The sequence below is a fragment of the Dendrobium catenatum genome, unplaced genomic scaffold (assembly GCF_001605985.2).
Source record: "Dendrobium catenatum unplaced genomic scaffold, ASM160598v2 fragScaff_scaffold_1575, whole genome shotgun sequence".
Taxonomy (NCBI): domain Eukaryota; kingdom Viridiplantae; phylum Streptophyta; class Magnoliopsida; order Asparagales; family Orchidaceae; genus Dendrobium; species Dendrobium catenatum.
In genome coordinates, this window is record NW_021320037.1 from 171,119 (window position 1) to 243,207 (window position 72,089).

Here is a 72,089-nt window from a genome sequence, read left to right on the forward strand (position 1 = left end):
CTCTATCAAATTCACTTCCAATATCTCAATTGGATCCTTCGATATCTTAGTGGCACTATCAACAATGCTCTACCGATCACAGTCGATGACCTACAACTTCATGCCTATATTGATTATGACTGGGCTGCTAATCCCTCTGATTGTCGACCTATTTCAGGTTTTTGTGTATTACTTGGGTCCAATCTTCCCTATTGGTCAATGAAGAAGCAACCGACTATTGATCCATCCTTAACATAAGAAAAATATCAGTCATTAGCAGTTGTAGTAAGTGATGTCCTTTGGCTCCATCACTATAAAAAATCCAGGTATTATCGGCGGTTCTATAGCCGGCAGTAATAACGGTGGTTTGACGGCCAAATTTTTCATAAACCGTCACTAGAATTAGATGCGGTTTAATAACTACGTGCTATGGTGCCAGTTTAATTTAATATCAGCACCTTTACAGGCAGCCACGGCCGTTGGTGTTAAGTGAATTTTTTTCGGCAGTCGGAACCGCTGGAAGACCTCCAAAAAATGCCCTATAATTAGCCATCATGAGCCTTCCCATTCATTTCCTCGCTTTTTCTTTCTCTCGCATGCTCGCCCCCACTCCAGCATCAAAGTGCCTCTAGCGATTGATCGCGCCTCCTATGCAGGATTCCGGCCGCTGACAACCTCCCTCCGGTCGAAGATCTCGCCCCCACTCCGGCATCAATGTTAGGCCGCAATTCACCTGCGAAACCTCCGTCCAAATGGTATATAGGTTTGCATTTAAAAAAAAATTATTTTATGGTTTGAACAAGTTTTTACCTATTTCTCTTGGATTAAATCAAGGATTAGCATTAAGTTCATTTCTTTTTTACTTTACTCATGAATGTTCTCACTAGACATTTGTAAGAGGATATACCTTGGTGTTTGATTTTTTTTCATGACATTATTCTTGTTGAATTTGGCCAATCAAGTCATTTAATAAGATTACACATTTTAGATATGTTGTGATTATTGTCTATAGTCTTCATGAAATAGATTGGGATAGTATTAGTACACATTTAATAAGAGTACACTTTTTAGATATCTTATAAATGCAATGCTTTATAATGCAGAATTTTGGCCATTAAAAAAGAAGCATAATAGTTAAGTGTTGCTGAGATGAGAATGCTCAGATGGATGAGTGGACTTACTCTTAGAGACCGGATATAAAACGAGCATATCCAGAAAAAGGTTGGAATAGTTCTAGTGATAGATAGGATTAGAGAGAGTCGACTTCGATAGTTGATAAATAAGCTGAGTTTAGGGCATTAAGATGCATGATGTTGAGTATGTCTAATATAGCTATAAAATCACTAATAATTCTAATTAAGGTGAGGCACTTGATATGGTAAAAAACTAAATTTTAACAAAGCTATTCTTTCTAATCACAAAGAGAGTGGTAGAGCTTTCATTGGGAATAGGAAATGCTACTTATAATGGAGATTTGAATGATCTCAAAGGTTAACTGATGTAAGAGAAAATTTTAGTAAGAAACATTATGATGGAAGAAGCACACGTCACCATCCTTATATTTCACCAATTTTGATCTAACTAAAAGTTCACTAAAATTTTACCAATATTGATTATCTTTTCAGTATTATAAGATATCAAACTCTATTTTTCATTCAAGTTTGGGTTTATCTAAATAAGTATTTTAAGTTCCAAGTATCAAAGTATGCTATATTCAATTCAAATAAAGTACACTTGCTTGAAAGTAAAGCAAATACACTTGTTCATGCTACATATATTTTAATAATTGATCTCACAACTTTATAGGAAAATATTTACTTTAACATCCAAATGAATATCCAAGAAGAGAGATATTATATGTATAACAGATTATTACCGGGTCGAAGAGGATTTACATATGAATTTATACATGGAGACGAGACTTTTATTCAAGTTGCATCTCAACTACCTTCCTTTAAGTTTGATGAATTATTTAGATGTCCATATTTGAAATATAACAATTCAGCATTCCTCAAACATGATGATGTGAAGATTAATTTATATCATAGGGGATTTGTTCTAGACTACTGGATTGTACCTCACACAATGAGTACGAACCACACAAAGATACTCATGTCGGTCCATCCATAGCTTTTGAAATATGATGAAGATCAAATGAGTAGACTGTATGAAGAACTTATTTTTGATGTAATATGTCCTACTTTAAGGGCTAGTGTAGAAGAGCCAACGATTGTTGAAACCAAAAATTTCTCTGAGTTACTACATGCAGCTCAAAAACTAATTTGGGATGGTTGTAAAACTCATTTGAAATTATTAATTGTAGTGAGGATGTTAAGTATTAAAATTGAATATAATATTTATCATGATTATTTCAATAATTGTATTGATCTTCTCAAGGAAACTAATTCAACGAACAATTTAATTTCCTCAAATTTATACCAAACAAAGAAATTAATATCCAAGTTAGGTCTCACTATTATAAAAATTGATTGTTATATCAATAGATATATGTTATACTACAAGGATGACGTAACAGAAGTTTATTACCACACCTACAATGCGCCTCAGTTTAAGTCAAACTCAAGAAAATAATATCGTTAAAAGAAATGTATTTCATATTATCGTTTATTTTATTTACCAATAATTTCAAGATTTCTGCAGCGCTATGCATCAATGAGTTCAGCATATCATATGAGATGACATAAGAAGAAATTAACAAATAGTGATAGTCTTAATTTCTTATTCATCAGATGCTAAAGCATGGAAATATTTTGATCAAGTACATGCTTCATTTATTTTTAATCCATGCAACATAAGAATGGGATTATTTGTCGATGATTTTACCCCATATAGTCAAGCAGCTACATCGTATTCTTGTTGGCCAATTATACTGACATCATCAACCTTCCATTAAAGATGTGTATGACTACTTCATACATATTTTTAACACTTATAATACCTGGATCACATAGTCTAAAAACAAAAATTAATATTTTTTTTACAAAAATTAATTGATGTTCTCAAGTTATTATGAGAAGAATGTGTTCTCACATATGACATCTAAACAAAATAATTTTTTCTCCTTCGAGCTATATTGCTTAAGATCATTGGCGATTTTTCAGCTTATGATATGTTGTCTGGTTGGAGCATATTAGGAAAATTAATTTGTCCTTACTGCATGGAGAATATTAAAGCTTTCACACTAAAACATAAAAGCAAAAATTTTTGATTTGATTGTCATCGTATGTTCCTGCCTGTTGATCATCAATTTAAGAGGAATAAAGAAGCATTTATTAAAAATAGAATTGAGATGTCACCTCCTTCACCTAAATTAAGTGCTGATGATGTATTATAAAGACTTTCTAACTTTTCAACAATTATGAATTTTCCAATGTTATCAAAGTCTAAATTTTTAGGTTATAGTGTTCAACATAATTGGATTAAAAAAAGTATTTTCTGGACATTACCATATTAGATAACTAATTTAACAAGGCATAATCGGGATGTTATGCACATTGAGAAGAATTTCATAGATAATATTTTTAATATAATTATGGATATTAAAGGTAAGAGCAATGATAATGACAAAGTAAAGATGGACATTAAAAAGTACTACCGACAAAAAAAATTTAAAGTTAATAACAATTACTTATGGTAAAATAATGAAGCCCAATGCACCTTACTCTTTCACGTTAGAGCAAAAAAGATCAATATATCAATGATTTAAAGGATTAAAAATGTCTGATGGCTATGGATCAAATTTAAACTAATATTTTGACCTAAAATCTGTAAGGTTTCACCCGTAATCCCCCTTTCACACTACCACTCCATTCTTTCTCTGGGCATGTTTTTATATATCCATTTACCATGCAATTTTCCGACAAACTTGCCCAAAGGACAACGGTGCTCTTCTGAGTTTTTCTTCTCCTCAAACAGGGCGATGCCTATTTTAGCTTTGAATCTGATCCAACTAGTGTGAATGTACCCATTTATCTATTACTCTTAGTGATATGTATGAGTTCCTGAACTTTTTTTTTTAGGTTTCTTGATCTGCATAGTGGGATAAAGGCTTGTTGTTGTTGTTGTTGATCTTTCCAATTAGTTTTCTGTCTCTTACAAGAACTTCCCTTCATTCGCTGCTCCCAAATTCCAGGACATTGAATCTGTTTGCATTTTTTAAGAAAATTTCTATGACCTGGACTTATTTCTTGCCAAGCCTTCTCTAGATTCATTGGTGCTGCTTTCTTTCTCCATTCGAGTTTTTGAATCTAAGCTACATTGCGCAGGGAGCAACCCGCTGCATTGCCATTTGACTTCTGTACCCTTGTTTGACTGAATGCTTTGGGACAGCTGTTCAATTGTAACCTTAGGCCTCTTTGTTCAGTGAATCAAGAGGGAACATTGAAATGTTTGAGGATTGATTTAGAATCACCTTTGCTTCATACTGTGACGATAAAGTGAAGCACAGTGCTTGTTCCCACTGCTTTGGAAAGTGTTACATTTTATAAAATAATATAATACTTTATGCAATTGCCCTAGAAATACATAGGAAGGTTCCAGTGTATTGATACATTAAATGATGGAAGCTGCAGTACATTTTTTTAATTTGATGTGTTATTTAAATTCATTGTAATGGAGCCATTTCCAGTTCATAACTAATAGTCAATATTTTTATAAAATAAAGTGATACCTGCTACTATAGGTTTAATTATCTTTCTATTATATAAAAGAACAAGTATATAAATGATGACGCAGCTTCTAGTGTTAAAACTAGAAGTTTAATTGAAATGCCTAAGTAGTACCACCCATAAGAGTAAACGTAGACTTTGTAAAGTTATCTTGAACCTTGGTATGTGTTACGCCGGCCCAGGAGGGGCCGGCTGGACCGGTCCAACCCGGACCGGTCCGGGTCTTCTCGCGACGGAACCGAAGCACACAGGCGGAACCGAGCGGAGGGAGCAAAGTCGACGGGGGCCAGGGAAGAATTTTGGGAGGGAAATTTTGAATGCGAGGGGCTGTTTAGACATTTTGTAAAACTCCTTTATAGTTAATTAGGAGGTTAGGAGGAAAAGGGGGGATTATCTTGCATTTGAATTTTGTTGGGAGATCTAGGGTTTGTGTTCTTGGGCTCTAAGCTACGGCTAGAGATTTGGAGAGTCATTCCTTCCTCTCGGATTGAAGGAAATTGTATCTTTGTTTGTGTTCTCGATTCTACTAGTGAAATATATTGTTTTTCTCCATTTTTCTTGAGTTTTCTCCACTAAAACTGCTGCGATTTGTTGTTTTTCTGCTGAAAACAGCAGTTTTCTCTTGTTTTGGTATTGATTTCGGTTAGGTTTACTTGCGAACCCAAGTATTTCCTATCATATTGATCATCAGCGCCACACTGATCACTAGTTTCGAAGTTCTATAAAGCAATGCTATAGTGGTAAAGGGTTGGATCCAAATAGAGAGCAAGGCACTGAGGCACCAAGGAAGGAGCACTATAGCATTAGACTAAGCACCACAACACCAAATTGACACAACACCATGGTGGGTGAGAGTTACTAATAGTTAAACATGTAACTGATGTAATGATTAATAAAATAACACGTCAATTTAATAACATGGCAATGCTACCCAAGTCAGCTTCGTGGCACCAATTCATTTATTTATAAAAACTATAAAAAGTTTTTGTTGAATTTGTAAAGGGGCAGTTCATTTATTTTAGGGGGGTTGTCCATTTGTTTATTTGAAATCAACCTAAGTAATGTTTAGGAGAGTGGAGAAAGAGCAAGCCAATAAAGTCAATTCTAGTGGAAGGAGAGTTTATAATCATATTGTAAAGAACTTCTAGTTGAAATCTATCCTCAACTTATATCTTGTACCTTTTTTTAAAGATAAATTGTATTTTCCTTATTTTAATTTTCATGGCTAGCTAAAACATATCTCTAGGCCTATGATACATTAAAACCCATGTTTGCTTAATATTATATCTAAATTTCATGAATCTTTAAATGTTATTTTTAAATCTTTCATGCTTTATTTAGTTTATGTATAGGCCTTGTATAAACTTAAAACTAAGTTGATTTATAGCCTCGATGGAGGAGTAGTGGAACAATTAGAGGATTTAAAACTATATTCTAATATATATAGACATATGGTGGATGGAGTCTTGGAGTCTTAATGAGAAATAATCATTTTAGTTTAGGGACATCTTTGTTTGACACTCCAACGAACTTGATAGAAATGAGGAGTATTTTTGCTTTGATTCACAACAACTTTAAGAGATATCTAGCTTTGTGTTTATGAGTTTTTAACTGTCATAGGTTAAGAGTCATTTAGATATGTGATTGTTATTTTAAGACTTAGTTGATAACTTTCGTTGGCACACCTTTAAATTTCTATAAATAAGATAAATTTGATAATTCATATAAGCAATACTAGAGTGAACTTATAGCAATTCTTACTCTCATAGGAGTGATACTCTACTAAATATTTTATTACTTGACATGATACATAAACTTATGTAGAATCAATATTTACACACAAAATAGCCTGTTGAAGTGTGTCGTGATCAAGTATTTAGCATCCTTGCTAGTGATATTAGTTAATTGTCATTTTATTAACTTTATATTATTAAAAGGATTGCTAACTTAATCTTATCATTATTTTTTTTATTCCATTCTATGTCGGTACTTTAGTTTATTACTATTATAATAGTGCATTGATGTATTGTTAATTATGTTCCTATATTGTGACTTACATCTTCATGTTGTGTTTGATTTTGCATGCATAGTAGAGCCCAATTAAGAGAAGTCTTGTTTGATCCTAAGATGAAAATGACTCTTAAATTTTTTTGAAAAATCTAAAAAAATAGCAAAATGACTTAGGCATGGCTAAATCAGTGCAAGAAAAGAATAAACCTAGACCACTTAGAGAGTATATGAATCCCATGGTAGAAGGCATTCACCTAAGTATCAATAGGTCCAATATTCATGTTATTATTTTTGGGCTAAATCCTGTTATCATTCAAATGGTATAAAGTAGACAAAATTATCTCCTCCTCTCAATTTAGGCTTTCTATTTATACTTAATGCAAAATAATTTCCTAATTATACTTGTGGTCCCACAACATTGTGGCGTTATTCAATAGTGCGATGCGCTTTAACTAAATCATCATGATTGTTCACATGTGTAACTACCTATTTTCTTGATTGTTGTGGCTCTGATTATTCATGGGAGAAGGCACTACAATAGCACTATATTGCTTGTTAATTTGGTGCTGTAGCATGTGAATATTGCCCCTACGGTGCTAAGCTCTTTATCTTTAGACCAGAAAATTATCCCTTGGTAGCACCCTGAAGCACAGATGTTGTCACATCGGTGTTAGTTTCTTTATTTATAGCCATAAAAATTCTCCTTGCAGCATTGTGGCACCAACATTTATATTTTTAGGATAAAAATTGTAATCCTATGGCACTATGGTGCCAAAGTGTTGGCACTACAACATTCCATTGTAGTTCTTCTTTACTTTGAATCTTTAGAAAAATTTCTACATGAAATAATAAACTAAAGTATCTTTTACATAGAAAATGCACACATTAAAATTTTTTTTTTCTAACTCAAACTTATGTTCAAAGATCCCTTTATATATAACAAAAATTTCAAGAGTCTCATTTTAAATTCATTCTAAGCTATTATTTCTACTCGTTACTTGGTGGTGAAATTGTCATCCACTTGCAACATCATTATTATACAAATAACCCTGTGTCATCTAGAAAAAGTTACTTAATAATCATGATGGTACATAGAGCATAAGATGATGAAAGCATTACAAAGAGTTAGAGAAACAAGGATGTTAAAATTAAGTTACCTACACTAGAATGAGATCCCATCAAGAATAAAATTTGCATCAACTTTACTATAAAGGTAGGCACTTTCTTATAAAAAAAAAACATTTTACTTTTACAAAATCACATCGAGAACTCTATGTACTTCGGACTTATAAAAAATTATGGGAGTCAATTTTAATAACAAACAAATAAAATCATTACAACATACTTCTACTGCTTCACTGTTCTGCCACATAACAAACAGGTGTTCAGCTTACAATCCTACTGTTTATCTCCTGTTGTTTAAATTAGCTATAGAATTAGATTAGCCATGCTATATATTGTAATGCAAGGTTTACTGTAGAAACACACAACATATCAGCTCTCTTTTTCCTCACTTATTATTCCTTCTCTGCTCTTCTATGTTCTTCTTGCTCTATCTTATGTGCAGGAGATGGATCTTCAAATGGTATCAGAGCGATCCAGATTTTGAACCTCATTCATTCACTCATATGGCTGGTAATGAAGTTTCTTCCACCTCATCTACCTTGCCATCGACAGAAATGACATATGTTCCCATTACGGGATAATAGAAGTTTTTAATGGTGAACGTCACAATTTTCCTCAACATTCAGCTAAATGTTGATAATCATCCACATTGGCGTTCGCAGATCTTCAAGCTATTTCCAGCTAATGAATTTTATGACTATCTGGATGGTTCAATACCAAAACCTCAAAAATAGATTATAATATCTGATAACACACTTGTACCCAGCAGTGCTTACAATACTTGGATGTTGATTGACTAGAATATGGCTTCAACACTTTTTTCGACAATCTCCTCATCTCCTTCTACCATATGTGCTTAACCTTGAAACATGTAAAGACATTTGGATCACCTTAGATCAACACCTGCAATCCACGAACAGATCTCGTACGTATACTTCAGCTTAAAAATGAATTGCATCAGCTACAAATGCGAGATCGAACTATGATGCAATACATCTCCAAAATCAAGCAAAAGGTCGATGCCATCCAAGCTGCAAGATCCTTAATAGAACCTAAGGACATCATCTTGTATACAATGAATGAATTGCCTACAGTGGAAAATGCCTTTAAAATAGCCATACGTACTAAATTACACGTTATCAAATTGGATGATTTGTATGCCTTACTCTGTAGCGAAGAAGTCAATAATGCTGCAGATCAAAAGGCATTGAGCATACCTCTGTCAATCAAGCTGATTCTTCATTTACCTTAGCAGCATTCTGAGGACGCAGTCATGGAAGGTCTAATAACTCTAGAGGAGGCCACAATTACAATTCACCTGCTCGTGGAGGAGGATGACATTCATCCCCTCCCATTGAATGTCAAATTTGTTTCAAACCGGGACATTCAGTTGTTTCTTGCTGGCATAGAGGAAACTTCTCTTACCATCCATCTCAACTACAAGCCCTTCTGGCTCATGAAGATGCTTAAACCACAGACTAGTTTTTAACTCCAGTGCTTAAAACCATCTCACATTTGATGCATCGAAATTACAGTCATCTCAACCATAGCATGGAAGCTCTCAGGTTCATGTTGACAGCAAACACCAATTACCCATTGTACATTCGAATCAATGAATCATATTGATACCATCCAGTAAGCTTATTCTTACTTACATTCTTCTCGTACCACACTTAACTCACAACGTACCTTCTATCAGTAAATCGGCTAACACATTATAATTCTTGTAATATTATCTTTTATGCTCATGGTTTCCTTATTACGGACTCCAAGACCCATAGGACTCTGCTTCAGAGATCATCCCAATATGGCCTCTACCCCATTAAGTCATCAGTTGTTTCATCATCTTTGCCTGCACACAAGTTTACTACAGCTCTCTTTGCTTTGTCAAATAACTCAATCTCTTAGCATCAACAACTCAAGCACCCATCTGCTTTCACTCACAAATTACTGGCGTCGGCCTTTTCTCATCCTCGTTCCATCATCTCATGCAATTCCTTTGCTCATGAAAAGAGTCACAGGCTTTCCTTTTCGTTATCTGTGCATAGACCTACTAAATATTTAGAAATAGTTCACACTGATGTATGGGGGTCCTTCCCCAATTTTGTCTACACAATAGTTTAAATACTACATTGTCTTTGTAGATGACTTTATAAGATACACTTCGGTGTATTCGTTGAAATCAAAATTTGATGCATTCTCTATATTTCGTTAGTTCAAACTATTGTAGAACACCAATTTCAATTGCCCATTAAAATAATTCAATCTGATTATGGCAGTGAATTTCTTAATTATAAGTTTCAAAACTATTTAAAATTTATGGGTATATTTCATTATCTCACATGCCCTTATACGCCACAGCAAAATGGCATCGAGCGCAAGCATCACTACTTATTAGAAACCATGAGAGCACTTCTTTTGCATGCCAATGTACCCTCCAAGTATTGGGTAGACACCTTACTCACATATGCATACCTTATCAATAGGTTACCCTTAACCTCCCTCCAAAACATCTCCCCATTTCAAAAGCTTTATAATTGATTATCTATATATGACCACTTTCGTGTCTTCAGCTGCTTATGCTGCCCCTGGCTCCCTCCTATATATCAATCGCCACAAATTCCCACCCCGCTTCCTTCCCTGTGTATTCCTTGGGTATGCCACTCAATCTAAAGGTTTCAAGCACTTGGATACAACCACATGACAAATTTATATCTCCCGCCATGTCCAATTCTTCGAATATATATTCCCATTTCAAACATCATCTACAACTCCATCAACCACTATACCTTCCGTAACAGCTCATTCGGACCAATTCAACATTCACCCTCTAGCACATGTACCAATTCCTTCCCTACTTAGCTTCATTACAACATCCACACAAAGTATACCCCCAGCCCCTCTAACATCAATTCCCTCATTTAATCTTCCATCTATTCCCACATTTCCCACTTCTACATCAACACCTCCCTTAGTAATATCTCAAACCATGCCTGAACCTCCCCTAGCACCTCACCGTCATTCTATGATCACCCGCAAATAGACTGGACATCTTAAACCAATACTTATTTTTGATCTACACAATGTTCTTCCTGTTCTCTTACCTTTGATGTCCTTCACAGAAGCTAATAAGTATCCAGCTTGGCGAACTGCCATGTTTACCAAATTCTAGACGTTACTTCAACACGGTACTTGGTCCCTTGTCCCATCTCAATCAATTAGAACATCCTTGGATGCAAGTGGTTGTACAAGATCAAGTTCAATACATATGGTTCTATCTCATTTCATAAAGCTATGTTAGTAGCCCAAGGCTTTAAACAACAATTTGTCATAGATTATATAGATACCTTCAGCCCCATGGCTAAAGTTCCCACCATTCACCTTCTACTTGTTGTAGCCACCATTTTTTAGTGGTCAGTCCTCCACTTAGATGTTTTAAATGCCTTCTTACATGGCATTCTGAATGGAATAAGTCTTCATGAAGCAACCTCTTGGTTTTCAAGATCAACAACTCTCAAACCACGTCTGCAAGTTACACAAAACAATTCACAGGCTAAAACAATCACCTCGCCAATGGTTTGCTACATTTTCTTCCCATCTATTAGCCTATGGTTTCACTCAAAGAAAGTCTGACCCATCCTTGCTCTTTCTTCGTAAAGACTCGATCTCATTGTATCTCTTGGTTTATGTAAATGACGTACTGCTCACAGGTAATGACATATCAAGCTATCCTGGATCACCTACTTCGAAGTTTAAACTCCTCCTTTCGCATGAGGAACCTTGGTCCAGTCTCCAATTTTCTCAGAATTCAAATCACTAGACACAAGCATAGGCTGTTACTATCAAAGTCTCGTTACGTTGTTGATGTTCTCAATAAGGCGGGAATGCTTCACTATAACCCTGCTTCAAGTCCCTTGCCAACAAAACTTTAGCCTTTATTTTGTATGAACTCGGGAAAGTCGTCAGTCTATTGGTGAGGGGTCATCTTTAGGATTAAACCATTATTCTGAGTATCATACATGATCAGATATTGTTGGAGGAAGGTAAAGGGGGAGGGTATATGGCTTGAGTTCATAAGGTTATGCTTATGAGGGCAATTCATCTACCTTAGCATTTTATGATCCTAGTGAATGTGAAGAAAGTGTAAGCCAGAGGGTTGCAGCACTGATAAGAGAGATAGAAGAGATGAGAAAAATGAGATGTAGGCAGAGCTGTGATACTATAGAGATGAAAATCAAAAGAAGAAAGAGCAAGAGCAGTCACATGCATCACCAAATAACGAGGACACGAAGGATGATTATTACTCTTATTTGTTTGATGAATTTATGATGAAGTTTTGTGTGAACTTATTTGGTTTGATGAACTTATGTGAAAGCGAAGACTTTATTTATTTATTTGGTTTGATTAATTTATTTGTTTTGATGAACATATTTATAATAATTATTATGATTGATTATAGTGGCGTGTAACCCATATTTGTGATAATTATTGTATATTATGTACAGATTTAGAGTTTAGGATAAAATTCAGTTAATATAGAGGGGAGGCTATCAATTTTTTTTCAAATAATATAGGTTTCTAGCAGCCAACCGCGGTTTGGCCACCGGAAACATCGATACCGGACGACTAATCATAGTCGCCGGTAATTATCGGCGGTTTATAGATGATTGTCGGTGGTTATCCGATGATAATCTGACAGTTTATGATGTTCGCCGACATTTAACCATCGATAATTCTGCAGTTTGGCCGCCGATAACACCAATAATTTTAACAGCAGGTATGCCACCAATAAATAACTAGCAGTCACCGACATTACTATCGTCGAAAATTACGGGCCGTCTATGCCGCAGAAAGCTGCCAGTGATTAAAACCGTCTGAAAAAGGCCGTCGAAAATTATTTCCTATGCAATTTTTTTCGGCGGTTTTTGAACCACAGAAAAGTCGCTGGTTTTTTACAAAATTGCCAAAAATCTATCATTAAAACCACCGATAATGTCTGAATTTCATGTAGTGCAATGACTTCTCACATACTTTCACATTGCCTTACCCACACAAGACCTAATTCAACGCGACAACATTTTGGCACTAGCATTAGCAAATAACCTCGTATTTCATGCATGTACCAAACACAATGAGATTAACTATCACTTTATTCGAGACTTCATCAAGGCTCAATAGGCTATAGTGCATCACATTTCCTTCCATAATCAACTAGAAGAAATATTCACTAAACTGGTCTCCACCTTAAACACATTTTCAGCAGTTACGATCCAAGCTTATAATTCATCAACCATTGTCCGCTTTAGAGGGGGGAGGAATAGTAGACAAATAAAATCATTACAACATATTTTCACTTCTCCACTATTTTGTCACATAATAAACTGGTGTACATCTTGCAATCCTACAGTTTATCTCCTTCTACTTATATTAGCCATAAGATTTACTTAGCCAAGCTATATATTATAATGCAAGGTTTATTATAGCAATATACAATATATGAACTCTCTTCTTCCTCACTTGTTATTCCTTCTCTACCCTTCTTTGTTCTTCTTGCTTTGTTTTATGTGCATGTGATAGATCTTCACATATTTAAATACTGCTAGCCATCACTCAAACATCTAATAGGGTTGCCTAGCTATAAGCCAAAAGAAGAGAGAGTTCTCTAAGGTGATATAATCTCCATCAGTACTTTAGAGAGATATCCCTATTATGATGATGCCATCAAGTGCAAAAGACAATGAACCAGATCATAATAAAAGGATGGCAACTAGATCAAGCACTACAGGAAAATCTGTCATTACTGTCGGACTTTCCGGCGGATATTGTTACATCAGGAAAATCGGTGAACTAACCAGCGGAATATACGTCGGTAACTTAACGACAAAATGTCCGGTGAAATTTCCGTCATTGAAACACCGACACATATTCCGCCTGGTTTTCACCGGTATTTTAAAGCTTTCCGACGCAATTTCCGCCAATAATAATTGGCAGAATTACCTGCAAATATTACGCTGGCTTACTTAAACTCGACGAATACCGTCGTATTATCCGTTGGTAATATGACCGGAAAGTTTGACAGAAAGGGATCTCCACGCACAATTGGCTAGGAATTAGTTCCCACTTAGATTTATTTAGAAGTAAACAATCTATTTAGTTGTTCTAAAAACTATTCATCTACAATGGTGAAAATAGAGAAGAAGATCATAATATTGGTCAATGCAGTCATAACTTTGTTAATGGATTGATTAGCATGACAGTATATCAAAAGTAGATTAATGTTCTAAAAAATATGTCAATATGACAATAGATTTTAAAAATTTTAATGTGCACAATTAATTCATTTATGAGTCCCTTGATAATTCTAAATTATTGAAATATTCTTAAGGAGAGCAAATGACCAAAAGGTTCTCAAGGCCCCCCTTATGATTGAATTCACCTCTAGGGTTTGATTTTCAAAATTCTCACTAAGGTGATTTTCATGACATGTCAAAATATCTTTGGAGACACTTAGGCTTCGTTTGTGATAGCTTTCTTGTTGCTTCTTAAAGCAATTTTTTAGTATAAAAATTAAAATTTTGTACTAAAAAGTTTCCTTAAGAAACAATAAAAAAGTCATCCCAAACGAAACCTTAGATATGAAAAACTTGCTGATATATTTTTAGAGCTCCTTTAATGAAAACAATTACTAAAATGGCCATAAGCAAAAGTACTGATGATCAAACATAAACCTTGGATAAAAGATCTAACACAATTTGATCCAATAGCCACTAACCTTCCTATAATTCTTCTCTAAACACAAATTCTATATGAATTCAAATCTGCTAGAAGTCTGAATCAATCACTAACTTTCTTTCTTTTCCTCAAATTCTAGACTACAAACAAACCACAATGCAGCTTCAACACAGCAAAACAAGTTTTTTTCTTCATTAATTTTCATCCTAACTGAAAAAAAAAAAAAAAAATTCAATCTCACAAACACTTGAGAAGAGTCAGTTCAACATTTGAAGAGTCAGTGTATTCCAATTGCCAGCTCTGTCTTCCCAAAGTGATCTCCAGGTCAGGCATTTTCTTCATCATGAGCTTGCTGCTATCAGACGAGATGAGCCTCTCCTTAGCCATATTTCTTTCCTCCATTTGCAGCTGCATTGATGAATTTAAGGCTCTATCTTCTTTTCCCCATTTTTCCTGCTTCAGTTAATGTCCCAAAAGGTGTCAGTGATTTTAAATTAAAAATAACTCAGAATATTACATATTAAACATATTCATCAAATATATTCTTTGCTGAATCTGTTATTAATCAAAATTAAATTTGACTTAGGCTTGATTTGAGACAGCTTTCTTATTGCTTTGTAAAACAGCTTTCTATTATTAAAATTTATAGTTTAAAAAATTTTTGTACTAAAAAACTGTTTGAGAAAGCAGTAAGAAAGCTGCTCCAAAGAAAACCTTTGAGCCTCTTTGTAATGAATATAATTTTTATGTAAAGATAGGGAAAGTGACTTTTTTGAAAGCTGATGTATAAAATAACTTTGTAAAACAACTTTTGAGTACAAAAATTTATGATTAAAAAAATATTTGTATTAAAAAACTGCCTAAAAAAATAATAAAAAAATTGTCTCAAATAAAACTTAAGTTTCATGATATCTCTAAGAAATTAGTAATATAGCATGGGCTTCTATGTGTATATCCTTGCGAAGTAAATTAAAATTTTTTTCAATTATATTACTAATTACCTGTTGATTTTCTTTGCATTGGAAGCTGTCACTTCTAAGCAGTGTAAGTGATGGCACTCTTCTCATCAATGATGAATTCCAACCATTTTCTTCTGAGAAAAAGTAAGGCTCTCTGCTCACAAAGAATTTGAAGTTTGATTAAATCAAAACTAATTTTGATCATAAAATAAATAAAAGCCAATAAATTTCTTATATTGTGAAAACCAAAGTTTTTTTTTTTTTTAATTTTTTGGGACATTAGAGTCATTAAGACAAATTCATACATGCATTGATCACAGAAGTAAGCTTCGAATCCAAAACCTTTTGGTTAATAGTCAAAGCCCCCAACTATTAGACAAAGGCTTTGTTTGGGATGTCTTTCTTAATTACTACTTCGGTTGCATTTGGGACGTCTTTCTTACTGCTTTCTAAAGCAGCTTTTAAGTACAAAAAAATTTAGAACTAAAAAATTTTATACTATAAATCTGCTTCAAGAAGCAGTAGTAAGAAAGCCGTTCCAAATAAAACGTTCTTAAATCAACTTTTTAGTACAACAATTATAATTTTCGTACTAAAAAGCTGCTTTAAGAAGCAGTAAAAAATCGTCCCAAATGAAGCCTGAGATGAGCTACGTAAACCAAAGCTTTCCACTTACAGTAAAAACTAAAAAGTATCGAAGCAGTCTAAAAGAATTAGTCTGATCGTCCTGGCCGATCGCCACATCGTCCAGGACGATGTAACCAAATTCAAATCGTACAGGACGATTTTCTAGGACGATAATTTTGGTTTTTCTCTCGGGATTTTGCCATGCACTGATCGTCCCAAGACGATCCAAAATCGGCCTGGACGATCCCACTCTAGAAAAATCAGCTGTTTCAATGCACTGATCATCCTGGACGATCTCAATATCGTCCCGGACGATCGTGGGGGAAAAACTCAAATCTTGGAAGGCAAATCAAAGGAAGAAGCTCTCACAATCTCCCCACCTTAGAAAAATGTCATCCCGACATTTCCCTAAGGGTCCGAATCAAGATGAGACAAAACAAATCCAATCAATCAGAAAATTGTACAAATTACATCGAAACAGACAATAAACTAAACTCGTACCAGTCACATCTTCAGGCACTGAAGAAACATCTTCCACGCATTGCTTGTATGTTTTCAGTCTGAACATTCGGAACAGGTCCTTGCCTAATTCCAGAACTTGGGCATTCCGTCATTCTATGTTCATATGCACCACATCAGAAGCATTGCCCTGTTCTCCGATAACATTGTCCCGAATGTCTTTTCCCACAACATGTACAAACATTAAACATTGCTATGCTACCTTCCCCACTTTTCTTGCCACGGCCAGAGCGTTTTGCTAACTTGTCGCTCACCATTTGAGCGACCATGTTAGCAAACTTATTCATATTTCATATGTGAGCGGGAAATCAGTAGCAGACTCAACTATCTTTCCTTTCGGATCCATTGGCCTGGTCAATACAAATCATTCGAATCAAATAAAATCGTGGAAATCAAACACGTAAAACAAAACAAATCAAATAATGCAATCATCACTATTACTCTGGATATAAGCAAATTCTTTCACTACATTCGCTCTGATACCAATTGTGACGTCCCAGATATCAATAGTGAAAGGATTCGTCTGACATTCTTCCATATATATTCTTTTTTTTTTCTTTCTTCTCATTCAGATCAATACAGTAATCTAGAGATAATTGCATTACAGAAAAGAAATACAGAAAAGAGATACAACATATACTATAATTTACATTTCAACATATATACAGGTCAAAAAGAACGTCCAAAAGAATATGTACAATAGCCCTACGGCTACAAAACAAAAGCCTGTCATAGGCAACAAAACAATACGACACTAACAACCAAAGAAGCTTCACGCGGGAAGCTCTGCACCTGAAATATTAACCACATATAATGAGCTTAAATAGCCCAGCAGGTCACTAAAGCCTACAACTGAAATCAAAGCACGACACTGAAAACAATATGCAGGTCAATCAAATCAAGTCAAATCAATCAATCGTACATGATCAATGAGTCAATGCAGATACAAAATTCAACACGGAACAGAAATCAATAAAAATCATATACAACAATCAAATCAATAAATTAATAAACAATCAACCCAATCAATCAATCCATCAATGACCGGTATTATGAATCAATATATCAGTGGATCTATAATATCGGTATCCGTATCAGTAGCATCAATCATGTCCATGAATCAATGAATCCATAATATCGATAAATCAATAATCTCGGTATATGTATCCATAAATCAATACAATATCCATATCCATAACAATGTCGGTATCCATGAATCAATAACATACAATATTAATGAAATCGTGCAGTAACAGAAACCCATAAATTCGTCAATAAATCCAATCAGTAAAACGTCAATTTAATATAATAAATCCGTCAATATCAATAAATGAATCAGAAATCATCAAGTCATGCCTATCAGGAAATCCATACAATGCAATATCGTACACATTCAATTTCATACAATTGTCTTACTGAACAAGCATAAACACTGGCTATTATCAATAGTGCTGTTGTAGAAATCCATAGTGCTGTTGTAGAATCCATATTGCTGTTATAGATATCCATACGTTGGTTTCAATAAGAGTCGTCACTCTGTGCCCGTCGGCCACCCGTCGGCATATTAAACTCCTTATAACTCCCAATCGTTATATCAATGGTCAATGGTTTAAAGGAAAGCCCGTCGGCCCACCATCCTGTACAGGTCAAGTCAATCTCCAACCAACGTTCAACCAGGTTTCCACTTGTCTTTCAGTATTAATAGTCAATTCAATAGTCAATATAAGAACAATGCAGAGCAATCATATCAACATTCATATGCATATCTATTCAATTCATCAATCTTAGAAAAATCGGAAATCGTACGAAATTTCTGCGGCGTAACGGCAGTCTATCAAATTTACACAAAAATCCTACAAAATCACAATTCACCAAATTACAATAGAATGTTCACGACAATAATATAAGACTATTATTCTACTGAATCAATATCAATAAACATCATGATATTTTTCTATTCGATCAAAATCACGTAGAACCCAAAATAACCGGTGAAATCGTTCCAGAAAAAAATCAAACCGTGTAGAATATTCGTATCTATAACATATTAAAAGTTGTGCGGTGAAAGTTGTGTCAATACAAAACCGAGTCCATTTTTTGATCACAAAAATACAAAATAGTGCACAATACGATCAAAACTCAATATCTATTAAAACAGAAAAAGGATTCGGAGTCCTTACCACGAGATAAACACTTTTCCCAACAGCGGCGTCGGACGAAAAGCTCTCAGCGGTCTCCGAAAATGAACTTTTCCTTCGCTTTCCTTCTCTTTCTCTCTCCTCAGATATTTTTTTTATAAAATATCTTTCTCTCTCCTCAAAACGAGCTATTTCCTTATAACATTAGTCTGATCGTCCTGGCCGATCGCCACATCGTTCAGGACGATGTGACCAAATTCCAATCGTACAGGACAATTTTCCAGGACGATAATTTCGGTTTTGCTCTCGGGATTTTGCCATGCATTGATCGTCCCAGGACGATCCAAAATCGGCCTGGACGATCCCACTCCAGAAAAATCAGCTGTTTCAATGCACTGATCGTCCTGGACGATCTCAATATCATCCCGGACGATCCTGGGAGAAAAACTCAAATCTTGGAAGGCAAATCAAAGGAACAAGCTCTCACACCTACTTCATACAATACGAGTAGTAAAAATCAAGGTATCATCCAGGACGGAATCCGGGATGATAAAAACTCGTCTTTGTGCATCGTATTGTATGATATACATCGTATAATACAATTAGACAAAATAAGAGATCGTCCAGGATGAAGTCCGGGACGATCAAAACTCATTTCTGTTCATTGTCTAGTACAAACATGTTCGTACATCACGAGTACCAATCAGTGATTTACACCTTGATTTATTCCGCTAATCACAGGTTACTTTAAGTAAGTGTTCAAAATAATTCGTACAGTACGAATTACTTCGTACAGTACGAACGACTAATAAATTTGCTTAAAATAATATGGAAGCTAGGGTTTTGGATTAGTAACACATCGTATAGTACGATACAAATCGTATAGTACGATACAAATCGTACAGTACGATCTGTTCACAGAAATACGATTCAACTAGATCAGATCGTATAGTATGATCAACATAAAAAAAAACTATATTTTTCTTTTAAAACCCTCTCCCCCTGTGTGTGTGCATGATTGCTCATACTTACATGCAGTTTGTGGCCAGACTCAAGAAAAGAGAAAATAAAATAAATAAAAAATTACAAGGTTATAGACTCACACTCCTACTCTACCCAGTCTTGAGTCTTTCTATTGGTCTGAGTAACTTGTGATCTTCCTGAAATGTTAGTATTCACAGACAATAGCAAAAATCAAAGATATTCAATGAATAATATTTCATGCGACATTATTTGTCATCATCAAAATCTCAAATTCGGGGTCATGGATTGCAACACATATTCCACCGAGTTTTCACCAGTATTTTAAAGTTTTCAGACACAATTTTCGCCAGTAATAACTGGCGGAATTACCGACGAATATTGCGCTAGTTTACTTAAACTCGACGAATATATAGCCATCAACATATTATCCGTCAGTAATATGACCGACTGCTAATTCACCGGAAAGTTCGACGGAAAGGGATCTCCATGCACAATTGAGTAGGGATTAGTTCCACTTAGATATATTTATAAGTAAACAATCTATTTAGTTGTTCTAAGAACTATATTCATCTATAATGGTGAAAATAGAGAAGAAGACAATAATATTGGTCAATGCAGTCATAATTTTGTTAATGGATTGATTAACATGATATTATATCAAAAGTAGATTAATGTTCTAAAAAATATGTCAATATGGCAATAGATTTTAAAATTTTTAATGTGCACAATTAATTAATTCATTTATGAGTCCCTTGATTATTCAAAATTATTGAAATATTCTTAAGGAGAGCAAATGACCGAAAGATTCTCAAGGCCCCCTTATGATTGAAGTCACCTCTAGGGTTTGAATTTCAAAATTCTCACTAAAGTAATTTTCATGACATGTCAAAATATCTTGGAAATATTTAGGCTTTGTTTGGGATGACTTTTTTGTTATTTCTTAAAGCAGCTTTTAATTAAGCACAAAAATTTTTAAGAAGCAACAAAAAAATTGTCCCAAACGAAGTCTTATATATAAAAAAGTTACTGATATATTTTTAGAGCTCCTTTAATGAAAATAATTACTAAAATGACCATATACAAAAGTACTGATGATCAAACATAAACCTTGGATAAAAGATATATCTAACACAATTGGATCCAATAGCCACTAACCTTCCTATAATTCTTCTCTAAACACAAATTCTATATGAATTCAAATCTGCAAGAAGTCTGAATCAATCAATAACTTTCTTTCTTTTCCTCAAATTCTAGACTACAAACAAACCACAATGCAGCTTCAACATAGCAAAACAAGTTCTTTTCTTCATTAATTTTCATCCTAATTGAGAAGAAAAAAAAAAGTTTCAATCTCACAAACACTTGAGAAGAGTCAGTTCAACATTTGAAGAGTCAGTGTATTCCAACTGCCAGCTCTGTCTTCCCAAAGTGATCTCCAGGTCAGGCATTTTCTTCATCATGAGCTTACTGCTATCAGACGAGATGAGCCTCTCCTTAGCCATATTTCTTTCCTCCATTTGCAGCTGCATTGATGAATTTAAGGCTCTTATATCTTCTTTTCCCCATTTTTCCTGCTTCAATGTCCCAAAAGGTGTCAGAGATTTTAAATTAAAAATAACTCAGAATATTACATATTAAACATATTCATCAAATATATTCTTTGCTGAGTCTGCTATTAATCAAAATTAAATTTGACTTAGGCTTCGTCTGGGACGGCTTTCTTACTGCTTCTTAAAACAGTTTTTTAGTTTAAAATTTATAATTTTTGTACTAAAAAGTTACTTTAAGAAGCAATAAAAAGTCTTCCCAAGGCTTCATTTGAGACAGCTTTCTTATTGTTTTGTAAAACAACTTTCTATTATATAAATTTATAATTAAAAAAAAAATTTATGCTAAAAAATTGCTTGAGAAAGCAGTAAGAAAGCTATTTCAAACAAAACCTTAAAGCCTCTTTGTAATGGATGTAATTTTTTTATAAAGATAGGGAAGTGACTTTTTTAAAAGCTGATGTATAAAAAAAACTTTGTAAAACAACTTTTGATCAGTACAAAAATTTATGGTTCAAAAAATATTTGTACTAAAAAACTGCTTTAAAAAACAATAAAAAAATTGTCTCTAATTAAGCTTAAGTTTGATGATATCTCTAAGAAATTAGTAATATAGCATGAGCTTCGATATACTACTAATTACCTGCTGATTTTCTTTGCTTAGGAAACTGTCACTTCTAAGCAGTGTAAGTGATGGCACTCTTCTCATCAACGATGAATTCCAACCATTTTCTTCTAAGAAAAAGTAAGGCTCTCTGCTAAAAAAGAATTTAAAGTTTGATTAAATCAAAGCTAATTTTGATCATAAAATAAATAAAAGCCAATAAATGTCTTATATTGAGAAAACCAATGGTTTATTTTATTTTATTTTATTTTTGGGCCATTTGAGTCATTAAGGCAAATTCACACATATATCACATAATTAAGCTTCGAATCAAAAACCTCTTAGTTAACAGTAAAGCCCCCAACTAACAGGTGAAGGCTTCATGTGGGATGGCTTTCTTAATTACTACTTCGGCTGCATTTGGTACGGCTTTCTTATTGTTTTCTAAAGCAGTTTTTAAGTACACAAAATTTTAGAACTAGAGAGTTTTATACTATAAATATGCTTCAAGAAGTAGTAAGAAAGCCGACGTCCCAAACAAAACGTTCTTAAAGCAACTTTTTAGTACAACAATTATAATTTTCGTACTTAAACACTATTTTTTAAGAAGCATTAAGAAAGCCATCCCAAACGAAGAAGCCTGATATGAGCTGTGTAAACCAATGGTTTTCACTTACAGTAAAAACTAAAAAGTATCCATACTTTCTAAAAGAAGCAGCTTCAAATAAATGTGTTCATTCAAAGAAGCATTTTGTCAAAATAAGTACTGTGATATTTATCATTCACTTGTCTGTAAACCAGCACTAGAGCAATGGGAGCTATAGGTCTCCTCCAATACTAACAAGCTGACAGCGACAATCCAACGGCATCCAAAGATAAATGTGCAAAATGATAATTTATTTCCACATTATTATTTTAATAAATCACTTTTCTCAAATGCCAATTAATTATTTTGGGAGGATTTACAAAAATATCCTATAATTTTTATATTTTCACATATATAACATCTAAATTTATGTATTTATTTACATATTTTTTAATATCTCAATCATTTCTTATATATGTGTTTTTTTTTATATCAAGGTCAGTTAAGGCTTTGTTTGGGACATCTTTCTTTTTTGTTTATTAAAGTAGTTTTCTACTAAAAAATTTATACTAATTAAAAAGCTACTTTAAGAAGCAATAAGAAAGCCTTCTCAAACAAAATCTAAGTTAAATTCGACTCGAATCTAAAACCTCTTTGTTGATAGTCAAAGCTCCTAACGGACAAATCAAGATGAGCGTAAAACTACTGGCAAAGTGTCCTTTTGTAGATAAGGCTGGTGGAGTTTAAAGTTCAATCTCTCATAGTTTGAAATTTTAATAAAATTTCAGTAACTGTGACTGTGAGTCTCCTTGTAAAACATTGTAACTTTCCCCATGGATAGTACTAGAGAAGCAGACAGAGAGATGGGAACTATTTAAAGGTATACATTTATGAAAATAAATGCAACTGAGGAGAAAATTAAAACTAATCTATGCACAATAATATTTTGAAAATTTCATCTGTCCAATAAATAGAAACTTAAAAAATTATATATACATATATATTATAGTATGAATTTTATAAATACTACTGAGGACACAAGTACTAGAGAAGCAGACAGAGAGATGGGAACTATTTAAAGGTATACATTTATGAAAATAAATGCAACTGAGGAGAAAATTAAAACTAATCTATGCACAATAATATTTTGAAAATTTCATCTGTCCAATAAATAGAAACTTAAAAAATTATATATACATACTACTGAGGACACAACATTGTGGTTAGGGACTAAGATTTCGTTTGGGATAGCTTTCTAACTACTTCTTAAAGCTGTTTTTTGGTACAAAAATTTTATTTTTTGCACTAAAAGCTGCTTTAAGAAGCAATAAGAAAGCTGTCCCAAACAAAGCCTATGATTTTGTTTGGGAGAGTTTTTTTATTGCTTTATAAAGTATCTTTTTAGTATAAAATTTTTTCGAATTAAAACTCTTTGTACTTAAAAACTGCTTTAGAAAGAAGAAAGAAAACTGTCACAAACGAAGCTTACTTTTGTCAATAATAAAATCATACTAAGGCTAAATTATAAACAAAGGGTGTTATCATTTAGCATGTACTCTCATTCACATCATATTTTGAAAAAAAATTATAAACTTCTTAATTACTCATTAACTATGGAGAGAACGAAGATGCTTGATTGATAAAATAATGATTAAGAGTACTTGGTGAATGTCTTATCACAATCTTTCATCAATTTCTCCATTTTCTTAAGTCTATATTGTATGAGTACTAATCATGAAAATATACATATTTTTAGTGAAAACATATAAATTAAGTTTTTTTTTTTTAATTTAAGAAACTTATAAATTCAATTTTATTATTGAAAAAATAAATAATATAGTTTATTAAAACATATCTATTATTTAATATATATTAAAAAATTCATGTACCTGTTTATGCCCATATTCTCTTATATAAAGCATACACCTCTCAATCATTTATTAATATTGAACAATTCAAATTTCTTCAGCTAATTTTGACTCCCTTTATTTATTTTTGTGCATTTGTTCTGCCATCTTTCTTTATGACACATCACATGACTTGTTCTTTCAGTCAAACAGTTTGTTACATAACACAACAGCTATAAATGCAACGTTATTATTATTATTTTTTAACGAAGCTAGTGTACAAGAACAGTTTGGCATTTAAATTTCAAAAGGTAATTATCAAAATTATAGAAAATTTTATCTCTAGAGTCTTATGTTTTATTTGGACGGTTTTCTTATTACTTTGTAAAGTTATTTTTAGTAAAAAAAAATTCTTAAAAACAAAGAAAAAATAGTAGCCTAAAGGGTTCCAAATAAAGATTTAAATAACGAATCAATTCTTTCTTCATTTGGGATGATTTTCGTACTACTTCTTAAAGCGGTTTTCTAGTACAATAATTAGAATTTTTTAACTAAAAACCTACTTTAAGAAGTAGTAAGAAAGCCGCCCCAAAGGGAGCCTCATTCCCCAGGAAAATTATTACGTGTGGCATCCAGATTCATCTAGAGGTGGATCCGAACACGCCATGTCACCAGGGGATCAGTTCATCCTGATGATGTGGTGCATCCAGATTCACCTCCGAACAGTCTGAACATCACACTAATAATCTCTCAATTCCCTGAACCAAAACAGCTAGCTAGGTCGTCAGTCAATATCATAACTAATTTATTCATCATTTTCGCATTTAATATTCAAATCCTCGAGCCATGTATTATTAAATAATCCTCAAGTTTGAACTCTGACCCAGCTAATAACTCCATCAAGTTGCATCCAAGGAAAAACAAAGGTATTTTATTAAATAGAGATTAAACTAAGCAGATATTGTCAGCTTTTTGGCTTTGCAGACAAATGGCATATAGAACTAGAGAGTTCATGTTGGACATTTGCAACAGGAATGTCAAATATTGATTTATATAATCCACTATGGAGATCGAGTAATTAAGACCAAACTTTAGTTGGAATAGTTTTCAAAACTCTTAAATTTTGTTTGAGATAAGTACACTACAGGAAAATGCTCAGTTACCGACGGACCAAACTTTAGTTGGAATAGTAAGCCGGTGCAAGGAATATTTTAAACACCAACGAGAAAACTGACGGAATATGCGCGAGTATTCTAATGGCTACTGTCGCATATTCCGCTGATTAGGTTAGTCCGCCATTTTTCTAGCGTATGTCTATAACCTGGAAAGACTGACGGTAATGACAGATTTTCTTGTAATGATATAATAAATTAAAATTCTTATATGAAAGAAAACCGAAGTTTTAATTAATGCTATATACTTAAAAAATTTCAGTACCAATGAACAATTTCTAAGAAAACTTTTTCTATAAAGTATCAAAGCATATTATTGCAGAAAATAAGAGTTATTTTCACTGTGATTTAAGATGAGATAAGTTAGAGTGGACCTGTGCAGTGGCGTAGGTGGAGTTGGTGCACTGAGGGAATAAGAAGAAGAGTTGATTCCAGCTTTTTGATCAAATGGCAGCTCTCCCTCCACTTCTAGCATTTGGCTCAGCCCCATTTCTGACTGCCCTCGCCCTTGTCCTGCAAAACATTTCACATCAGCAACACTAACTTACAAAATATGCTTGAGATCTAGTTTTAATGGTCACCAAACAGAATAATTCGTCAGAGGAAAACTCCACAGCCTGCAACAATGGCTTTTCAACTCAGAAAATTATTAACTAGCTATTCCATCCTATATACAGGCTAAATACAAAAGCCATAGTATTATACCAGTGGCAGCTCCTCCTCTGTCTGTCGTCTTCACAGTTCTATACATCTGATAAGAGTTCAAAGGAAGAAAATATCATTTGTGCTCTATTATTAGCTGCTCTACAAGAAAACCCTAACCCTAACTCAGTAAAAGCAAAAGGAATGAATAAAAGAACAACTTGTTTTGTTTTGTTTTTTATTATCTCACCTGGAGATGGCTCTTAACATGTGCAAGTGTTAGATCCTTCACATTCATTAGCTCTAACACAGATTTTGGCGTAGCTCCTACAAAACAAATTGAGCTAAGGATTGAAAGAACTTAAATGGCAATAAATTCTTTCAAAGGGGAGGTTTAAGGACCTTTAATTTAGATCATAATCATGAAGAAAAAAAGCTAATTTGAGGACTTACTCTCATGGCCGCCCAGAAGCTGGACGGCATGGACGAAGTGGGCATGGAGTGAAGTCGTCCACCGCATCCTCGGCGCACGACTGCTTCTCTTCCCTCCATGCCCAGTTCTAGAACTCCTCTTGAATCCATTGATATGAGTACTGTTATTAAGATTGGGCTTGTTCGTCGTTGGCGCCGGCGATGATATGGCCTCGAGGACCAGACTCAGAGTTGGATCTGCCTCATCAGTTGTGGAACTACTGAGGGATCCATAGAAATGCCTTGAATCTGCGGCGAAGGAGATCGCCGGAGGACTGATTTGAAGAGAGAGGTCAGGAAAGTTGGTGGCGGTGGTTGCAGTTGTCATTGGAGAGGAAAGTGAGATGAACAGGTCATACAAGGAAGTGAGTGGTGAAGATTGAATAGATAAGTAAAGGGAAATTAAGGAGTCGACCAGCGAGAGAAGATAGTGAAATAATTGAGAGAAAGTAGCAGAGAAGAGCAAAAGGGAGAGGAGGTGAAGTTAGATAAATATAGAGAAATGAGTTGTGATTAGGTCATGAGTGCCTTATGATACCAATTGATGTAATAAAGAGTGCACAAAACCATAGAGAATAGAGAAGAGAGAGAGATAGAGAGAGAGAGAGAGAGAGAGAGAGAGAGAGAGAGAGGAGGTGCAGGGAGGAGCTATAATACTTCCTTAAGAGGCAGATGGATGTAAAGGAATTTCAGTGTCCAAAACAGGAAAGTGGCACAGGGAATAAAACAGTGAAAAAAGAGGAAGAATACTGGAGGATTGTGCATTTTAAGTTTGCAGAGGTATAATTCCTAGAGAGAGAATGAAAGATTTTTTGCCGTATTCGTGAAAAGGGAGAGGAGGATGAGTTCAGGCCTATTAAATGAAGGGTAGAGAGAGAAATGGGTCTTGGTGTTTGACGTCAAAGAGATAGGGACCTAATCTACTCACCTTGAGGTATCTTATTTATTACATCCTTAACAGACAGAAGAAGGCAACGCATCCATTGAAATGTCAGCAGTGGAGGCAACTTTGGGAAATGCTATTTAAATTAAATTTTTAGGCGCTTGAGCCCCTAGTTTTGTAAATAAATTTTTTAATTTTGATTGGTCAGAATTAAATGTTTATCTTATTAAAAAATTAAAACAATAACAACATCAACCCTTTGTCCCAATATGTGGGGTCGGCTATATGAATCCTTTTCTACATTGTGTTTTGTTAAAAGTAAAATTCTCATCTAAATCTAATAAAGAAATATCATTTCTAATATTTTATAACAAAGTCTTTTTAGGTCTACCTCCATCTTTCTTAACATAAGTCAAATATAATACATCTACTTTCCTAACCGGGTCATCGGACGGCCATCATTTTTTGTGACCAAATCATCTAAGGCGACACTCTCTAATTTTATCTTCTATTGGAGTTACTCTAGCTTTTCTAGTATATGCTCATTTCATGTCCTATCTCTAAGAGCAAAGCTACTAATCCACATGAGCATCCTCATCTCTACAACATTTAATATTATGCTTCTCTTTTAATGGCTAACACTCTGCATCATAAAACATTGCATGTCTCACTATTATTTTTTAGAAATTTCTCTTAAGTTTGAGTAGTACTTTTTCTATCACACAACAAGCTTGCTGTATTCCTCCACTTTAACCATCCAACTTAAATTCTACTAATAATATCCCTAACTATTTCACCATCACTTTGAACAATAAACCCAAAATATCTAAAACGTGTACTTTTATTAATGACTTGATCACCCAAAGTCACAATCTCCTCACTAGATCTATTATTATTAAAATTACACTCCATATATTCAATTATAGAACTACTCAAATGAAAGCCTTTAGACTCTAAGGTTAACCTCCATAATTCAAGTTTACCTTCAACTTCCTATCGAAGTATTATTAACAAGAAGAATATTATCATAAAAAAGCATACATTGAGGTACAACCTCTTGTAAATGTTTAGCGAGAACATCCTTGAATAAAACATAAAGATATGGGCTTAAGGCTGATCATTGATGTAATCCTACTGAAATAGGAAAATACTTGTTCTAACCACCTTGGGTTGGAACACAATTAACAGTGCCTGCATACATATCCTTAATGCCATGAATATAAGCAACATTAACCCCTTTCTTATGTAGAACTCTCCATAACACTTCTCTTAAAACTTATCATATCCTTTCTCTAAATCAATAATAATCATATATGGATTCTCCTTGTTCTCTAAATACTTCTCCTTCAAATCCCTCAATAAGTGTGACGTCCCAGACATCTATAGTGAAAGGATTCGTCTGACATTCTTTTTCTTCTTCTTTTTTTTTTCTCAGATCAATACAGACATCCAGAAATGATAATTGCATTACAGAAAATAAATACATCAAAATACTATAATTCACATTTCGACATTTCATATACACAGTTCAAAAGAACATGTATATCCAAACGAACATGTACAATACCCACTCGGGCTACAAAATAATGCGAGAACAAAAAACTACGAAAAGACTATACTAGCATCTGACAGAAGCTTCACGCAGGAGGTTCTGCACCTGAAATTATTAACCACATATAATGAGCTTAAATAGCCCAGTATGTCACCAAAGCCTACCACTAAAATCAAAGCACGATACAGAAACAATATGCATGTCAACCAATCAAATCAATAACAATCACTTACACATGATCATTGAATCAATGCAGGTACGAAAATCAGTACAGAAACAGTAATTAATGTAGTAACGAAAATCAATGTATAAATAATAGAATCCAAAATCATTAGTGATAGAATCAGTGAACAGTAGAAAATCTATAATGTTCAATAAATCAGTACGTGCATCAAATCTCTACAGCAGTCATCTTATTTATCCCATCAGTCTATAACATCAGTCGAGTCAATGAAGTAGAATTGTATCACAGCATACCAACATACACTTGCAAACTCCAGATATTTATCACTTGCTCAATTAATCATATGCAACCCAAAAAATCAATATCCCGTGCTTAGTGAATCACATGTCACTTGCTCAGTATATCACGTGCATAAAGTTAGTACAGTGAATCAGTAGCAGCAGCGTAGGTATCCATATCAATAATAATCCAGTGACGACAATAACGATTATACGATAACAGTGAAATCGTGTAGTAACAGTAAATCCGTAAATCTGTCAAATCAAATATGATTAACATCACTCAATCATATCAATAGAATCAATCAGATCAATAAAGAAATACTTCCGGTCAATAATGTCAAATGATATGAAATCACATAAAACAATCAAATTAATAATAATAATGAAAAGCAATCAAATCTATCAATACAGTAAAATCATATTCTAGATCACGTGTTCAATGTATCACATGAATCACATGTATCGGTCAGTATTTGGTGTATCATGTGCTATAAGATCAGTAAAATGAATCAGTAGTATTAGTGAATCAGTAGTATCAGTATCGGTATCAGTATCTGTAGTATCAATAAATCAATAGTATCAATAAGTCTATAGTATCGATGAATCAATAATATTGGTACCCATAAGATCAATGAATCAATGAATCGATGCAATATCAATATCCATATCAATATCTGTAATCAGTGACATGTACAATATGAAATATCAATGAAATCGAGCAATGACAGGGAACTCATAAATCTGTACAGAATTCAGATAATCATAGAAATCATATATAATAAAATGAAATAAGATATTCAGATACTTGATTAGAATCAAACAGCTGATACATAAGAACTGAATTTATTTTGAATAGTATAATATTCAAGTCAGATTTCGCAGAACCAACGAAATCGTACAGAACAAATTTCCAACGATTTCGCAGAACCAACAAAATTTCCACAAAATTCACAAATTCAAAAATCACCAAATTACTATAAATCATGTAAAACAACGTTACAAAGCTTTACTTGTACTGAAGCAATATTTTTCAACACCCAAATAATTTTCTATTCGATAAAAAACGCACAAAATTCAAAATATATGGTAAAAACTTTCCAGAAAATATTCAAATCGTGCAAAATCATCAGTTTAATAACATACCAAAAGTTACACGGTAAAAGTTTCGTCAATACAAAGATATGCACATTTTTCGGTAACGGAAACACAAAACTGAGAAGAAAAATACCAAAACTCAACTTTGAAATCAGAAATAGGATTTAGATTCCTTACTACGAGACGAACAATTCTTTCAACAGCGGCGTCGGACGAAAAGTGCACCGCGAGCTCTAAAACCCAACTTCTTCTTTCTCTTTCCTTCTCTTTCTCTCTCCTGCCTTTTTCTCCTTTTTCAAAAAATATCTCAAAATATCTCAAATCCTCAATTTATCGAGCAGGATCGTCCCGGACGATTCCCATTCGTCCCGGGACGACCTCCTCTTCACTCAAAACGTCCAGACGAAATTAATTCTAATTTTCTTCGTCCATGGACGAAACTCTCTGTTCGGTTCGTCCCGACGGTTCGTCTCGACCCTTACAGGTTCATCCAGACAAACCATACAGATTTCTTCACAATTTTCTTCAGTTCGTCCCGTACTATGGCCAGTTCGTCCGGACTAACAACACTAAAAAAAATCAGCTTCGGAGGAGTTTTACAATAAGTGTATATCTTTCATAGTAGACTTAATTGACATAAATCTAAATTAATTTTGAGAAACATTAGTGCCACACCGCAACCTATGCTCCATAACTTTCTCATAGTTTTAAAGTATGACACATTAACTTAATTCACGGACCAAGTCATAATGCACATACAATTGAGAAGGGCTATAGGAGGTTGAAGATGACACCAGGATCATTCTTTCCCTCCAATTTCTTAGTCTTGATATCGTTGGATGGCTATGTATACATCCTCTAATAGCTCTGAGGTTTTCAATCTTAGTAGTTCATTCTTCAAACGATTAAGATATCGAGGTTTCATATGGTCCGCTATGCTTTAAGTGACCAATCCCATGTTGTCACTTGGAAAGTGCATGTATAGTCAGTAACTGACAGTGTGAATAGCTTAATACATGAATTTAAGTTGTATTTAATGACCATAATTTCAAAAAAAACTCATAACTCCTTATCTAGTGAACCAATTTAGACAAATAACTCCTCTATGGATTTAGAATTTAAATTCCTTTCTAATGAACCTATTTTAAAAGTCTAATGATTAATATTTTTATGGAAATGTTATGTTTATACAAATGCATTATTCTCATTATTAATGGTCTTAAACACATTATATAAAAGTCAAATTTGGTTTGGGAGCTCTTAGGGATGTGCTAAAAATCCCTAATTTTTCCCAAGATAGTTTAAGTAATTCACTATACTATGTGGAATTTCCAAAATATTATAAGGGGCTGTTTGGTTGGAAGTAAAGTGAGTGTAAATTAAATGAAATGCTGGGTTTTAAGAAGTTTGGTGTTTGATTGGATGAAAAATAAATCCAAGGTAAAATAAAGTGAATGCAATGTATTGTATTCTAGATCATTTTTGAGGTAATTAAACTGTTCTTGCCCAGTTTTGAGCGAGAACTATTTACACTGCTCAAAAACTTCCTTGACCACCAACGACAACCACAATCTCCACCACAACCTCACCGTTGCCTGCCAGTAGACACAATCCACCGCTTGCCACTAGCCACAATCCACCTTGATTCACTTGATAACTCCTTCCTTTGACGACGTTTCTACATATCATCGGATCTGAAACCACACATCCTCACTGTTCTCTATTGGATCGAAAGTAATGACGAAAATGGGAACTTGCACTTTCTCGCTGCCAAAGTAGCCATCTTTCTTTCTTTTGTGCGCTTCTTTTGCCAAATCATGTTAAATCCACCGAATGACGAGATTTAAATTTAGGTGGATTTACTCGGATTTACATCGTAAATCTGTAAATCAAGGATTTATGCAGGCGTCAAATTTACGCGACCTCTAAAAACCATTGGCTATATTTACCTTAAATCCTGCTTAAATCTCGAGGTAAATCCGATACCAAACAGCCCCTATGGTCAGCATGAAGGATAAAACCACCACTTCAATTTTTCCCCTTGCTTGATAACTTCGAAATACCGCAGCTGCTGAGATTTAATTATGCTTTGAACAATGCAAACTTCTGGCATCGCTGAGGCATTTTCATTGTGGCCCCTAACATTTAAGTTCTTTATATGAACTATAACAAAAAAAATATAACATGAAAAATCCTGACAAGCCTCACACTCATGCTCCCCTATTCTTCTGACAGTCTTGATCAACCTCCATTCGTGCTCCCTTGCTCTGACATGAAATTGTTAACCACATATAATGAACTTCAAAAAGCCCAGCACGTCACCAAAGCCTACAAATGAAATCAAGGCACGGTACGGAAGCAATATGCATGTCAATCAGTCAAATCATAGCAGTCAGTTACACCTGATCATTGAATTGATGCAGATCGATACGAAAATCGGTACATAAATAATAATCAATACAACAAAAATCAATGTATAAATAATATCAATACAAAAATTGGAATCAATGTAGATACGAAAATCAGTACAGAAATAGAAATCAATGTATAAACAATATAATTCAAAATCATCAGTGATAGAATCAGTGAAGAGTAGAAAAATCCATAAAGCTCAATAAATCAGTACGTGAGTCAAATCTCTATAGAAGTCGTCTTATCTATAACATCAGTCAAAGCAATGTAGTAGAATCATATCAAAACATACACTTGCCAGCAATTCCAGTTATTCAATATCACTTGCTTAATAAATCATATTCAATTCAGTAATCTATATCACATATATAATGTAAGTACAATGAATTAGTAGTAGCAGCATATGTATCAATATCAGTAACGATCCTGTAATGACATGAACGATTATGCTATAATAGTGAAATCATGTAGTAACATTAAATCCGTACGATAACAATAAATCCTCAGTAAACGAATCACAATAAATGAATCGGTACTAGTAATCTGTCAAATTAAATACGATTAACATCACCCAATCATATCAATAGAATTAATTAGATCAATAACGAAATCAATTCCGGTAAAATCATATAAAACGATCAAATCAAGAAATCAATAAGAATAATTAAATCAATCAATACAGTAAAATTATACTCTATATCACAAGAATCACATGTATCTTGTTCAGTGTATCAAGTGCTATAAGATCAGTGTAATGAATCAATGTATCAGTGGATCAGTAGTATCGGTATCGGTATCTGTAGTATCAATGAATCAATGCAATATCAATGAAATCGTACAGTAACAATAAACTCATAAAACAATCAGTAAATTCATTCAATATCAATAAATCAATTCGAAATCACTAAATTTGTTGATATCAATAAATCAGTAAATCCATTCTGAAATCATAAGAATAATACTGTACACATGCAATACAATACAGTAGCCTTACTTAACAAGTACAATCACTGGCTATTAAGGCATTTTTCGGGGTTAGTATTGATGTTAGTAATCCGTTGGCTCAGTAGAGTCGCCACTCTTTGCCCGTCGGCATAAACTCCTTATGACTCCCATCGTTGTATCACGTGATCAATAGAGGATTACAACAAACCATATTTAAAGGAAAGCTCGTCGGCCCACAATCCTGTACAGGTCCAATCTCCAACCAACAGTTCAACCAGCCTTTATGCAATAAGTAAAAGACATGACTATTACGGTGTTTTTCAGTCTTGGAATATCGATGTATCGTTGTATCCGTTGGCTCAATAAGAGTCGTTACCCCTGCCCTTCGGCGTAGTAATCTCCTTATAACTCCCTTCGGTAATCACGTGATCAATAGAAGATAACGCCAAACCCTTTTTAAAGGAAAGCCCGTCGGCCCACCATCCTGTACAGGTATCATCTCCAACCAATGGTTCAACCAGTCTTCACTTGTATTTCAATAATAATAACAATAATTCAATAATATATCCACATTCATGTACATCTCATTAATACATAAAAATCAACAAACACAATTTCACTCAAAAAAAGAGAATCCTTAAAATATCGTACAGTCGACAGAAATCCCAAACAGAGTCAAAATACACAGTTTTAGAAAATCACCAAATTACCAGAAATCAAATAAAACAACATTTCAAAGCTTTACTTGTACTGAAGCAATAATTTTCAACATCCGCATAATTTCCTATTCAATGAAAATCCCACAGAAATCAAAATACCCGATGAAAACTTTCCAAAAATACTTAAATCGTTCAAAATCATCATTTCAATAACATACCAAAAGTTACGCGGTAAAAGTTTCGTCAATACAAAGATATGCACGTTTTTCAGTTACGGAAACACAAAATTGAGCAGAAAAATATCAAAACTCGAAATCTTCGAAATCAGAAATAGGATTCGGATTCGTTACTGCAAGACAAACAAATCTTTCAACTGCGTCGTCGGACGAAAAGCGCTCCTCGGCCTCCGAAATCAAGCTTTCCTCTTCTCTTTCCTTCTCTTTCTCTCTCTTCAAATGATTCAAAATATCTCAATCCAATATATATCCATTCAGATTATCCCGGACGATCTGAATTCGTCCCGGGACGATTTGCCTTCTGGACGAATTTCGTACGTATGAGTACAGTTTTTGTCCATAGACGACTTGCTCTCTGGAAAAATTTCGTCCTAACGGATCGTCCCGACTCTTACAGGTTAGTACAAACAAACCATACAGATTCTTCACAATTTTCTTCAGTTCATCCCGTACTAAAGTCAGTTCATCCGGACTAACAGCACTCACAAAAATGAACTTCAAAAGGGTTTTACACCTATCCTGATCTGAGATCATTTAACCACATATAATGAGCTTAAAAAGCTCAATAGGTCATCAAAACCTATAACTGAATTCAAGCACGGTAACAGAGAAATATGCTCGTGAATAGTTAAATTATGGTAGTTATAATCATATGATCATTGAATCAATATAGAAACAATAAAATTCACAAGAAACAATAGTATAATCTGTAAACAGTAAAACACTACAATATAAAAGTTGGTAAAATAGTAAACCAATATGAATGTTAAACCTATAAAGCAATCGTCATATTCATAATATCAATCATTATATAAATTATACAAAGTATCAAATCAATATATCAGTAAAGATAGTTGAAATCAAGTCAATGCAATAAAATCATATAAGACTGTATACGTGTTATCTAGGCATTCTCTATCACGTCCTTAGCAGGGGCGGAACTGTTCACATGTGAGGGGGGGCAATTGCCCCCCCTTAAAAAAAATTATTAGAGAGGGCAATTTAGTAACTTGACCCCAAAAAATTTATTATTTTGCCCCCCCCTTTGCCCTAACCCGCCGAATCCACGACCATGAACTCGGGTTAGGGCGGGTTAGGGCAAAGGAAGTTTTCGATGATTCGCCGTTCGCGCAAGAGAGGAACTCGTCATCTACTCATCTGGCTTCGTGAATCGCAAGGCTTCGTTGTCGGCAGGATCCCTTCGTGGCTTGACTGCAGGCTTCGTGAGTTCGTGAATCGCAAGGGCTTCGTGAGTTCGTGAATCAGTGAGATCTATGCAGTTATTTTTTGTTTGATTTTTTGTTATTTTGATGGATTTTCATGCTTTGTGGTATTTCATATTATCATGGATTCATGGTGGCTCTTCAATTTTTTTTGGGATGAATGAGGATATACCCTAATCAAAGTTTCATCATAATAAATTTGAAAATCATTAAATTTATTTTGGGATGAAAATAATATATTATTAACTCTAAGATGATCCTTTTGAAAGACTTGAAAGATTGAACATTATGCCCGATAGAAAGAAATATGCAGTCACTAAGGGATCATTTGTTTGCTAGTGGATAGAGAACATATTTTAATTAAAACATGAAATTTGTACCATCATTTAGTTGAATATGAGAACAAATAAACTTGAATTTAAAACTTCACAAACCTGTTGCTAGCAAAGATTTTGTTCAAACAAAAAGAGAACAAAGAATGAACTGTTAGCAGAAGCTTATGTGGAAAAATTTCATGAGAAGAACAGAAAAGGTGATTTACTACAACTGATGAATTTTCCTTATAAAGGTTATAAGAGCAACCAAAAAGATCGAAATGAATTTTTACTTAGATTTTTGAAAAAGAAGATTGCCTAGTTGAAGCTCTATTCATGCTTAATCTTTTACAATGAAAACATAAAGGAAATATCATTTGTTCAATTTCAGTTTATTAGCATTGTAGGAGTCATCATTCCTCTTAAGTAGTCATTTACAAAACATAATATTTATAGATATATTAGAAACTTCGTATTTTATATAATATTTTGATTGACGGTTACTCTTCTTTGGTAATAAATTTTATTTTAGGATTTAGAGAAATGGAGCGTTATTTAAAGAGGAAAGAACGAATAGAAATTAATGCTAACAATCTCCCAGCAGATCGAGGACTCCAACTTCCTATTTGGAGTTATGATGTAATGATAGAGATAAGATTCAGAGATCATATCTATTAAAGGGACTACATCAACTGAGAAGTCATCAATTTCCCCAAACTTTATATAGAAATATTGCACGTAGGTTCAATCCGAATTGGTTTGATGAATACTCTGATTGGTTAGAGTACAGTGTGGAGAAAGACGCTGTTTACTGTCTTTATTGCTATCTATTTAAACCTCAAGAGCAGATTATTAAAGGTAAAGGTGGTGGGGATTCATTTATTGGAGAAGGTTTCAAAAATTGGAAGAAGAAAGAAAAATTATTATGTCACGTTGGAGATCACAATAGTGTACATAATAAAGCTAGACAAAAATGTGAAGATCTGTTGAAGAACCAAGAACAGAGTGTTCCAGCTTTATGGTTAAGCAAAGATGACAAGAACAAAAAATAATATATGATCATGTTGACTGCAGCCATTGATTGTGTTAGATTTTTGTTACGTCAGGGATTATCATTTCGTGGGCATGATGAGTCTTCCAATTCAGATAATCGAGGAAATTATTTAGAGCTACTTGATTTTCTAGCTGATCATAATGAGGAAATTAAGATAGTGGCATCTCAATATGCTAGCTCCAATCTGAAGTTAACTTCACCAAAAGTCCATAAAGAAATATATTTTGCTGCATTAGCTCAAACTTTAACATATATAATGAAAGATATTGGTAACTCATACTTCTTTCTTATAGTTGATGAATCCCGTGATATTTCTACAAAAGAACAACTTGTTATTGCAGTGCGATATGTGGATAAGTTGGGCCAAGTGATTGAAAGATTTATAGGCATCAAACATGTCACATCAACTAATATAGTTACACTGAAGGTAGCCATTGAAGATATTCTAGCTAAACACTCGTTGAGCATACATAGGATACGTGGTCAAGGTTATGATGGGGCATCCAATATGAGAGGGGAATTTCATGGTTTAAAGGCCATAATTCTAAATGATAACCCTCAACCATTTTATGTTCACTGTTTCGCTCATCAACTCCAACTATGTTTGGTAGCAGTGGCAAAAAATCATTGGCAAGTAAAACAACTTTTTGAGTTCACTTCTAGAATAATTAATACTATTGGGGTTTCTTTTAAGAGACCAGATGCTCTTAAAAGTATTCAGCATGAGAAAGTACTTCTTCATCTTAAAAATGGAAATCTTATAAGTGGCAAAGGTTTGAATCAAGAGACAAATTTACAAAAATCTAGTGATACTCGTTGGAGTTCACATTTGCATTCTCTGATTAGTCTTATGCATATGTATGCTTCTGTGATCGAGGTGCTAGAGATTGATAAGGATGAAGGGGTTCATGATCAGCAATCAGTTGAAGTGGGTGTTCTAATTGATATAATGGAGTCTTTTGATTTTATCTTTTCAATGCATTTGATGATTGATATATTGGGCATTACGAATGAGTTATCACAATCATTGCAAAGAAAAGATCAAGACATTGAAAATGCTATGAAATTGGTTTAATTCTAAACAATGACAGCAACTTCTAAGGGAGAATGGATGGAATGGTTTACTAGATGAAGTATCCCGTTTTTGTGGTGTTTTTAAAGTTATTGTTCCAAACATGAATGAAACATATAAAACTCGTCGTAGATTAGTAAGAGGAGGTGAAGATAAAATAAATCTACATCATTATCGTATTGATTTATTTTATACAGTAGTTGACATGCAACTTCAAGAGCTAAACAATCGCTTTTCTGAATCAAGTGCTGAGTTACTTTTGTGTATGTCATGCTTAAACCCAAGTGATTCTTTTCGTGCTTATGATGAAAGGAAATTGATATGTCTAGCAGAGCTATATCCAAGCGATTTTTCTATAATTGAGGTTATTGCTCTTAAAAATCAATTAGCAATGTACATCATCGATATGCGGACCAGTGAAGAGTTCTCCTCTCTAAGAAGCATTGTTAATCTTGCAAAGCAGATTGTTAAGTTCAAGAAGAATGATGTGTATCCTTTGGTTTACAAACTTATTACTTTAGCATTAACCTTACCAGTTTCTACTATTACGGTGGAGAGAGCATTTTTAGCTATGAAAATTATCAAACATCGATTGCGTAGTAGGATGGGTGATGATTGGCTCAACGATTGTCTTGTGCCTTACATTGAAAAAGATGTATTTGATTTGATTCCCAATGAAGATGTTATCCAATATTATCAAAAAATGCAAAATAGATTGATAAAATTGTAATGATTTTCAATTTTCCTATTATAATGGAATACAAGATTTCATTTTGACTTATGTCCTCTTTTTTTTATATTAGTCTATTACTAAGAAAATTTTGCCCCCCCTAAGATGAAAGGCTGGTTCATGCTTAATATCAATACAGTGAATCAGTAGTATCAAATAATATCAGTATCTATATTAGTAACAATATTAATCCAATGACAAAAGCAGTATAGTAATGCAATAACAATAAATCTATGTAGTAGCAAAAATTCATACAGTAATAAAAATAATATCTCAAAAATATGCATTTCAGTAGTCACACTAAATAAGTAAGAAGTCCTGATTATCACTGTGTTTTTCAATGTTATTAACTATTGGCTCAGTAAATAGAGTCGTCACCCTTTGCCCATCAGCATAGTAATGACCTCCTTATAATTTTCAATCAGTGTATCACGTGAATTAGTATAGGATAACATCAAACCATAATATTTAAATGAAAGCTCATCAGCCCACCATCCTGTACAGATTAATCAGTCTCTAACCAACGGGTCAACCAGTCTTTACTTTTATATTTCAAGTACATACATTATTTTCAGAATACTATAATAGGAATAGCTATCATCTATTACTAAAGCACATATTCATATCCATTTTAATGCATTGCAACAAATAGTACATAATTGAGCTTAATTAAGAAGATGCCAAAATGTCATAAATGTATACAACAAAGAATCCTATTAGGTAGAAATGCATATTTTAAGAAAATTATCAAATTATCATGGATTGTATAAAATGATATTTTAAGACTTTTATTGTACTACACTATTATCTTTAGAGGTCAAAATAAATTTTGGAGTAGAAAAAAATCACTGTATTTTTAAAATCACCCTATAAAAAATCTCAAATAAATACTCAAAATACTCATAATCATAATCTCTATAACATACAAAAAATTGTGATGTGAAAGTTTTGTCAATACAAAGTTATGCACATTTTAACAAAAATACAAATTTGAGCGAAAAAAATATCAAAAACATAAAATATTTGAAATAAAAAATAGGGTATGTATTCCTTACAGTGAGACGAGAAAATCTTTCAACTGGCCCGAAGGACGAAAGTCACACGGAGGCCTCCAAATCCAAATTTCCCTTTTCTTTCTCTTTCTCTTTCTCTCACTTTTCCCTTAAGGCTCTCTCTCTTGCGGAAAAGAGAAATGGGAAAAGGTTTTAAAACAACTTTTTAATGCCCTAAGATATTTATATAATATAATAATATAATATTCATTTAATAATTAATTAAATCAATTCTATAGTATTAAATTCAAATAAATTATTTTAGAATTAAAAAAATTACAGAAAAATATTCATAAAATAAATCATGTTATTTAAAAAATATTGATGAAATCGGTTTGTAAAACGGACATCTGAAGGTCCTGAAATCATCACTTGTACCGATAAGTACAAATTCCTTAAGGATTTTCACCGGTGCTAAAAAATGACGAAAAAAATCATGTAAGTAAAATACTTCAATCAAAATATCATGGCGAAGATGGTTTATTACACAGAGGAGAGAGAGAGAGAGGGACTCGGGAAAAGAATGAGTAGATTTACTAGATGTTTGCGACAAATCCTAATTATCGATCACAAATTTGATCATAATGAATGAGCTAGCATTCTTGCAACATATATTTTTTTTAACATTTAGGCCAATTAATGCAAACTCACACGCACATTACATACGTAAGATTGAAATCTAATACCTCTTAGTTAGTAGCCAAAATTATCTCTTTGTTTGTATTATCTCTTTGTTGTTTCTTAAAACAGCTTTTTAGTACAATTATTTTATTTTTATACCAAAATGTTGCTTTAAGAAATATTAAGAAAGTTAGTCTCAAATGATACCTAAATTCATAACTTTCAAATATATATATAGAACAGTCAGATGTGGTCAAAATAAAATGCGAAAACACAAATGGAATAATGAGATTCTAATGAACTTATGACTAAAGACTAATAGCACTAAAAACAATACAAGCCTCATAAACACTTAACGTTTACTGGATTGTGTAGCCAATGATTAGAGCTTGCTATCTTCTCAGGGTTTGAATGTTTGAACGAGCAATTTATTCATTGCCAAACAAAATTTTAAAATATTGCAATTTAACACCACCTTCCACTTCGATTTGGCCACATTCCTCCTTATTTTAAGCTAAGTAGGTTTATGTCATGCTCATATCCGAAATTTAAGCCCAGATTATAGGAAAAAAAATGCCATACTTCATTTGGAGTTATATATAGGATTTTGAAAGTTCAACGGAGTTTATTTTGACTTAGGTTTTGTTTGGGACGATTTTCTTATTGCTTCTTAAAACTGTTTTCTAATACAAAATTTGTAATTTTTATACTAAGAAGCTGTTTTAAAAAGCATGAAGAAAGCTGTCCCAAACAAAGCCTTAGATTTCGTTTGGGACAACTTTCTTGCTATTTCTTAAAGCAGCTTTTTAATATAAAAATTTTAATTTTTATACTAAAAAGCTGCTTTAAGAAGTAGTATAAAAGCCGTCCCAAACGAAGCGAATATATTATTGTTTCTTGAAGCAGTTTTTAATATAAAATTTTTAATTTTTATACTAAAAAATTACTTTAAGAAGCAATAAGAAAGCCTTCCAAAACCAAACCTTAAAAATCATGAAAGTGAAAACTAAATTATGTCAGCATAATTTTATATGTTTTATATTATAATGAGCTTTAAAGCTCTTGTTTTATATTGAGATTAATGTTACATGCATAATGTTTTGAATTATACTAATTCTAATATAAATTTAAGTTTTTTAAAATCTATAGTGATACAAAATACATCGGTCAATTTTTGCTGAAAAATTCATTACATCTGTATGAACTTCCACTTTATTATCATGAGCCCATAAAAAAATATGAAATTTATCAGAACTTTCTTAGGTGCCCAATACTTGACACATAAGAATTTCTTATTAGCCAATTTTTACTGGTAAGCCAAACATTGTAGTCGCATCTATCACGATCATGAAATCACTGTGAAAGTCTTTCTAGTGAATGCAAATGCAACATATTTGTAGTAGTTCCTAAACTGCTGCAAAGAATTTAGTAGGTGTTTTAACCGTGAATTTGATTGTCTTAGCTTGAACTAGGCTAACTTACTGGATGAAATATTTCTAATGAGTGGTTGTTCATCATAAGCTTGGAATGATTCGATTGTTCCCTAATCAGACCCTTAAGACATTTGAGGATACACCACCTTCTTGAAAAGCTCTAAAAGAATTATAGAGTGAATGCTTGCCAAAGCTTTCCTTCCACTAGTTCAATTGAGTTTGTGTAACATTTTACCTATAACCTAGATTATGTTTTTTTCGGCATTTTTTTAAGGGAGCATATTTAAATGCGAATATTAAAAAAAATTAGGAGCTATGAGCCCAATGCTTGGGCAACTTGCTCCCATGTTCAAGTCACCCAAGGTGTGTTGATACTTAACTCAATACGAACCCGACGCCGAATCGAGAATTTCGTAGTTCATGTCAACCTGTTTGTTAGACGGGTCGGGTTCGGATTTCATTTTTTAAACCGTTTCAAACATTGGGTCAGATGTGAGCGTGTTGCGAGCACTGGTGCGTGTACGAAGTGAACGCGAGTGAGGCTGCCAGTTCGAGCGAGGGGTCGAGCACAAGTGCCCGAGGGCAAGGTAGGCCACACCACAGACAAGCCGTGAGTGTGATGTGTTGCAGGTAGGGCTAGCAGGCGTGGGCGGTTCGGGATGCGGGCATATCCGGTTTGAATTCAGGTTACAGGATTGACCCGGACACAACTTGAATCTTAAAACGGGTAAAAATCAGACCCAAATCCGTCCCATTTGCTAAACGAGTCGATCAAACTTGAATTTTTCTGGTTATTTTAAAGTCGGGTTATCGAATCGTGTCATTATTTGACACCCCTAACATTCAATTTGATAAATCAAACATCCCTTTAAAATCATTGACTTAAAGACAAAGCATATTCTCAAAAGACAAAATTCTAAAATCAGTTGCCAATCCTGCATTTTTAGTACTATATATGGTCTCAAAAAATGACTATGATTGTGATCCAATTTCAAATTATGTTATATTTTAATTCAAATAATAGCAAATAACTGCAAAAATATTTTCACAGTTATATGATGCAAAAAACTTCTCAATCATAAAACAATGGGAAAAGAAACGGTTTCCCCAATAAATTATTATTGCGAAGGGAAACGGGACAACTTTTAGTCTATGGGGACCTCCATAACAAAAAGCTGTCGCAGAGCAAAGCAATGGAAGATGCCTAGATCCCCATAACTTTTTCCTCACTTACATTACATGCCCTTTGCTGGCTTTCTTTATTTTTTTTCCTATATTTCTTTATTTAAATGTTGACTGGTTTCTCATTTTGGGTATTTTGCTCGGGACTCCTTGGCCTCTCTGATTCTGGTGGGGTCTTGGTCTGGTTTTGGGAAAATTATTAGGTCCGGACACCAGTCCTAGAAATAGGTCCGGATATCCAATAAAAATTTGCCACGTGGATTGCACTTTGACTGTGCTATGACTGTGCTTTTGACTGCGTTTTACCTGCTCTTTTGACGTGATTGACTTAAAATTCCGCGGACACATGTGCATTCCACATGTCAAATTTTTAGTGGGTGTCCGAACGTATTTCTAAGTCCGGTGTCCAGACCTAATAATTTTCCCTGGTTTTGGGACCTTCAAGTTTCTTTCTTTGGATGCAAAAACTTTTTGAACTAAATTTTTTTAATTAGAAAATTGCTTTAGAACAATAAGAAAGCTATTCCAAACAAAATCATAAATTTAAATGTGATGTATAAAAATTTTAAATTGTATAATAGTTTTATTTTATATTTATTAAAGAAATAAATGTGTAAACATAATTGGATGTAAAATATTTCAAGATGAGTTTAACATTTTTGAAATTCTACTTAAACTATTAGACGCTTTATATTCCATTATGATGCGTTTTGTAGAAAAATATTTTGACAAAATTATTTCATATATTAAAATAATTAGTTTATTTAAATGGGACTATTCTATTAAATTTATGATTTCTTAAATTACTGTGAAGGACATATTTTAAGAATAAGAACCCCTTTGGTACGGCTGTAATTTTTATAAAGTTGTTGTGAAAAGAATAGCTTTTTTGAATCACGTCCAACTCAAAACTGACTTCGGGTCGGGTTCGGGTCCAACCCAAAACTGACCCACCCTAAAATGATCTAACATGAATCCAGCCCGATTACACAAATGGGTCAAGAATTTGAACCGGACCTGACCCCAATTCTGGGTCGACCCAACCTGACATGCTGACTTGGGCAACCATAAAGAAGGCGATCATCGAGTGCTAGCAGCAAGATGCCGAGGAGAGAGTGGCTAAGCAGTTCCGAGTGCAAGTGGACGAGGGCGAGGCCGAGCGCGGGTGCGAGTGTGATGCAAGTACAGGTGCGAGTACGAAGTGAGCGCGGGTATGATGCTGCCACTGGCAGCCGAGGGCAAGGCAAGCCGCACCGCAGGCGAACTATGAGTGTGATGTGGTGTAGGCAGAGTTAGCAGGCATGGTGCGAGCGCGGGGGTTTGGAATGCAGATATTTACGGGTTGATTACAGGTTTCCAGGTTGACCCGATCGAACAAGAATCCTGATTTTTGGAGTTTCCTAAAATGGGTAAAAAATCATACACAAATTTGACCCGTTTGCCAAACGAGTCAACCCATATCCTAATTTTTTTAGTCCACTTATCATATCGTGTCATTATTTGACTCCCTTAGCCTTCAATTTGATAAATCAAACCTCCCTTAAAAACAATTGACTTAAAGACAAATCATATTCTCAAAAGACAATATTCTAAAATCATTTGTCAATCCTGCATTTTTAGTACTATATATGGTCTCAAAAAATGACTATGATTGTGATCCATTTTCAAATTATGTTAATTCAAATAATAACAAATAACTGCAAAAATATTTTCACACTTATATGATGCAACAAACTTCTCAAACATAAAATAAAGGGAAAAGAAACGGTTTCCCCAATAAATTATTATTGCGAAGGGAAACGGGACAACCTTTAGTCTATGGGGACCTCCACAACAAAAAGCTGTCGCAGAGCAAAGCAATGGAAGATGCCTAGATCTCCATAACTTTTTCCTCACTTACATGCCCTTTGTTTGCTGGCTTTCTTTATTTTTTCTATATTTCTTTATTTAAATGTTGACTGGTTTCTCATTTTGGGTATTTTGCTCGGGCTCCTTGGCCTCTCTGATTCTGGTGGAGTCTGTTCTGGTTTTGGGAAAATTATTAGGTCCGGACATCGGACTTAGAAATAGGTCCGGATATCTAATAAAAATTTGCCACGTGGATTGCACTTTGATTGTACTTTAATTGCACTTTAACTGCATTTTGACTGTGCTTTTGACTTCGCTTTGACCGCGCTTTCACTGTGCTTTACTTGCGCTTTTAGTGCGACTGACTTAAAATTCCGTGAACACGTGTACATTCCACATGTCAAATTTTTAGTGGATGTCCTGACGAATCTCTATGTCTGGTGTCCGGACATAATAATTTTCCCTGATTTTGGGGCCTTCAAGTTTCTTTCCTTGGATGCAAAAATTTTTTGAACTAAATTTTTTTAACTAGAAAGTTGCTTTAGAAAGTAGTAAGAAAGCTATCTCAAATAAAATCATAAATTTAAATGTGATGTATAAAAATTTTAAATTGTATAATAGTTTTAATTTATATTTATTAAGGAAATAAATGTGTAAACATATTTGGATGTAAAATATTTCAAGATGAGCTTCACATTTTTGAAATTCTACTTAAACTATTAGACGCTTTATATTCCATTATGATGTGTTTTGTGGAAAAATATTTTGACATAATTATTTCATATATTAAAATAATTAGTTTATTTAAATGGGACTATTCTATTAAATTTATGATTTCTTAAATTACCATGAAGGACATATTTTAAGAATAAGAACCCCTTTGAAACGGCTGTAATTTTTATAAAGTTGTTGTGAAAAGAATAGCTTTTTTGAAAGCTGTTATGAAAATAACTTATAATAACAATCATTTGGAAGTTGATTTGCATTAGATTTTACTATTATTATATGTCAGGTGTTAAGTGTTTAATTAGATGCAATTTTAAAATATTATACACATTAAGCTTCATTTGGGACGACTTTCTTACAGCTTCTTAAAGCAGTTTTTTAGCAAAAAAAAACTTAGGCTTCATTAGGGGGAGCTTTCTTAATGCTTTCTAAAGCAGCTTTCAAGTACCAAAAATTCTAGTTCAAAAAATTTTAAACTATAAAGTTGTTTTAAAAAATAGTAAGAAAAATCGTCTCAAACGAAGCCTTAATTTTATACTAAAAAGCTGCTTGAAAAAGCAATAAGAAAGCCATCCCAAACGAAGCCTAAATATTGCATTCAAATTTTAATATAAGCAAAATATGACAATATTGATTAAGCACTTATAATTAAAATAATATTAATAAAACAAATAAATCACATCTACTAATGAAATTGTATGCAGATGTCATGAGATTTGTTTTTGTCAACTTTATAATTGTCAATATAACATTTTGACTGTAGAAATAGTCTCCATTTGAAAATAGTCTTTTCAGCCTTTTTTTTTTTATTTTAAAGGTTTACATTTGGCACAAAATGAAAAACAAAGAAAATATACCATCATAAAAGATTTTGAAAGGCACATATTATGATAAAAAAGTAAATTCAAGATTTTTTTTTTGGATTAATGTCACCAATATGGAATTCTTCATTTATTTTATTTTATAGAAATAGGTATTCACAATTGTTCTTATTGTGAAATTTCTATTTATGAAACAAACTCGTTGGTGCGGCCTAGGGTTTGATCATTGTTGGGTCATTGTTTAGGGTTTGAAAGGCCTTTAAAAGATGTTAGGAATGAGGTAGATGCCTTTCGAAGGGTTGAACATGAGTGATGTTCAAATTCCTTGCAAAATGAGATGGATACGAAATGGTGCTGTGAATACAGTCAAAATTTTTCACTTGGACTTTTGGCTTTTATGGTTTCAAAATGAGGGAATTCCAAGACCTAAAACTTATTAGAGATAGAAGAGAAATGTCTCTATTATAGAAATCATTAAAATTAAAATCTTTGCTTCGCATATATTGCTTTCGTAGACTCTTTACGTGCATCTTTTTATATTTCCTAATTATTTGAATTTTTATATCTAAAGCAATTTTTATAACAAATCTTTTTTTACACATTTTGATTTGAACACCAATTATTTTTTACTATTATGAGTTTTTTTCTTTAATACTAAAAGCTCATCTTTTACAACATTATTAATATCACCAACTATTTTTCCTACATAACATCAGCTTCCTAATGTACAGACAAAATCTTAAAATAAAGAGTATTACTCTAAAAAATATTTTAGTTAATATTATTTAAATGCCCCCATCTAATTCTAGAATAATATTTTACTTTATTTTTTATTTTCCTCCCCTTCATCTTAAAGTCCAAAGCTAATACACAATATTATGTAAATAATCTTTCACTCGGAATAACTTTAGAATATTTGTAATATAAATGATCTATTTGTCTTACAAGAAAATAAGCAATCTGAGTTTTACTATATTCATTCTTATAAGTGATGAGATGCTCATCTCTTTTTTAAATAAGGTATTAACATTTACAAAATCATATGCTAAAAAAAATTAATATAGTTTTACCACTTCATTAGTCGCTCCAACTATTTTGCCACCATGTTTGTTTTTAAAATCATTTAATGCTCTTCAAACATATCTATTTAAATCTCCTCTAATGCAAACTCTTTCTTGAAGATATATCTTTTATAATAATTCTTTTAAGTCAGTCCAAAATTTTATTTTTGAACACATATCCAAACATACTTGAGAAATATAAGCAATTATAATATTAATAATCTTAGAATCAACAATAATTTTTAAAGCTATTATTCTATCTCCAATTATATTAATTTTTATAATATTATCCTTCAAACTCTTATTTATAATCACACATATACTATTTCTAATAAGATTCCTACCAACCAGAATACTATAGTTTAAATCCTAAACTATCACTTTCATTAGCATTCTCTCCAACCCATTAAGTTTCCTAAATGCATCAAATATTTATCTTCCTATGAACCATAACATCTATTAATTTTATTAATTTGCCTATAAGGAAACATATATTCCAAGTTCATATCCAAATTTTAGTTTTATAGACTAACTTCTTTGCTCACATCCATCCATGATTTGAAACTCTTTGCATATTTAACACTGCACCCAAGCACTAGTGTAGTGCCCATTTCACACTTGTTGCTATATTCATGCCATACAATATATTGCTTCAAGAGAATGCCCTAGTATTAACACAATGTATAAAAAGATTCATATCATAATTATTCAATTAGTTTATATTGGTTGTCAACTACCTAACATAACTCTCCACTTTTCTCATCTTCGACTTGGAACATGACAACATCAGTGTTAAAATCACATCATTTTCTAAACTTTTTAAATCTTAAAAAGTACTTATCAATACTTTAATTAAGAGTGTTCTTAAGAGATTCATCTCTCATGGGTTGTAATTAACCATAAGGGATTATATTTATAGTGAACATGCACCTTTAAGTAAAATAAATCCTATTTTATTCACATTATGTTAGAAAAAAATATTTGGGAAAGTGGATATTTTATTGTAAATCTTTTTTTTTTTTTAACTTTTTTTATAGAATGTCATTTTTATCTTTTGAGATATGGTGTTATTATCTATGTTGCATTTGATAAAAAAAAATTAAAATCACTCATTTATTTTCAGTAGCCAACTCTTTAGAGCATGATGCCTTTGAGGAGTGGCTTAACACATCATCCTTATCTTTGATTTTAGAGGTGGTCTGATTTCCTTTGCCGAACACTACCACCAATGATCTCAAGTGACTCACCTCCTTAGCTCATTACTTGGGAATAAGCACCCTCCTCTTCTTTAAAGGAGTTTGTGGCTTAGCACTCTCCTAATGCCTCCTTGCCACATACTCTTTGGAGTGAATAAGATAATATATTTCCTTACTTTCCTTATTCTTAGGTTCTTTTTGGGGACTTGCTAATATTTATGCCTCTTTCTCAACACCCTTTCCTCCTCACCTAGGTGAGAACATCCACTAAAGTACTTTAGTACTTTAAGATCATTAGGAAAGGAGAAGCCCTAAATACCCTCTATTTGTAAAGGATATTCATGTTTAAGCAAGAAAAATACTTATCAATTTTTGGTAAAATGTTAATGCTAGTTGGAATCTGTACCATATATAGTTTTATAGCTGCGCCTATAAGTGAAGTGGTGGCGCACTATGAGTCACTTCACATATAGGAAGTCTACCAATGCAATCTCCTCTTCATTCAGTTCAGCGACCACTTCCATTTTATTAGCCTAAACCATTTGATTGAGTTATATATGTAGATATATTTGGCTTTTTAGTTCCTAAATTTATTTCTAACCTGCTTCTTCATATTATCACAGAGAAAAATTGCATGCACCCACCATTGAACACCTTCACTCTAAATACATGATAGAACAGGGTGATTATCCATGGAAGCTTATGGACTTGAAAAGAAATGAAAGAGATCATACCCATTACTATGTTAGGAGTATCTACATAGGGATGAGTCTATTGTAATTGAGGAACTTAGTGAACTCTCGACAGAATAGCAACCACAATCCCAACTTGAAATGATTAGAAGAGAAGTAGATCTCACAACATTATGTTAGGATATCCATATCTAATGAGTATGTTGTCAGTATATAAGGGTGTGGCCCTTGAAGATTTTCATTAATTGACATTTTTAAGGTAATAGTACTCATGTGTAGAATATCCACTAATGTTATTTCCACCTTCTTCGGAAGTATGAGAAGAAAATTGTAATTGAGAGTTTGTTACATATATAGACTAGACTAAAGGGTATTTATATGAAATAAATATGATATGAATATCATGGTGCTAGTCACATCAACAACTAATGCTAAGATTTCTACCATATTTTCATTATCACTCCAACAAAAGATTAATTTTTTTCTCACTCATCAACATAAGTGATCACCACAGAAATATATTTCAAAATCGCCTAAGTGTTGTATAAAACAAATATCCCTAGAAGGCTCATGTAACAAAAAAATAGCATTGGCATATTTTAAATCACCACTAGCTCATCACATTCCTAGGCATTATTAATAAAGTTTCCACTCAAGAATAAATAATTAACTCACCATAATGTTAAATAAAAAATTTTGGTCTTCTTCTTACGTATAATTTACATCATGAGTATATATAAAGTGGACATAATAATAATAAAGAAAAAGAAAAAGGTAGTACATAATTCAACCCAAAGGTATTGGCCTTAATGCTAAAATTTTATTAGTTAAATATATATATACTGAGTTGGCAGGTCAAGGTCTCCACTTTGATCACCCCTTATGAAAGAATCCCATTACCTAAAGAACCTAACAAGAGTGAGAAGGACAGCTTGGCATGAACCAACACTTATTTAGTCACTATGGTGTTAAAAGAAAGAATCGCCTCTAGTTGATCTTTGACAGCTGCCTCAATAAGCTTAAATATCACCATCGACTCATCCTTACGATATAAATGGTGGAGAGGGGGGCACTCTTCACTATGGGAGGTGCTCCTAGGCTTAATAACGAGGGATTAAGAATAGAGAGCTTTATATTCAAAATGCTTGAAGGAAATTTGAAATAGGGCTTATATGATCTTTGTAGTCAAAGTATCAACTTGATTGTTATCCTCCTAGGGTTGTGATGAAAGAGTTATTTCAGTGGTATTCAAACAAAAATTTGGATTTTGGATACATTTAGAGGTGAGACTTCTAGGTTATCAATAGATAAATATTCATTGGTGTTATGTGTATATTAAACATTATTTATTATATTTAAATTTACTAAAAATATGTTATTTTAGTTATTTGTACATGAAATACTTAGAAAAAAATAAAAACTTATAAGTGTTAAACCAACACCACAAAATCTATAATGCCTCAGCTCCTTACCAAGGAATAATAGTGCTGACGCCTTGAGAAAAATGGTAAATAATTTAGTACTCCAACGAAGCCAAGTTCTGCATTGCAATATAAAAAATTCACACCACAACATCTAAGTCTCAAGCACCGGAGTGACAATTATTGCAATAACACAGCATCAGATTGCACATTCAAGCACCATAGTGCTCAACTTTTACAACAGTGTGGAGGAGAGGTTGAAAAAATATGGAGCCATGCCAATTTTGTAAAGAGACACATCAGTTCATCCAACAAACATCCTGAGTCAGTGTATCATTGTAATGGAACAAGCCCAGCAATACTGAGGTACTGAGCTAAGGGCTTAGGCATCCGGAAAAGGTATCGCTTCCGCACAGAATAATTTTTTATTGATTTGAAACTTTAGTTACTAATTAAAATATTTCAGATTTGAAGCTTATATATATAATATACATGTAAATTTGCCTTAATCACTCCAATGTCTTTTTAAGCAAAAAAAAAAGTATTCAGAATTGCGTTTCCCGGTGAAGAACACTCCGCATCAGGCGCTGACCGCGGCTTCGTAATCCATTTAAAAATGATTACACATTGGTATCTTTTAACCTACCACCACCAACACGTTTTCCTGCCTCCTTTTTTTTGGCCACTCCATCACGCAATTTCCTTGCACATTTTTTATGAAGTTTTTTTTTTTGGGAAAATTTGGGGCCTAAGCCCATCTATTACTATAAAAAGAAGAAGTTACATGTGAAATAGCAAGAAAACAAAAACAGCCTACAAACTTAGTAGGCAAAAAGAGATAAAAAAGAACAACTATACGCCAATTATACCACCCAAAACAACAAAATAAAATTGAAATAACCAAAATGTGGTAGGAGCATCAGCACAAGAGAAGTGAGCTGCAAAAACTGATCACCAAAGCAATTTCTAGGAGCTAGAGATTTCCCAAACAGACACAGTAGAGCAGCAGAGATGGATGAGAGCCCTCCAAAAGAGTTTGACGCAGCAGCAAAACGAACAGTGAAAGAGCCTCCAGAATGCCAGAACATCACCAGCCAAGACCCTAGCAAAAAGTCAAGAACTCCCAAGCCCGTGACACCTGGACTCAGAAGGAATAAGTAAGGGATGCAGATCAACCACCGCCCTGGTTGCCCAAGATCCATGGGCCGTCCAAGGGAGTGATAGGGGAGTTTCATCATTGTCCAGGTGGGCATAACTGCATAAGAATTAGCCAACAGCAGCGAGTAGAAGCCAGTTACAGCCTTTCTAATAAATCCATAGCGTATCTCCATTTCAGAATTTTCTCCGACAAAACTCTCTTTATAAACAATAATAAAGAGGCATGGCATTGGATGTGTTTATCAAATTTTCTACTGTTCCTCTTCTTCCAGACAAAATAAATCACAGCAGAGACAGCCAATTTATAAAAATTTAAAGTCTCCATCTTACCGTTAAATTGCCCAGTAATCCAATCATAAACCTGAAAGATGTTGGGCTTTAACAGAAAAGTACTCAACCCAGAAATTAAACCCGAGAGAATAGAGAAAGAGTAGTTGCATTCAAAGTAAAGGTGAGAAACCGTTTCATCAGATGAATGACAGAGACAACAAAGAGACAGAACAAAAATATGCCTAAGTCTAAGCGCATCAGCCGTTTTGAGGCCACCCACATTTGCCATCCAAGCAAAAACAAAATATTTCAAAGCATTTCTTTTATGCCAAACCATGTTGTACCAACTGCAATTCATTATATCCGAATAAAATTCCTTCAGATAGTTTTTAAAATTGCTCTTTATCTTGCCATACCAAAGTAGACAGGGCCCCTCTCCCTCAATCCCAGATATACCAGAGATAGCAGCACAAAGGCTGGGAGAGAAAGAGTCAGGTAAGACCCACGCAGAATCAGATATAATATTAGATATTGTAATGTCAGGAATAGGGGCAATATTTTCAATACCAAAAAGATCGCATAAGTTCCTGTCACCAATCCAGTGATCCCATTTAAGGGAAATAGGAGCAGAATTCACAATTCTAAATTTGAAGCAGTGCTTAGCAATAATGGCAGTATTGCATATTGATTTCCAAAAAGGGGAAGCAGCATAAGGCGGGGGCTTCCAGGGAGAGTTAATAGTTATTTTAACTTTTAATAATTTTTTGTTAAATCATTTAAATGTTTAAAATTTTATTCATTTTTTTATTAAATTTTTAAAAGCCGCCGGAAACGTTAAAAAGCCGCCGGAAAGCCGCCGGTAATCCGTCGGAAAGCCGCCGGAAAAGTCTGCTGGAAAATTTTGCGGGAAATTAGCCGTCGCAAAATTTTGCCGGGAAATTAGCCGTCGGAAAGCCGCCGGTAATCCGTCGGAAAGCCACCGGAAAATTTTGTAGGAAATAAGCCGTCAAAAACCGCCGGAAATCCGCCGGAAAGCCGCCGAAAAACTGACCGCCGGAAAGCCGCCGGAAAATTCCGCCGGTAATAAGTGATTTTCCTGTAGTGTCACTTTCAATAGAGTTCTATAATTTTCAATGTAGTTCTTTAGTGCCCCCTTAGATTAAAGTCTAATGGAGGCTAAGAATGTGCAAGATACTTTCAATGGAGATCTTATCATGCCTTATGTCAACAATCTTAACATTGAGGAGGAAGGAGTGTGGAGAAGTCAATGGTACTACCCCAGTAAAGTTTTTTTCTTATTGCTTATCCTATATCTTTTCTTTTATGAGTGGATTGAAAATATGTTTGCTTTCTAATTTATCCATGTCTAACTAATTTCTGAGTTTTGGGCTAATGATATGAGCACATTGTAAGTACTAACATAGACTCCTATGTTATAAATAAAATTAAATATGTTTTCAAATCTCTCATTCTTAATTTAATGCATATAATAGTCATATATGTAGTTAATGTTTGGTGTGATATATTATGTCAATGGAGAAATACTTGAATAAATATATATGAGTATCAGAATGGAATATTGGCATGTCTAGATATACGATGTTAAACCTTGTAGGTTTTATGGAGATACTAGAATTTTAGGAAGGTCATGAACCTCCCTTTTCACCTTATAAGGTCGACAAAGATCTAGGGATGTATATGCTATGATCCACGTTAGTATTTAAGAGTTTTATTAGAGAAAAAAAACATTATTGTTTAACAAGCATTAGTCCAAAACATATTTTATATATTTGTACCATCTTTTGCATTCTCTATAAGTGGTAGAAACTCAAAACCCTTCAATCTCATTCAGTAGGATAAACAACATATTTGTAATAAATAAAATTGTAATTGGTTTGATTACAATCTAGCAAAACACTTACTCTTGGGATCTACACTCACTCAATCACTTTATTACTTGATTGACACGTATACTTTCATATATAATGAGCAATTTCATATAAAAGAAAACCTAAGCATATTCATATTCATATACATACACTGCTCACCGGTGCAGAAAAGCCAAAACACACATGCAAGCCCATGCCCACATCAAGTTTTTGGCACCCAATAATAGTCATCTCCAATAATAGCTTATTAAATGAAGGTTTATGGCAATAACAATGGCTCCCAAATTATTTGAACAAGGAGAGTGCTAGCTCAATTAGCTGCAAGCACTGCTCTCTATGTGGTGGACTTAAATCACCACTTCTAGAGCCTTTAAATTTGATATATCAAAATTAGAGGGGAATAACAAACATCAATATATAGTACAAAAAATCTTAAGCTTTAAATAGTTTAATAAAAAGGATCATAAATGGTAAAAAAAGGAGCTACACATGGTTAAAAAAAAGGCTCAAGTTAACCCACCAATTGTATGTATCTCATATTGATTTGTGAGTTAGAAGATTTGACTATCCATTGAGAGATTTTGAATTTAAAATTTACACTTGTGATATGTGTGTAAATTTATTTTTAATTAATTAAAAAATTTCAAAAAAAAAAAAAATACAACAGAGTACAGTACAACGATGAGATCAAATTCTGTGAAAATTATCCTTTAAAATAGTATATATAGCTTTATTAGGGATTGTTTTTTTACTGTTTTTTAAATCAGTTTTTTAATAAAAAAAAAATAGAAAGCTACTCCAAGAAGCAATAAAAAAATCTTCCCAAACTAAATCATAATCTCCAGCTTCTATTCAAAGTCGCGAAAGTATTTTGGAAACAACAATAATATATCCAATCTTAACTTGGTTGGCTTGGAGAGATTATTATGTGTGGACGTCGAACACAGTTCTAAATCTGGATACCAATCAGAATGAGCCACGTACTGACGCTCGGTACTGAGCTAAGGGCTTAGGCATCCGGACGAGGTTCCACTTCAGCACAGAATAATTTTTTATTAATTTAAAACTTTAATTACTAATTAAGACATCTTAGATTCGAAACTTACATATAATATACATATAAATTTGCCTTAAAAGAAAAAGTTGGTTTCAGAATTGCGTTTCCCGGCGAAGAACACTCCGCATCAGGCGCTGACCGCGGCTTCGTAATCCATTAAAAAATGATTACACTCTGGTATCTTTTAACCTACCACCACCAACACGTACGTTTTCCTGCCTCCTGTTTTTCGGCCACTCCATCGCACAATTTCCTTACACATTTTTTATGAAGTTTTAGGTTCGCCTTTGCTAATGTTTCTGATTATCTGAGAATCTGCATTTTTTTCATTCAAGATATTTTATTACAACTCTATGTTAAATTTTTTTTAATTATATCTTTTACTTATATGGTATTATTTACACATATATTTTAATCTCTAGAATACATTTTATTTTGCATTTTTTATGTATTATTTTGAATATGATATTACATATTTTATTTTGGTATGTTGGTTTAATGTTTTGGCTACCAACTAAGACTTCTTATATTATGTGTGAGTTTGTCTAAAAATGAGTTTTTGAGTTGGGTTTGGGTTTGGGTTTGGGTTGGGTTCAACCAGAAACTGACCTGCTCTTGATTACCCAACTTGATCCCGACTCAAATATACATAAGGGTCACAAATATGAACCCTGACCCGACTCGTCCCAAATCCTGGTCAACACCCTGACACATGAACTGAGGCAAGACAAGCATGTGGTGTGAGCGAGTGCTAGGGGTAGGCGAGTAGATGATGAAAGCCGCGAGTGCATGCGTCCCTACGAGAGGGTGCATCCGTGCGTGTGCAACGAGCATGTGCCTAATGGAGACTAGCACGACCGACGAGTTCTTGGTGCAGTTTCTGTTTACTGGAATATTTATGCTCATAGGTTTAGCCTTTATTCTATGTTTTTTAGCTTTCATACATACACCAATTGCAACGTTATATTATCAATGAAGCTGAGTCTAGCCCTCAAATTGTCCCAACAATATATTATCCTCATAGATAGGAAAGGTAGATACATGTTGGATGGACCACCAGAACCAATTGAACTGCAATAATTTTTTTTTGCTAATTTGAGCAATATAAAATTTATGGATCTAATATAGTGGTATTTATTTGTCCATTTTTTTTTAATAAAATTATCACCATTTTATCAAATCCTAAAATTTTTCTATCTGATTAATCCCACTAAAATCTAACCCTATTAAATTCCAAATTTGGGTATGATCTCTACCTAATCCTCATATCAACTTAGACATAAATATAATTTTATTTGATTTGACCTAACATAAACCTCAACCAACTCGCATAATATGACACATTAATAAGGTTTATTCAGGATGGCTAAAACTTTTTATAAATATAGTTATATAATTACTATGGGGAATATAACTTTTTGACAACAACAATAATAACATCAAGCTTTTATCCCACTATGTGGGGCCATTATAATTTACATGAATCCTTTTTTCTCTTAAAGGATTCATGTCATGCCTCCAAATTTCACATCCAGGACTTGGGACCTGGTAACGACAATGTTAAAAGTTGCGAGAAGCAATAATCAAACAACATTGTGATTGCAGTGTAAAAAATCTGATGCGCTATGCTGCTCCAGCGGAACACCTCAACCAGGACCAACGGCCAGATACGCTCTCCACTACATGTTTTCCCTTTTTCGTTAACTGCTCCAATAGTTGCTTAATGCTGCCTTTTTACTTTTATAGTATTTTATACTTTTTTTAAAAGATAGAAAAAAGTTACATATAGGAGAGGGAGGAAGAAAGCTAGGCAGACTATGTGTTAAGACTTATTATCAATATACTGAATCAGGAGCATACAGCTCCGTTCCTCTATTCCTTGCTTTGGCTTGCGATTTTCTCTTCCAGGTTTTCGAAGGATCCAGCAGCGACATCAGAGTGGTATCAGAGCCTACCGAAACCAGTAAGAGAATGGAGGATAGCGGCAAAGCAACTGCAGCCGAAGAATCGCGGACTCTCGATTCATTATGGGCAAACCAGGAGAACAAAAATCATCAAATCGATGATCTCGCCGCCGACGTGCACTGATTGACGGTGGAAATTTGCCGTGAGTTCAATCTCCTTAAGGCGAGACCACCCCGACCCCGTATTCACAGACCTGAATTACCGGTGACAGCGAACAGGCCATGGCGACAAAGGGAAAGGGCAATGGAGAAACAATGGCAGTACGAACCTGATATGATGAAAGAATTGTCATAGTCGGATGATGAGAATCAGTTATATAGAGGTGTTCCGACAGCGGAGTCCGGAGAAGATGAATCCGGTAATCCTTTTTATCCAGAATTCCGTGAACCTCATAGGCAGAGGCAGTACTGTCAACAAGAATTCAAAGTTAAATTAGATATTCCGTTTTTTGATGGTCATTTACACATTGAGGATTACCTTGATTGGGAAAAGGCTGTTGAAATTTTTTTTGATTACATGGAGATTGAAGGGGGGAGCTAGTGCATGGTGGGCTCAAACTCTACAGCTGAGACAACATGGTGGTAAGGGTCCGATTCGAAATTGGAACCATATGAGACTACTCTTGCGCACACAATTCTTACCCACTGACTATGAACAAATCCTTTATATGCGGTATCAACATTGCGAGCAAGGAAACCGATCCGTCAGTGAGTACACTGAAGAATTCAATCGACTAAGCGCAAGAAACAACCTAAACGAGTCGGCAAACTAATTGGTAGCTCGATATATCGGTGGCCTCATGGAAAGCATCCAGGACAAACTTGAATTGAATTCGGTTTGGTCACTAGCTCAGGTAGTAAATTTTGCTATGAAAGCAGAGTTGCAACAAAACCGTCCTAAGGCTTCCTACAATCGGAGACACTGGACAGAGCCTAGATCAAATTACAACAAAAATTTCTCTCAGGCGGATAAGTCACCGCAAGTCTCAGTTTCAAATCCGATCCCGCCATTGTTCCAGGCACCACGGCAGAGCCCCACAGTCAGCCAAAAATAAAGCCACCTGGTAGAGATAATCCTTATGCTAAGCCGTCTACTATTAAATGTTTTTGTTGTTTTCAACAGGGTCATAAGTCCAATGAATACCCCCAACGAAAACAAGCGAACTTTGAGGAGATAGGGGACGACACCGGGTCGGACGACATTGATTCAACAACAGAGGCAGAACGGCTCTTATTAGCTCCTTGACAGAACCAGAAGTCCCAACGGCACGCACTATTTCGAACCAGATGCATGATCACGGGAAAAGTGTGTGAGCTGCTCATTGATAGTGGATGCACAGAAAATGTTGTTTCTCATTCAGTTGTCCAAAACCTGCAGTTAAAAACATCAAAGAGAACAAACCCTTACAAGATAAGTTGGGTTAAAAAAGGTGTGGAAATCGCAGTCACAGAATCTTGTCGCCTCATTTTTTCAATTGGCAAACACTACGCATGCGAGGTGGTCTGCGACGTCGTCGATATGGACATTTGTCACCTTATTCTGGGTAGACCTTGGCAGTTTGACGCCGGAGCCCAATATGATTGTCGTGCTAATATATATACGATCGAGTGGAAGGGTCGTCGCTTACGTCTATTACCTAGCTCCGATGATAGCAGTAGTGTGTTACCTGGCTCGTCTAGTTCTATTGCCCTACATGTTGTCTCGGGCTCCAAGCTGCTGCAATGCTGGAAAGAGCAAGCACCTATCTATGCGCTGCTAATAACAGAGACTACGTCTGTTGTGGACAACAACCCGCCAGATGAAATTAAGCAACTCCTCCAGCGATATCCCACTATTACACAAGGTGATCTGCCAGCAGAACTACCACCTCTCCGCAACATTCAACACAGAATTGATTTTGTTCCAGGCGCCAACCTACCGAATTTACCTCATTACCGACTCAATCCGAAAGAGCAAGGTATCCTACAAGACATGGTGGACAAATTACTTGAGAAACAGCTGATCCAACCCAGTGTAAGTCCCTGCACTGTTCCTATATTGTTAGTCCCAAAAAAAGACGGTACTTGGCGGATGTGCGTTGATAGTAGGGCTATCAACAAAATAACAGTTAAATATCATTTTCCAGTGCCACGGGTTGACGAGTTATTAGATCAGTTGTCAGGGGCTTCGATCTTTTCTAAATTGGACTTACGGAGTGGATACCACCAAATCTGTATTCGTCCCGGCGACGAATGGAAAATGGCTTTCAAAATGCCGCAAGGGTTGTTTGAGTGGCAAGTCATGCCATTCGGTCTCTACAACGCACTGTCCACATTCATGCGCATGATGAATGAGGTTTTAAAACCTTTTCTGGGTAAGTTTTGTATCGTTTATTTTGACGATATCTTAGTATATAGCACAGCCTGGCCGCAACATTTGGAGCACCTCGCCACTCTATTCACAACCTTGCAGACGCAACAGCTCATCATCAATACCAACAAATGTGAATTTGGCGTAGCTACAGTTCATTTTCTTGGCTTTGTGATCTCCGGTCAGGGCATTTAAATGGATGACAAAAAGGTAGCAGCCATCACAGATTGGCCGATTCCATAGAATTTCTTTGAAGTTCGTAGTTTCCATGGTCTTGCTAACTTCTATCGCAAGTTTATCAAAAAATTTAGCATGATTATGGCTCCCATAACTGATTGTCTTAAGGCTAAGACTTTTACCTGGATGCAAAACCAGCAGGACAGCTTCACTTCCATTAAGCTCGCCCTCAGTACAGCCCCTGTTTTAGCCTTACCAAATTTTGATAAACTATTCATGGTGGATACGGATGCCTCCGCAATTGGCGTCAGTGCGGTGCTCTCCCAAGAAGGCAAACCGATCTCATTCTTCAGCGAGAAATTATGCTCCTCTCGACAAAAATGGACTGCCTATGAACAAGAATTATACGCAGTCGTACGTGCTTTGAAACAGTGGTAATCCTACCTACTCCATCAAGACTTTATTTTGTGCAGCGACAATAAGGCCCTCCAATATCTTAATAGCCAAAAATCTATAAACCGCATGCATGCCTGCTGGCTCATGTTCCTTCAACGATTTTCTTTTACTATTAAGCACAAACTAGGCTCCGACAACAAAGTAGCAGATGCACTGAGTCAAAAGATGAACTTACTACTCACTTTGCAGACTGAGCTAACCGGTCTTGAAATCCTTAAAGACCTTTACGCCACCGATCCAGATTTCGGTCAGATATGGAGCCAATGCCATGAGCAATCTGAGAGTGCTTGATACTCTATCCGGCATGGCTATTTGTTCAAGAATAACCTTTTATGCGTCCTGGTATCCTCCTGGCGTCAGCATCTGATTCGTGAAGCTCACACTGGTGCACTGGCAGCTCATGTGGGCAGAGATAACACATTACGACAACTCCAAGTTTGGTTCTTCTGGCCGCGTCTCCGCCAGGACGTATTCCGTATTGTTGACAGCTGCCCAATCTGTCAAAGCTTCAAGGGCGGCGCCCAAAATACAGGTTTATATATGCCGCTACCCGTCCCGGACTCTATTTGGGAGGACCTCAGCCTTGATTTCGTACTTGGACTTCCACGATCCAAGAGAGGTAACGATTCAATTATGGTGGTCGTAGACTGTTTTTCGAAAATGGCTCATTTTCTTGCTTGTAGAAAGACCTCCAATGCCTTGGTGATTGCTAATATTTTCTTTGAGCAAATTGTTCGCCTACACTGCGTCCCCCGCAGTCTAACCTCCGATCGTGATGTGAAATTCATAAGCCACTTATGGAAAGAATTATGGAAGAGACTCGACACCGACATTCGTCTCAGCTCGGCCTATCATCCACAATCGGATGGCCAAATGGAGGTTGTCAACCACACGTTGGGTAACTTACTCCGGTGTCTGGTTCAGGAACATCCCAGGCAGTGGGAAGAAGCATTGAGCAAGGCTGAGTTTACGCACAATTTTATGACTAGTCGGACTACCGGGAAAACACCCTTTAGCATTGTATACACAAAGCCTCCCAATACCGTTCTTGATCTCTCAATTTTGCCTAAATGTAAGTCCAAATCTGCTGCTACCTTTGCTGAAGACTATGCGGATATGTTGTCTGAAGTGCGTCGCCAAATTATCAAATCCAATCAGCAATACAAGGCGGCTGCCGACAAACACCGATGACAACGTCTGTTTAATGTGGGCGACCTTGTTATGGTCAGAATGCGTCGAGAACGTTTTCCGCCGGGCACCTATTCTAAACTCTCTCGTCGTAAGATTGGTCCTATCCCCATTACCACCAAAATCAACGACAATGCATACTTAGTGGCCGTGCCGATTGGTTGCAACACTTCACCTACCTTCAACGTCGCTGACATTTGGCCATACTCTCCACCGGACGAAGGCATCATTCGTATCAGCTCGTCGGAGTCGAGCTCTTCTGAACTAGGGGAGGACTGATGCGCTATGCTGCTCCAGCGGAACACCTCATCCAGGACCAACGGCCAGATACACTCTCCACTACCTGTTTTCCCTTTTTCGTTAACTGCTCCAATAGTTGCTTAATGCTGCCTTTTTACTTTTATAGTATTTTATACTTTTTTTAAAATAAGATAGAAAAAAGTTACATATAGGAGAGGGAGGAAGAAAGCTAGACAGACTATGTGTTAAGACTTATTATCAATATACTGAATCAGGAGCATACATCTCCGTTCCTCTATTCCTTGCTTTGGCTTACGATTTTCTCTTCCAGGTTTTTAAAGGATCCAGCGGCGACATCAAAATCAAATTAGGAATAAAGTTGTCCCAAATAGAACCTTAATTGCTCTATTTGTAAATTTTGATGTATTCTTTTATTTGAAAGTTAAACTTATTTTTCGTAATGATATATTCGATTGTCTCTCTTCCAATTTTATTAATAGTGTATCACCTCTATAATTATTCTTGAGTAGATCTTTAGCCTATGTCGATTTCTTATCATGCAACCTATGATTCAACTTCAAAAATATTTATAGTGTCTAAGGCTAAGGAAAATATAAATTTTTTTTAATAGATCAATAATATTCAAAATGATAAAAAATGTGATTTTTTTAACCCTTATTTATAAGTATCCAATAACTACAAAGAAGGTTATATCAAAAAAATAAATAAGAATATCATAAAGTGTAACCCATTATAACTCTAGGCAAGTCTTTGAGGGAGAGTAAGTTTGGCAAGCCTTTTATGTAAGTTGTTGGAATAACAAGGTGAATCCTCTAAGCATGCTAGTGGGTGCATAACTATAGACCTTGGGCTACTATGTGCTAAAGGTGAGTTTCTTTGAGTAGTGTTAATCATGAGCTGATATTCAACTACATACATGAACATTGCCTGCATTAAATGAAGAATGAGAGATATTGAAAAAATATATAATTTCATTCCAGGCATGAGAGTCTATATTAGTACTTGCATTGTGTTTATCTCATTAGCCCAAAACCTAGATAAATTAGAAAGAAAACACATTTTTTCTTTCACTCATAGAAGAAAAAATATAAGAGAGATAATAAGAAAAAACATCACCATAATTGTATAATAAAGTTCTCCACACTTGTTCCACCTCTAATGTTAGGATAGGTTAAAATCTCTATTGAAAGTATCTTACACATCCTTAGCCTCCCTTAAAACTTTACTCTAAGGGGATACTAAAGAACTACAATAAATATTATAAATCTCTACATAAAGTGATAGAACACTTTAAGAAAAGAACTAAAAAAACTAATTATAATAAGTGTAGAAACAATCTCGGGAGCTACAAAGCTTGAAATGGTGGTGTTGTAGCGTGATCAATTGGTGAACAAGTGCCTCAACACTATGGAGCTTGCTTCATTGTGGCGTTATGCTATCTCGCACATCTATTGACTGAAACAGTGCATGGCTTTGTTAAATTGGTGTGGCTCCTCTTTCGTCAACTGCTCCATCGCAGGACTGGAAAAGTTAATCACTACAGCGCTAGAATTTTCAATATGGTGCTATGATATTGTAATGATTAGCGCTCCAGAGTTCAAATTCCTGAGACTCAGGTGTTGTACTGCATATTTCAAATGATGTAACTCTATGAAGCGTTGCAGTAGTAAACTTGGCTCTGTTAGTGCACTGAATTACTTATCATTTTTTTGGAGACACTGGCACTGCAATTCCATTGTCTAGCAGTGACACATTCTACATACTACGGCGCTAGTTCAACAACTTCTGAATTTTTTTCCTTTTGCTGAACATTTCTATAAAAACACAACTAAAATAATATGTTTTCACTGAATTTAAATATTATAATAAATACTACACAATTTACACTGAACAAGAGATGACTACCTGGAGGAACTAATTGGACTCAGTTTGTCGTGCTCCAGTGTTAAGCTCCTTCTATCTCCTGGCGTGTCCCTCGAAAGAGTTGTTCCGAGAGTAGAGTGCATCCTACTATTGCTCAACTCAAACATAACATGTATGACACCTATAAGTGAGTATATGGACATACATTTATAGATGTACATTAACATTTTATAGACATTTAACATAAAACTTCTTTAAAACTTATAATTAATTTAATATAAAGGTATTTTTTTCATCATTTTGGAATAAATTCTATATGCCAAAAGTAGTTTCAAATAAGAATTAATTACCCAACATATATCATGTCTTAAAATATCAATCAAGAAAAAAAATTAACTGATTCCAAGATAAAATGATATTATTCTATATCTTCAAGAGCAAATCTCTAAGGAAATTGCCTTAACAAACTTGTAAAATGAAACCCTAAGTTTATTTTTCTTCCTCTCTTCTCTTGTCCAGCACTCATGCACCCACATTTTTCATAGTAGTTACCTTAAGGATTAAGCTTCTCCCAGTCAAATCTCCCTTATCTCTTCTCTTGCAACCCAAGCTAGCTAATTTTGTTCTTCTTTGAGCTTTCTCCAAGCTAGCTACATAACATACTCCTCTATAATTTAAAATAATCTACATAATTAATATGATTTATTATTAGATTTTATTAATTATTTTAATTATAATTAAACATAAATAATCATAATTAAAAATATGATCAAGTTTCTAAATTCAGATACAATAACCACTTTTGCAATAATTTGAGCATAACTTTCATATTTCTTATCTAAATGTTAAGTTCTTAACAAAATTCTTATCCAATCAAATGTGTTAAAAATTGAGGGAAATGATTAGAGTTCTACATCAAAGTATTTTAATTAAAGTAATTTCATAATATAATGATTCATACGAGTCATGATGAATAACACATGATATTTTTATAGTTTCATTTATTTCAAAATATAATAATAATAATAATAATAATGAGAGAGTCAAATATTTGAATTTGTGAATTTTATGGCAATAATAATAATAATAAAGTAATCTTAATTTTTAAATGAGATCAGATTCATTATTGACATTGGTTACTAGAGCAATGCAGCAAGAGATTTAAAATAAAAATTTCTGGACATCTGTGTGGTTAAAACTGTCACAAATATGTAAATAAGATCATCATTAGTCTATTGTGGCGGTTATAACCACTGCAATTTTATAATTTTGTGGTGATTATAACAGCTGCACACTTCTTACAACTTACCCCAACAGTCTTGAAATCATCGCAAAATATCGTTGCAGCGTATTGCAATTATGTCTATCTTACATCAGTTTTGAAACCGCTGCAATAAAATTTGTGGCGGCCAAAACTGTCAGGAAATTTTTTTTTTTTTTGTGCTACGATAGCCCTGTTTTTTAAAAATGAGGCGTGTCCATGTGTTTGTAATAATCAAATCATATTTTTATTTTATTGCTCCTTGGGTATAGCCTCAATATTATCTATTGTCTAAAAATATCTTTAGATGAATATTTACTTGATATGTATACATTTTTTTACTCTTATAATTATTGTTAGCATAACTAAAATTATAGCCAAAATTTTAATAAAAAAATGAATAAATAATCATATTTCAACTTCAAATCTTGCATGTTTTACTCAAAAATTTAGAAAGAGTGTTTCAAAAGAATAAAAAAAATGTCAAAAAATATTTTAGTCACGCTTCTAGAGGCTTCATTTGAGACAGTTTTCTTACTGCTTTTTAAAATAATTTTTAATATAAAAATTTTTTAAACTATTTTTTTTTTAACTACAAAGATGTTTTAAAAAGCAGAAAAAAATTATCCTAAATAGAAAAACTAATTTAAAAATACATATTTAATTATTTTTTAAAAAAATTGAACTGAATAAAGGTTCATATGTAACAATTCAAATGATTCAGAGTTGTACTAGAATTCAAATTCAAAGATAGTGAGAAAATTTGTACGAAATAATGACAAGATATAAAATTGAATTCTATCTATTAATGATCTTAAATATCTATATTTTCTTAAGCAAAAGCTATAATGGTACCATAAGTTGAGCTGTTCCTTGTACAACTAGAAAAGAGCTTAGATTTCGTTTAGGATGGCTTTCTTACTGCTTCTTCAAGCAGCTTTTTAGTACAAAAAATTAATTTTTTACAAAAAACTACTTTAAGTAGTTAAAAAGTTAAAAAATTTTGTACTAAAAACTGTTTTAAGAAACAGTAAGAAAGCCGCCCCAAACAAAATCTTAGGTTTGGCCACTATTGAGTGCTACTGTACGCTCCTAATAGGGGAAATGGAAGCTCCTACCAAGGGGTTTAATTGAGTCAAGCTGACTCGCGAGCTGGCTCGGGCTCGACTCGTTAACAGGTTCGACCAGTCGAGCTTGAACATGATTTCGAGCTTGACGGCTTATTGAGCTCGTTGGGCAGATCGCGAATGGAAATTGCAGGCAGAGTTTCGCAGGAATTTTGTACTAAAAACTGTTTTAAGAAACAGTAAGAAAGCCGCCCCAAACAAAATCTTAGGTTTGGCCACTATTGAGTGCTACTGTACGCTCCTAATAGGGGAAATGGAAGCTCCTACCAAGGGGTTTAATTGAGTCAAGCTGACTCGCGAGCTGGCTCGGGCTCGACTCGTTAACAGGTTCGACCAGTCGAGCTTATCGAGCTCGCGAGTCGAGCTTGAACATGATTTCGAGCTTGACGGCTTATTGAGCTCGTCGAGAAGATCGCGAATGGAAATTGTGGGTAGAGTTTCACGGGCAGGAGTTTCTGCAAGCGGGAAATTTCACTGGCAAAGTTTTTGCGGGCAGAGTTTCGGAAGCAGGAGATCACGCGGTGGAGTTTCGCTGGTGAGAGTTTTCTGCGGGCATGAGATCGCACAAGAAGTTTAGCTGGCAGGATGACACAAACGACCGCCGAGGCTTGCGAGCTAGCTCTCGAGCTCATTTACAATGGGACGGGTTCAAGCTCGAGCCCGCTTTCTGATTGACGAGCCGAGCTCAATAGTGTCAAAACTCGACTCATTTACACTCCTACTCCTACCTAACAAATTATTATAGATATGAAAATATCTTTAAGAGATCAAAGGACCACACACCCACTTAGACAACAAATCCAAAACCTCACTTTGTATGGAGATATGATTCTCAATATAGTTTCCTGCCATATTTTCTTCTTGTAGTTTAGTGTTAAGGACCACAATATGCATGCTGGTCCTCACTTCATCAAAAAAGAAGTCCAATTAAGGGAATGGAATGCTATGAATTAATAATAAAGATATTTTTATACAATGAAGTACTTAAAATATCTTATTATGAGGATGTTTGGAATTAAAATTGTATTGCAATTGTATACCCACATCCATCTTCATAGATGCCCAACATGTAGTCCATAAGTTGTGATGAAGAAACTCTCCCCCAGTGGGATCAACAGTTGAACTTCTCTGATGATTAAGGAGGAGCTACTCACCTTGGACGCATAAAAGAATTTTTTTTCAAATGTAAATATGTGTTACTCATCCAAACCTACCATAAGGAGGTTGTCCCTTATAGGGGGAATAAAAGCTCCTCATCAAGTAAGCATCTTAGCACCTTCCATACGAGAAGGCGATCGTCATGATCACTCGCTGTCTTCTAGAGCGATATCCTCACTCATGTGCAACAAATCCAACTACAAAAAAGCACCTACTCACATGACCTTCAGCTAGTATTGTCATTGCTTTCCAACAAAGATATCTTCCTCCCCACAACAATAACTCAAATATCTCTCCAGGAAGGAGTTTCTAGAAGCGGGAAATTACACGGGCAAAGTTATGTGGGCAGAGTTTCAGAAGCAGGAGATCGTGCGGTGGAGTTTCGTTGGTAGAAAAATTTATTCGGACAGGAGATCGCACAGGAAGTTTAGCTGGCGGGGCGGCACGAACGACCGCCGAGGCTTGCGAGCCGGCTCGAGCTCATTTACAATGGGACGGGCTCAAGCTCGAGCCCACTTTCTGATTGACGAGCCGAGCTCAATAGTGCCAAAACTCGATTCATTTACACCCCTACTCCTACCTAACAAATCATTATGTATATGAAAATATCTTTAAGAGATCAAAGGACCACACACCCACTTAGACAACAAATCCAAAACCTCACTTTGTATGGAGATATGATTCTCAATATAGTTTCCTGCCATATTTTCTTCTTGTAGTTTAGTGTTAAGGACCACAATATGCTGGTCCTCACTTCATCAAAAAAGAAGTCCAATTAAGGGAATGGAATGCTATGAATTAATAATAAAGATATTTTTATACAATGAAGTACTTATAATATCTTATTATGAGGATGTTTGGAATTAAAATTGTATTGTAGTTGTATACTCACATCCATCTTCATAGATGCCCAACATGTAGCCCATAAGTTGTGATGAAGAAACTCGCCCCCATTGGGGTCAATAGGTGAACTCCTCATATGATCAAGGAGGAGCTACTCACCTTGGACGCATATAAGTATTTTTTTTCAAATGTAAATGTGTTACTCGCCCGAACCTGCCAAGGAGGTTGTCCCTCATAGGGGGGAATAAAAGCTCCTCATCAAATAAGCATCTCAACACCCGTCATACTAGAAGGCAATCATCATGATCACTCATTGTCCTCTAGAGCGATATCCTCACTCATGTGTGACAAGTCCAGCTACAAAAAAGCACCTACTCACAGGACATTTAGCTAGTATTGTCATTGCCTTCTAACAAAGATATCTTCCTCCCCACAACAATAACTCACATATCTCTCTCTTGTAAGGCTATTTGTGGCCCTTAACACATGTGACAGACAACCCCATTAAGCTTGCTAGTCTTAGGCCTCATCTCAACATTTGTCTATAGATTGGCCCAAGCATACTTGCTTGAACTTGCTCGGCCTTAATAAACATGACTTAGAGATAGTTCATTAAAGCTGATCAGCACCACCCACTCAAACATGTTAGGAGGAAATGCTATCCCGAGAGTCATTTAAGGCAATATATTTTTAATTCATTTTAATGAAGCCTTGCTTGTAGCCCTTGGATCCTTATAAATAAGTGGTGAAAATATGCACTTAAGATCTTCTTTACTATGTGAGGTTTTGAGCCTGAACACTTATTTACAAATTTTTATCTTGTAATATACTTTCTATCCATTCTAACACAGGTTCTAGACCACCCCTAAAAGAGTTCGCAAGGTAGTAGGTCAGGTGTCATCCACATATAAATTTTGATTCAATAGTAATAGTTAAAAGAATTGTTTTTTCAATTTTCCAAAAAATAAAATTAATATGCCTTAAAATTTCATAAAATAAATAAATATTCTTAGATTAATATTATTTATAACATCAAATTTTACATTAAGTAAAATAAATAAAATAAAATCATTTAATTACTATAAAGAAAATAAGTTGCATTCATTAAGAAAATATTGAAACTTCACAAACAGTGCAATCTCATCATGTAGGGGAGGCATGAAACCAAAATTAATAATCTTTTAATGTAGTTGACAAGTATTATCAGTAAAATATACAATCAAATAAACAAAACCGGCCATCAGTGTTGATAGAAGTCTAAAGATTTGAAGTCAAGCAAACTACGATAGTCCATTTACTCCATATTGATTGAATATTGGCTCTCTCCCTAATGTATACCTTAAAATCACTTCTAGCTAATTGTGTTCCTAAACACTAACTATTGGTCTGGGTGGAGATAATGAAGTAATCCATGTACACTGTCCCATTCAACATACTAAAATGGTAGATCATGTATGATAATGGCAGCTGTTAATAAATCACAAAACTCTTGCTGATCAAACTTAATATTGGTTAAGGAAATAGGTGAGCTAGAACTTGACTTTAAAATTAATTGGCCTAAAGCACAGGTACTTCTCTTCTTACAAACTTACAAATGACATTTTAAGTTGTCCATTCTTACTGTCACATTGGTAAGTTACACAACATTGTTTTGCATTTACATTTTTGTTTACCATTAGCAGGTAGAGGTAACATCTCATAATGACCATATACAATGGAAGTCATCCTTCTTATTTTCCTAAGAATATTTTCTTTAACATTGTCATCATAAATATCAACATCATCAAGAAAATAAGTATCAATTTTAACTTCATCTCCTTCATTAACAACATATACATTTTCAAGAATATGAGTACCATCAACAACAATATTAAAGTCCTCCATCTAATAAATAAAATTAATCATAATTATTACTAATTACTTATGAAGAGTAATACACAATTGAATAACCAAAAATTATGTAGCTATTAGCCAAAACTCTATTAGCAATAGCATTATGCACTGAACCAGTGAACTAAGGCACTCATAAACACCAAATTGCACTGAAGCACTGAACTATGCATTAAAGAACAACACATCTACATAAGTAAAGAAGCAGAGAAGCATATCATAGATGGCAGAGCTACATAACTATATAAGTATAGCATAGAACTACCAATTTACCATAGAATGATTGAACTATATAGTGCATAGAACTTTGAACTTAAAGAAGACTACGACAACTTCTATAGAAGCATAACTTTCCTAATCATGATGACAATAATACAATAACACTGTAGCAGCCAGCACATAACCACAGGTTCACCATTTTGCCCTAAAATCTAAACGAGACTTGAAAAGAAATTTTCAACAACTGGTTATAGAGTAACAAATGTAATATGAACAAAACCCTAAACCATAAAAAATTGGAAATAATTTTAAAAAATAAAAATTTATTTTTAAAAATCCTATTTAAAAAAAAAAACTCTAAGAATGTTAAATAATAAAATAATGTCTATGAAAATTGGAAGATGAGGTGAGAAAACATGAATCTCAAACTCCCGGTAACCTCCAAATCCATCAACACGAAAATAGTAGAAAACCCTAAGTAGACAAAGAGATTACATATACAAATAAATGTAATCTTTTCAGCCCGTGAACTTCAACTGAGATGTAGCCTTTATACACCGACAAGTTCTATTGAATTGACTAGAGAGAAAGATCAGGCCAAGAGCAAAGAGTTAAATAGACGAAGTAGAAAAAAGCACAACAAAAAAGACAATGGATGGCTACATAAAAATTGATATGTCACTTAATTAAAACTTAAAGCTCAAACAGTCAAAAGCACGACTACGCGGGTTCTTGGGTCACTTTTTCATTTTCAAGTCAACCCAAACCCAACCCAATTTTTGAAACGAGTCAGCTTTTTGAAGTCGAACTCAACCCATATGAAAAATAAGTTGACCGGAACCCAAAAATTTTTGGGTCGGGTTAAGTCTTGACACTCCTATTATTTTACATGCAAGTTTGAAGTCAATATGTATTTGTGTTTTCTCTTTCAAGTCATTTTTCAATATTTGTGATTCTTTTTTCAAACTTGAATGATGCTCAACTAATGCAGTATGCTCAAATTTTAGACATGCAAATTTCTCAACCAAATCCATGTGTTCATCTACTAATGTATTAAGTTCATGTTTTAAATAAGATATTTTTTAAACTTTTTATAGCTTACGTGGAATTATTTTGAAAATGAAAGCAATTCATCATGTGATAAGTCATATACATGCTCTTCATCAGAGTAGTTACCACTATCTTTTGCCATAAGGCATAGATTTGTAATTTCTTCCTCATCTTTGATTTTTAATGGTCCAAAGTTGAAGTTGGCTCATAAGGCTCTTTGAGCTCTTCTTTTATTCTTTTTCATATTGCCCTTATCCTCAACTTTTTTCTTTCTAGGCTAGCTCTTAAGAATTTGGTATTCTGACTTGATATGGCCTATCTTTTGCATTCATAACACATAATGTCAGCTGAAATATTTTTTAATTTGTTACTTTTACCTCTCAATTTTCATTGCGGCGTCTTTGTTTTCTTCTCATGAATTTTTTGAATTGTCTAGTCATCAATGATATATTTTCATTTTCATCTCCTTCAAAGCTATTATTTTATGAATCGTTGTCTTTTAATACAACCGTCTTCTCTCTTCTTTTATCACCATCATCTCCATTCCTTTCAAAAAATTTGCTCTAACCAACTTATTATCGATTT

At 34.2% G+C, this 72,089-nt stretch overlaps 3 protein-coding genes across 4 annotated transcripts; 2 read left to right on the forward strand and 1 right to left on the reverse strand.

The window, feature by feature from the left end:
- Nucleotides 1–14,624: 14,624 nt before the first annotated feature.
- LOC110116445 (probable transcription factor KAN4) lies at nucleotides 14,625–27,518 on the reverse strand. Of its 2 annotated transcripts, none has more exons than XM_020850012.2 (6): nucleotides 26,613–27,518; nucleotides 26,410–26,486; nucleotides 26,223–26,268; nucleotides 25,892–26,030; nucleotides 15,536–15,647; nucleotides 14,625–14,990 (listed from the first exon to the last, which is right to left on the reverse strand). In XM_020850012.2, exons 1-6 carry the CDS (start codon nucleotides 26,956–26,958, stop codon nucleotides 14,772–14,774), a joined length of 939 nt encoding a protein of 312 aa, XP_020705671.1. In that variant the 5' UTR covers nucleotides 26,959–27,518; the 3' UTR covers nucleotides 14,625–14,771. The 2 variants fall into 2 exon arrangements, with proteins under 2 accessions (XP_020705671.1, XP_020705672.1); XM_020850013.2 differs by having other exon boundaries at nucleotides 14,625–14,987; nucleotides 26,613–27,515.
- A 9,957-nt stretch (nucleotides 27,519–37,475) lies between these two features.
- LOC110116458 (zinc finger MYM-type protein 1-like) lies at nucleotides 37,476–38,543 on the forward strand. The gene has a single exon (XM_020850024.1). It carries the CDS (start codon nucleotides 37,476–37,478, stop codon nucleotides 38,541–38,543), a length of 1,068 nt encoding a protein of 355 aa, XP_020705683.1.
- A 202-nt stretch (nucleotides 38,544–38,745) lies between these two features.
- Nucleotides 38,746–57,785, forward strand: LOC110116457. Its single transcript, XM_020850022.1, has 2 exons — nucleotides 38,746–39,195; nucleotides 57,606–57,785. Exons 1-2 carry the CDS (start codon nucleotides 38,746–38,748, stop codon nucleotides 57,783–57,785), a joined length of 630 nt encoding a protein of 209 aa, XP_020705681.1.
- The last annotated feature ends 14,304 nt before the right edge of the window (nucleotides 57,786–72,089 follow it).

Bases quoted from the DNA above. Each gene is read 5' to 3' on its own strand.
- LOC110116445 (XM_020850012.2), bottom strand. From the start codon at position 26,958: ATGACAACTGCAACCACCGCCACCAACTTTCCTGACCTCTCTCTTCAA. The intron at 26,269-26,409 runs GTGAGATAATAA...AACTCTTATCAG, and splicing joins ATGTTAAGAGCCATCTCCAG to ATGTATAGAACTGTGAAGAC. The intron at 26,031-26,222 runs GTATAATACTAT...AATGTTTTGCAG, and splicing joins CAGAGGAGGAGCTGCCACTG to GACAAGGGCGAGGGCAGTCA.
- LOC110116458 (XM_020850024.1), top strand. From the start codon at position 37,476: ATGTTGACTGCAGCCATTGATTGTGTTAGATTTTTGTTACGTCAGGGA.
- LOC110116457 (XM_020850022.1), top strand. From the start codon at position 38,746: ATGCAACTTCAAGAGCTAAACAATCGCTTTTCTGAATCAAGTGCTGAG. The intron at 39,196-57,605 runs GTATTTGATTTG...TTTCTCTTCCAG, and splicing joins TGCCTTACATTGAAAAAGAT to GTTTTCGAAGGATCCAGCAG.